General features: G+C 47.5%; 2 protein-coding genes across 2 annotated transcripts; both read left to right on the top strand.

Moving 5' to 3' along the window:
- The first annotated feature begins 14832 nt into the window (after positions 1-14832).
- On the top strand, positions 14833-21345 carry LOC147120851 (uncharacterized). The gene has a single exon (XM_085979201.1). The coding sequence runs from the start codon at positions 16441-16443 to the stop codon at positions 18550-18552; it is 2112 nt and encodes a 703-aa protein (XP_085835327.1). The 5' UTR covers positions 14833-16440; the 3' UTR covers positions 18553-21345.
- A 13155-nt stretch (positions 21346-34500) lies between these two features.
- Positions 34501-68306, top strand: LOC147120850 (uncharacterized). The gene is made up of 3 exons (XM_085979200.1): positions 34501-39577; positions 48859-52212; positions 66896-68306. Exons 1-2 carry the CDS (start codon positions 38977-38979, stop codon positions 49365-49367), a joined length of 1110 nt encoding a protein of 369 aa, XP_085835326.1. The 5' UTR covers positions 34501-38976; the 3' UTR covers positions 49368-52212; positions 66896-68306.
- Positions 68307-71750: the final 3444 nt, after the last annotated feature.

The raw sequence follows: 71750 nt of genomic DNA, 5'->3' as shown, positions 1-71750 counted from the left end.
CTCTAGCATTTTCCCCACTACCGATGTCAGGCTTACCAGTCTGTAATTCCCCGTTTTCTCTCTACCACCTTTTTTGAATAGTGGGGTAACATGAGCTACCCTCCAATCCATGGGTACTGTTCCAGATTCGATCTAATGCTGGAAGATGATCAGCAAAGCATCAACTATTTCTAGGGCCACTTCCTTAAGTACCCTAGGATGTAGATTATCAGGCCCTGGGGATTTATCGGCCTTCAGTCCCATCAATTTCCCTAACACCATCTCCCTACAAATACTGATTTCTTTCAGTTCCTCCCTTTCATCAGACCCTATGTTCCCCGACATCTCTGGGAGGTTATTTGTGTCCTCCTTTGTGAAGACAGAACCAAAATATGTATTTAATTGGTCTGCCATTTCTTTGTTCCCCATTATAAATTCCCTGATTCTGACTGCAATGGACCTACGCTTAACTTCACCAATCGTTTTCTCTTCACAAATCTATAAAAGCTTTTACAGTCAGTTTTAATGTTCCCTGCAAGCTTATTCTCATATTTTATTTTCCCTTTCTTAATTAATTCCTTTGTCCTCCTTTGTTGAATCTTAAACTGCTCCCAATCCTCAGGTTTACTGCTTTTTCTGGCCAATTTATATGTCCTCTCCTTGGACCTTATGCTATCCCTAATTTCCCTTGTTAGCCATGGTTGAGTCACCTTTTTTGTTTTATTTTTATGCCAAACTGGGATGAACAAAATCTATAGTTCATCCATGCCGTCTTTGAATGTTTGCCATTGCCTATCCACCGTCAACCCTTTGAGTGACATTCCCCAATCAATCCTACCCAACTCGCGCCTCAGACCATCGTTGTTTCCTTTATTTAAATTTAGGACCCTAGTCTCTGATTCAACTACTTCATTCTCCATCTTAATGAAGAATTCGATCATATTATGATCGCTCCGACCCAAGGGGCCTCATACAACAAGATTGCTAATTAATCCTTTCTCATTACATAATACCCAGTCTAAGGTGGCCTGATCTCTGGTTGGTTCCTCGACATATTGGTCCAGGAAACCATCCCTTAAACACTCCAGGAATTCCTCCTCCACAGTATTGTTACTAATTTGGTTAACCCAATCTATATGTAGATTAAAGTCACCCATGATGACTGCTGTGCCCTTATTGCTCGCTTCTCTAATTTCCCTTTTAATGCCGTCCCCAACCTCTGCATTACTGTTTGGAGGTCTATATACCACTCCCACTAACGTTTTCTGCCCCTTGGTATTTCTCAGTTATACCCATACAGATTCCACATCATCAGAGCTAATATCCTTCCTTACAATTGTGTTAATCCCTTCTTTAACCAGCAATGCTACCCTTCTTCCCTTTCCTTTTTGAGGAAGTCGGTGAGCACATTGCAGAAGCCCTAACTATAATCTTCCAAAGTTCTCTCGATTCAGAAACCATTCCTTTAGATTGGAAAATTGTGCATGTCACTCCGCTATTTAAAAATAGTGAGAGGGGGAAACCAGGGAATTATAGACCAGTTAGCCCAACATCTGTTGTCGGCACATCTCTAGAGTCTATAATTAAGGATAGAGTGACTGAACACCTCGAAAATTTTCAGCTATCTGAGAGAGCCAGCATGGATTTGTGAAAGGCAGGTCATTCCTGACAAACCTGATTTAATTTTTTGAGGAGGTGATTAAAGTAGTGGACAGGGGAATGTCTATGGATGTTATTTATATGGATTTCTTATAGGTATGAGGAAAGATTGGATAGGATGGGTTTGTTTTCTTTGGAACAGAGGAGGCTGAGGGGGGACCTAATTGAGGTGTATAAAATTATGAGAGGCCTAGATAGAGTGGATAGGAAGGACATATTTCCCTTAGCACAGGGGTCAATAACCAGGGAGCATAGATTTAAAGCAATTGGTCGGAGGTTTAGAGGGGATTTGAGGAGAATTCTTTACACCCAGATGGAGGTGGGGGTCTGGAACTCACTGCCTGAAAGTGTCATAGAGAGAGAGAGACCCTCACCAAATTTAAAAAGTACTTGGATATGCACTTGAAGTGCCGTAACCTACAGGGCTATGGACCAAGAGCTGGAAAGTGGGATTAGGCTGGATAGCTCATTGTCGGCCGGCACGGACAAGATGGGCCGAATGGCCTCTTTCTGTGCTGTAAATTCCTATGATTCTATGATTCCAGAACACATTTGATATAGTCCCACATAAGAGAATGTTAGCTAAGCTTGAAGCCTGTGGATTTGAAGGCAAATTATTAACCTGGTTAGGAAATTGGCTGAATGGCAGGAGACAGAGAGTAGGGATAATGGGCAAGTACTCAAACTGGCAGGATGTTACTAGTGGTGTCCCGCAGGGATCTGTGTTGGGGCCTCAACTATTCACAATTTGGCCCAGAAATTCGGCTCTCCATGGGTGAGTACGCACGGGGTACTCACCCGTAGCCCCGATGGAAGTGCCGGTTTCCTGCATGCACTGCGCATGCGCGGGAAACCGGCACTTCCGTTCCTCTGAACGAAGAGGTTCAGAGGTCAAACGCGTGCGCGGGGGAGGCTGCGCGTGCACATCGAACTTCATTTTTCTTTACAGGTTTTCCCGGGAGGGTAAGCCTGCACAATTTAGAAATATAAAAAGCAGGCGTAAGGCCTGCTTTTTACAAGGTACGTGGTGAATTAATTAAAATTAAAACATTTTTTCCACAGGTTTATTATTTTTTAATATTTTAAGCAAGGTAAGTTGATTTTTAGCCCCGTTGGAAAATAAAATTCTTTTTTCAAAAATGTAAATTATTGTTTAAAATAGTTATTTCATGTAATTTATAGTTTATTTTAAAAATGTGATGTTGTGGCGGATCGCCACCTAAACGGGCGCAATCCACTTTTCCGTCCATGGACAATAAATCGGGCACCTTGCCTTTATGAAGCATGCTGCCTTTAAGGCTTGACAAAGGAGCGGGCGTCGCCCTCAGTGTGTACACAAAAGCGCGGGTGTCGCCCTCAGTCTGTTTTCGGGTTTAGCAGAAAGAGGAGCTGGGGCAGCCATCTCTCAAGAGAATGTAATAAAAGCCATGTGTTCCTCAGATCGTTTCGGCCTCCATTCGTGTTCCGCGGCAGCCGCAACATTGGTGACCCCGACGCTCAGAACGTATTCCGAGCACTGCAATGGCGGACACGAACGCAGTTTCCGTGAAACTGCCGGAGTTTTGGGAAAACCAGCCCGAAGCCTGGTTCCTCCAAGCTGAGTCCTGATTCCGGCTGCGACACATCACCACAGATGGGACGAAGTATGACTACCTCGTCGCATCACTCGGTAGCTCCACAGTCACGAAGGTCTGGATAGCGCTGCAGAACTCACCAGAGGAGGGCAAGTATGCACATCTTAAGGCCGCGCTCCTTAAAAAATTTACGACCTCGACATACCAGCGAAACTGCCGCCTCCTTGACCTTCCAGGCCTCGGTGACGCCTCACCGTCAGACCTCCTCTCCCACATGCTCTCACTCACCGACGAGAACCCACCCGGGTCCCTCTTCCGCACGCTGTTCATCCGCCAGCTACCTCCCAGCATCCGCCCAGCGATCGTGGCGTCCGGCCTCACGGACCTAGAAGCCCTGGCCGACGAGGCCGAGAAGCTGCTGTCCGCTCACTCCAGCCGCGACGTCGCTCCGGAGCTGGCAGCCACAGCCTGGGCGCGCCCCTCACCGGCCACCACGCGGCCACAAGGCCCAGCTACGGGGCCCACGGGGCCTTCGCGCCCCACAAACCCGGGCTACTGTTACTACCACGCACGGTTCGGCGCCAGGGCACAATGGTGCACACCTCCCTGCTCCTTCAAGTCTGCCCCCGCGATGGCCGTGGGCCACGCGGGCTCCCTGCTGTACGTCACGGATGACGAAACCGGCCGCCGGTTCCTGTGCGACACTGGAGCTCAGCACAGCATCATCCCGGCCTCCGCCCTCGACATCCAAAAGGGCGAACGAGGACAGGCGCTGGCTGCCGCTAACGGCTCGGACATCCGGACGTACGGCACCCGCACAGTCACCCTCGACCTCGCTGGTCGCCGCTACCGATGGGAGTTTATCACTGCCAAGGTACTCTCCCCTCTCATCGGCGCAGACTTCCTGTGCACCCACGGCCTACTGGTAGACATCCCTCGACACCGCCTTGTGGACATGAACACCATGTCCCCCATCCTGGGCGCCATGGCCCCCCGTCAACCCGCTGACATGGCGTCACAGTGCCACGCCTGGGCCACGGATGACTACTCGGCACTCCTGGCCGAATTCCTGGCCCTCACCAACCCGACCTTCTCCGCGGAGGTCGCCAAACACGGGGTGGAACACTTCATCCCCACCACAGGCCCCCCAGTGTACGCCCACGCCCGCAGGCTGGACCTGGCCAAACTGGAGATCGCGCGGACCGAGTTTGCCACTATGGAACAGCTCTGCATCATCCGCCGCTCCAACAGTCCCTGGGCCTCCCCACTCCACGTCGCCCCCAAACCAGGCGGGGGTTGGCGCCCCTGCGGGGATTACCGCCGCCTCAACGATGCCACCACCCCTGATCGGTACCCCGTGCCGCACATTCAGGACTTCTCGGCTAGACTGGCCGGCCGCTCAGTCTTTTCCAAAGCCGACCTGGTGCGCGGCTACCACCAAGTCCCCATCCACCCCGCGGACGTCCCCACGACGGCCGTAATCACCCCCTTCGGGCTTTTCGAGTTCCTGCGGATGCCCTTCGGCCTCAAAAATGCGGCCCAGGCATTCCAACGGCTCACGGACTCGGTCCTTCGGGACCTGAAGTTCCTGTTCGTCTACCTGGACGACATCCTGGTAGCCAGTTCCTCCAAGCAGGAACACCTCGAACACCTTCGCATCCTGTTCGGGCGCCTCAGCGACCACGGGCTCATCCTCAGCCCAGCCAAGTGCCAGTTCGGGCTGGACAAGATCGACTTCCTCGGCCACCACATCACCCATGCTGGGGCCATTCCCCTGCCCACCAAGGTGCAGGCCGTCCAGCAATTTCCCCGCCCCACCACCATCAAAGGACTCCAGGAGTTCCTCGGGATGGTGAATTTCTACAACCGCTTCATCCCCATAGCGGCGTCCCTCATGAGGCCCCTGTATGAAGCCCTCCGGGGCAGGAGCAGCAAGATGGCGGTCGAATGGACGGCAGACGTATCAGCCGCCTTCAACTCCACCAAGACCGCGCTCGCCGACGCCACAATGCTCGCGCACCCTCGGCCCAATGCCAGAGTAGCGCTCACCACGGACGCCTCCGACCACGTGGTCGGCGCCGTGTACGAGCAGTGGGTCGACGGCGCCTGGCAACCACTTGCCTTCTCCAGCCGCCAACTACGCCCCCCGGAGGTCAAGTACAGCACCTTCGACCGCGAGCTCCTCGCGCTGTACCTGGCGGTCCGCCATTTTGGTTTTTTGCTGGAGGGCCACCCCTTCACTGCGTTTGTCGACCACAAACCCCTGACATTCGCAATGGCAAAGACAACCGACCCCTGGTCCGCCAGGCAGCAGCGCCAGCTCGCGGCAGTGTCCGAGTTCACCACGGACATCCAACACGTCTCCGGCCGAGACAACGTGGTAGCCGACTGCCTCTCCCGCCCCGCCATCCACGCCGCACACCTGGCAGTCGACTACGCTCAACTCGCAGCAGACCAGCTCACGGACCCTGATCTGCTCTCCGCACCTACCAACCTACCAGGGCTACGCCTGGCCAACGTTGCCTGCGGCCCGACCGCAGTCACGGTCAAGTGCGACATATCCCTATCTCAACCTCGGCCCGTCGTCCCAGCGTCCTGGCGCCGCCGGGTATTCGAGATTCTCCACAACCTCTCCCACCCCGGCGCCCGCGCATCCATCAAATTGGTAGCCAACCGCTTTGTCTGGCGCGGCCTTCGCAAGGATGTGCGTACTTGGGCCAACTCCTGCCTAGCCTGCCAACGGGCCAAGGTGCAGCAACACATGAAAGCACCCCTCGAGGAGTTCACCGTCCCTTCACGTAGATTCGACCACATCCACGTGGACATCGTCGGGCCCCTGCCGCCGTCGCAAGGCCACACGCACTTGCTGACGATCGTCGACCGCACCACGTGCTGGCCCGAGGCAATTCGACTGACCTCTACCACCACCGCCGACATCGCCAGAGCCTTCGTCAGCACCTGGGTCGCACGGTTCGGCGTCCCCTCCGACATGACGTCGGACAGAGGTCCGCAATTTACCTCTGAACTCTGGACCGCCATCGCACGCAATCTCGGGGTGACCATTCACTGCACCACAGCGTACCACCCCCAAGCCAACGGACTGTGTGAGCGGTTCCACAGATCCTTGAAGGCATCTCTTCGAGCCAGCCTCCAGGACGGCGCCTGGACCGACCGACTCCCGTGGGTTCTCCTCGGCCTGTGCTCCGCGGTTAAAGAAGACCTCCACGCATCGGCAGCAGAGCTCGTGTACGGCCAGCCGCTGCGCATACCCGGCGAATTCCTGCCCACCGCCACGACACCCTGGTCAGCCGACCAGCAACGCCACGACTTTGCCTCAGCGGCGCTACAGTTCGCCCCGGTGCCCATTGCCCGGCACGGCGAATCCACCTCACACGTCCCGCTAAGCCTGCACCAGGCACGGTTCGTTTTCGTCCAGCACGATGCCCACCGTGGACCCCTTCAACCCCCGTACGACGGGCCCTACAAAGTGCTACAGGCTGGGGACAAATTTTTCGACCTACAAGTGGGCGACAGGACTGAAAGTGTCGGTTGACCGACTCAAGCCAGCACACTCGGAGCCCGGTGAGCAGGTCCCAGTAGCTCGTCCACCGCCACGCGGCTGACCTGCCCTCAAGCCAGTACACCCAGCTGCTCCACGCCCGGCCGTTCCACGTCCACCGGCGTCCTACAAGAGCCGCTCCGGCCGGCCCATCAGACCGCCGCACCGTCTCGTCCACACCTCCTAAGCGGATTCTGCGGGGAGCTGTGTGGCGGATCGCCACCTAAACGGGCGCAATCCACTTTTCCGTCCGTGGACAATAAATCGGGCACCTTGCCTTTAAGAAGCATGCTGCCTTTAAGGCATGACAAAGGAGCGGGCGTCGCCCTCAGTGTGTACTCAAAAGCGCGGGTGTCGCCCTCAGTCTGTTTTTGGGTTTAGCAGAGAGAGGGGCTGAGGCAGCCATCTCTCAAGAGAATGTAATAAAAGCCATGTGTTCCTCAGATCGGTTTGGCCTCCATTCGTGTTCCGCGGCAGCCGCAACAATGTTTTTTTAAAATGTATTTGAAGATTTAGTGCTATTTTGGGGCTGTAGTATTTATAAGTCTTTACAGCACTTCCTGTCAGACTTATGAATGGAGCATTCCCTGCTCCGATTGGCTCCCCATGGCCCACGTGATCCCAGGGGATGCATCGAACTAACTGCGCCCCTGGGATACGCAAGCACTGCGCGCTGGCAGCTGGACCAGGCCCCAGACCGAATTTCCACGGGAGACCACAGCTCAATGGCCGGCGCACAAGGTAAGTGCAGGTCAGGGGCTTGCACCCGCGGGAAGCCCCCGACCCGAATTTCTGGGCCAAGATTTATTAACGACTTAGATGATGGCATAGAAAGTCATATATCCAAATTTGTCGATGACACAATGATAGCCGGCATGGTAGGCAGTGTAGATGAAAGCATAAAATTACAAAGGGATATCGATAGATTAAGTGAATGGGCAAAACTTTGGCAAATGGATTTCAATGTAGGCAAATGTGAGGTCATCCACTTTGGATCTAAAAAGGATAGAACAGGGTACTTTCTAAATGGTGAAAAACTAAAAACAGTGGAGGTCCAAAGAGACTTGGGGGCCCAGGTACATAGATTATTAAAACGTCAGGAACAGGTACAGAAAATAATTTAAAAGGTTAATGGAATGCTGGTCTTTATGTCTAGATGACTAGAATACAAGGGGGTAGAAGTTATGCTGCAGCTATACAAAACCCTGGTTAGAGGGAGTGCAACGAAGGTTCACCAGACTGATTCCTGGGATGGGGGGATTGTCCTATGAGGAGAGATTGAGTAGACTAGGCCTATATTCTCTAGAGTTTACAAGAATGAGAGGTGATTCCATTGAAACATACACAATTCTTACAGGGCTTGACAGGGTAGATGTAGGGAGGATGTTTCCCCTGGCTGGGGAGTCTAGAACCAGGGTCACAGTCTCAGAATAAGGGGTCGGCCATTTAGGACTGAGATGAGGAGAGATTTCTTCACTCAGAGGGTGGTGAATCTTTGGAATTTTCTACCGCAGAGGGCTGTGGAGGCTCAGTCGTTCAGTATATTCAAGACCGAGATCGATAGATTTTTGGATATTAAGGGAATCAAGGGATATGGGGATCGTGCGCAGGAAAGTGTATTTGAGGTAGAAGATCTTAGAAGCCATGATCTCATTGAATGGCGGAGCAGGCTCGAGGGGCCTAATGGCCTACTCCTGCTCTTATTTCTTATGTTCTTATGACCACACCTGGAGTACTGTGAGCAGTTCTGGGCACCACACCTTAGGAAAGATACATTGGCCTTGGAGGGAGTGCAGCGTAGGTTTACCAGAATGGTATCCGGACATCAAGGAGAAATTACGAGGAGAGATTACACAAATTCGGGTTGTATTCCCTAGAATTTAGAAGGTTAAGGGGTGATCTGTTAGGAGTTTTTAATATATTAATGGGAACAGTTAGGGTAGACAGAGAGAAACTATTTCCGCTGGTTGAGGTTTCTAGGACTAGGGGGCATAGTCTAAAAATTAAAGCCAGACCATTCAGAAGTGAAATTAGGAACCACTTTCACCCACAAAGGGTGGTAGAAGTTTGGAACTCTCTTCCGCAAATGGCAATTGATGTCAGATCAATTGTTAATTTTAAATCTGAGATTGATAGCTTTTTGTTAACTAAAGATATTAAGGGATATGGGCCAAATGCGGGTATATGGAGTTAGGTCACAGAGCAGCCATGATCCCATTGAATGGCGGCACAGGCTCGAGGGGCTCAAGGGCCTCCTCCTGTTTCTATGGTCTCCCTGCCACCATTAGTATGAAGCTGTTTGCCAGCTTTTGTAAGATTTATATGTTAGCATTGGACCAATACTTGAGAAAATATGCAGGGCTATGGGGAAAGAGCAGGGGGAGTGGGACTAATTGGAGAGCACTTTGGCACAGGCTCGATGGGCCGAATGGCCTCCTTCTGTGCTGTAAGATTCTACGATTCTGTGTTGTGGCCTTGGGACATTTTTCTATCTGAAAGAAACAAAGTGAAGGCAACTTATATATTTATCAGAAGAATGTTCAGTCCAAGTGATTTCTTGTAAATGCAGTTAGAGCTGAAAGGACCCTGATTTCCCGGAAAGTCAGTTTCAGTTTTAGCTCACACATAAACAGCCGGAGTCTAACCACACATCGGGGGGACTGGGCGGATCGAGATTGTTATCTCTCTTCCTCTCCACTTCCTGCTAACCTCATAAGCAATTTGCTCTCTGCACATAAAGCACGAAAGAAACTTGATTTCTCTCAGTTGCTGCTCCATTTCTCATTAGACCGGTAGAACAGAACAGACAGAAGTTATCGAGCTGCTCAGTCGCACTGCCTCAACCTTCCACCTTTCCACTGCTGAGTAAATGTGCGGCCTTTCTCTGCTCTGCGCTTATGTTATCCATTTTCATTTGCTATACATTCATTTGTAAATTCACACAGCTGGTTAAAGTAGTCTTTTGTTATTTTACAGAATAAAAGGCATTTTTATTTTATGATAATATTGGAGCTAATATTTTTTTAGATGATTCGTGATTGGTTTAATGTCATTATTGAATTTATATTCCACTAACCGGTTGGAAACAAAATGACAATCGTTTTAATTGACCAGCGGGAGCAGCGAGGAGGAGCTCGGGAGAAAACCCGGCGACCAGCGAGGCCCGAGACCAGTCGGGAGCAGCGTGGTGAGACCGGTATAAAAACCGGAGAGAGGCGAGGCCCGAGACCAGTCGGGACCAGCGGGAGCAGCGAGGAGGAGCTCGGGAGAAAACCCGGCGACCAGCGAGGCCCGAGACCAGTCGGGAGCAGCGTGGTGAGACCGGTATAAAAACCGGAGAGAGGCGAGGCCCGAGACCAGTCGGGACCAGCGGGAGCAGCGAGGAGGAGCTCGGGAGAAAACCCGGCGACCAGCGAGGCCCGAGACCAGTCGGGAGCAGCGTGGTGAGACCGGTATAAAAACCGGAGAGAGGCGAGGCCCGAGACCAGTCGGGACCAGCGGGAGCAGCGAGGAGGAGCTCGGGAGAAAACCCGGCGACCAGCGAGGCCCGAGACCAGTCGGGAGGAGCGTGGTGAGACCGGTATAAAAACCGGAGAGAGGCGAGGCCCGAGACCAGTCGGGACCAGCGGGAGCAGCGAGGAGGAGCTCGGGAGAAAACCCGGCGACCAGCGAGGCCCGAGACCAGTCGGGAGCAGTGTGGTGAGACCGGTATAAAAACCGGAGAGAGGCGAGGCCCGAGACCAGTCGGGACCAGCGGGAGCAGCGAGGAGGAGCTCGGGAGAAAACCCGGCGACCAGCGAGGCCCGAGACCAGTCAGGAGCAGCGTGGTGAGACCGGTATAAAAACCGGAGAGAGGCGAGGCCCAAGACCAGTCGGGACCAGCGGGAGCAGCGAGGAGGAGCTCAGGAGAAAACCCGGCGACCAGCGAGGCCCGAGACCAGTCGGGAGCAGCGTGGTGAGACCGGTATAAAAACCGGAGAGAGGCGAGGCCCGAGACCAGTCGGGACCAGCGGGAGCAGCGAGGAGGAGCTCGGGAGAAAACCCAGCGACCAGCGAGGCCCGAGACCAGTCGGGAGCAGCGTGGTGAGACCGGTATAAAAACCGGAGAGAGGCGAGGCCCGAGACCAGTCGGGACCAGCGGGAGCAGCGAGGAGGAGCTCGGGAGAAAACCCGGCGACCAGCGAGGCCCGAGACCAGTCGGGAGCAGCGTGGTGAGACCGGTATAAAAACCGGAGAGAGGCGAGGCCCGAGACCAGTCGGGACCAGCGGGAGCAGCGAGGAGGAGCTCGGGAGAAAACCCGGCGACCAGCGAGGCCCGAGACCAGTCGGGAGCAGTGTGGTGAGACCGGTATAAAAACCGGAGAGAGGCGAGGCCCGAGACCAGTCGGGACCAGCGGGAGCAGTGTGGTGAGACCGGTATAAAAACCGGAGAGAGGCGAGGCCCGAGACCAGTCGGGAGCAGCGTGGTGAGACCGGTATAAAAACCGGAGAGAGGCGAGGCCCGAGACCAGTCGGGACCAGCGGGAGCAGTGTGGTGAGACCGGTATAAAAACCGGAGAGAGGCGAGGCCCGAGACCAGTCGGGAGCAGCGTGGTGAGACCGGTATAAAAACCGGAGAGCGGCGAGGCATACCAACTCAGCAGCGGGGAGAGAGGTAAAAAGTAATCAGTGTGTGACGTCACCAGGGAGCAGGTAGGTGATTGGTTGGTGAGTATTTCTCTTTTTTCAATACAAGCTTGAATTCTGTGGTGTTAAATTTCTGTGGTGTAGTGGGGATAGTTGGTAAATAAAGCGCCCTAGAGCATACCTGTAACTGGGGTATTGAATAAATTTTTAAAGTAATTAAAGGGGTAAGTCATGGCAGGAGAGTTCAGACCCGTGCTCTGCTCCTCCTGCTCTATGTGGGAAGTCAGGGATGCTGCCAGTGTCCCTGATGACCATGTGTGCGGGAAATGCATCCAGCTGCAGCTACTTGTAGACCGCATTGCGGCGCTCGAGCTGCGGGTGGATGAATTTTGGAGCATGCGCGATGCTGAAAGGCTCGTGGATAACACGTTTAGCGAGTTGTGCACGCCTCAGGGTAGGGCAGCACAGGGGGTGACCATCAGGCGGAGCAACAAAGGCAGGCAGGTAGTGCAGGGAACCCCTGCGGACATCCCCCTTTCAAACAAGTATACCGCTTTGGATACTGTTGAGGGGGATGACTCACCAGGGGAAGGCAGCAGCGGCCAACTTCCTGGCACTGGGGGTGCTCCTGCTGCCCAGGAAGGGGGGAAAAAGAGTGGGAGAGCAATAGTGGTAGGGGATTCTATAGTAAGGGGAACAGATAGGCGTTTCTGTGGCCGTAGACGTGAATCCAGGATGGTTTGTTGCCTCCCTGGTGCCAGGGTCAAGGATGTCACTGAGCGGCTGCAGGGCATTCTGGAGGGGGAGGGAGAACAGCCAGTGGTCGTGGTCCACATTGGTACCAACGACATAGGTAAAAAGAGGGATGAGGTCCTGCAGCAAGAATTTAGGGAGCTAGGTGAAGGATTAAGGAGCAGGACCTCAAAGGTTGTAATCTCTGGATTACTCCCGGTGCCACGTGCTAGTAAGTATAGGAATAGGAAGATAGAACAGATGAATGCGTGGCTAAAGGGATGGTGCAGGGGGGAGGGCTTTAGTTTCCTGGATCACTGGGTCTGCTTCTGGGAAAGGTGGGACTTGTACAAGTCGGACGGTTTACACCTGAACCAGGGGGGAACCAATATCCTTGCGGGGAGGTTTGCTAGCACTGCTGGGGAGGGTTTAAACTAACTTGGCAGGGGGTTGGGGTACAGAGTGGAGCTATAGTAGGGGGTGATTTACGGCCAAATACAGAGGGAAAAACAAGTCAGCTGGGAAGGCAGAGCAAATATGTGAAGGCAAAAGAGAATATGGCAGGGCTGGAAGGCATTTATTTTAATGCAAGGAGTCTTGCAAATAAGGTGGATGAACTGAAGTTGTTGTTGAACACATGGGAGTACGATATTGTTGCTATCATGGAGACATGGTTGAGGGAGGGTCAGGACTGGCAGCTCAATATTCCGGGGTATAGAATCTTCAGGCGAGACAGAGGGGGGTGTAAAAGGGGAGGGGGTGTTGCAATATTAATTAAGGAGTCAATTACTGCTGTAAGGAGGGATGATATATTAGCGGGTTCCTCTAATGAGGCCATATGGGTAGAACTTAAAAACAAAAAGGGGGCAAGCACTTTGCTGGGAGTGTACTATCGGCCCCCAAACAGTCAGGGGGAGATAGAGGAACAGATATGTAGGCAAATCTCAGAGAAGTGCGAAAATAATAGGGTAATAATAGTGGGGGATTTCAACTTCCCCAATATAAATTGGGACAGTCAGAGTGTGAAAGGCTTAGAGGGTGCAGAATTCTTAAAGTGCATCCAGGAGAGCTTTTTGAGCCAACATGTAGAAAGTCCTACAAGAGAGGGGGCGATACTGGACCTAATTCTGGGGAATGTAGCCGGGCAAGTGGTGGAAGTGGCAGTAGGAGAGCATTTTGGCGACAGTGACCATAATTCGGTGAGATTTAAGGTGGTCATGGAAAAAGACAAAGACGGCCCGGAAATAAGGGTTCTAAATTGGGGGAAGGCCGATTTTAATATGATAAGGCAGGATCTGGCCAAAGTGGACTGGGAGCAGCTGCTTATAGGAAAATCCACATCAAAACAGTGGGAGACTTTCAGAAGGGAAATAGAGAGAGTACAACGCCAACATGTTCCTGTAAAGGTCAAGGGTGGGACCAACAAGCAAAGGGAACCTTGGATGACAAGGGATATACAAAAATGCATTAGAAATAAAAGGGGGGCTTTTGGCAGTTACAAAAGACTAAAGACAGAAGAAGCCCTAGAGGAGTATAAAAGGTGCAGGGGCATACTTAAAAAAGAAATTAGGAGGGCGAGGAGGGGCCATGAAATAACACTGGCGAGCAAAATAAAGGAAAATCCTAAGATGTTTTATAAGTATATTAAGGGCAAGAGGATAACCAGGGAAAGGGTAGGGCCCATTAGGGACCAAAGTGGCAATCTGTGTGTAGAGCCAGAGGATGTAGGCGGGGTTTTAAATGAATTTTTTGCATCTGTGTTCACTATGGAGAAAGAGGATGCAGACATAGAAATCGGGCAAGGGGACTGTGACATACTCGAACATATTAGCATCGAGAGGGAGGAGGTGCTAGCGGTTTTAGCGGGCCAAAAAGTGGATAAATCCCCAGGCCCGGACGAGATGTATCCCAGGCTGCTGTGGGAGGCAAGGGAGGAGATTGCAGGGGCTCTGACACTAATTTTCAGAACCTCTCTGGCCACAGGGGATGTGCCAGAGGACTGGAGAACAGCTAACGTAGTACCATTATTCAAGAAGGGTAGCAGGGATAAACCAGGGAATTACAGGGGGCCAGTGAGTCCAACATCTGTGGTGGGGAAATTATTGGAAAAAATTCTGAGGGACAAAATTAATCTCCACTTGGAGAGGCAAGGATTAATCGGGGATAGTCAGCATAGCTTTGTCAAGGGTAAATCATGTCTAACAAATCTGATCGAATTTTTCGAGGGGGTGACTAGTGGGGTGGATGAGGGAAATGCTGTGGATGTGGTTTACATGGACTTCAGTAAAGCTTTTGACAAAGTCCCGCATAGGAGACTGGTCAAGAAGGTAAGAGCCCATGGGATCCAGGGTGCCTTGGCGCGTTGGATCCTAAACTGGCTGAGTGGCAGGAGGCAGAGGGTGATGGTCGAAGGTTGCTTTTGTGACTGGAAGCCTGTGTCCAGTGGGGTACCTCAGGGATCGGTGCTGGGTCCCTTATTGTTTGTGATCTACATAAATGATTTGGATGAGAATGTAAAAGGTATGATCAGTAAGTTCGCAGATGACACGAAAATTGGTGGGGTGGTAAATTGCGAGGAGGAAAGCCTCCGGCTACAGGACGATATAAACGGGTTGGTCAGATGGGCGGAAAAGTGGCAAATGGAATTTAACCCTGAAAAGTGCGAGGTGATGCATTTTGGACGGACAAATAAGGCAAGGGAATACACAATGAGTGGTAGGACCCTAGGAAGTACAGAGGGTCAGAGGGACCTTGGTGTACATGTACATAGATCCCTGAAGGCAGCGGAGCAGGTAGATAAGGTGGTTAAAAAGGCATATGGGATACTTGCCTTCATTAGCCGAGGCATAGAATATAAGAGCAGGGAGGTTATGATGGAGCTGTACAAAACGCTGGTGAGGCCACAGCTGGAGTACTGTGTGCAGTTCTGGTCGCCTCACTATAGGAAGGATGTGATTGCTTTGGAGAGGGTGCAGAGAAGATTCACCAGGATGTTACCTGGGATGGAGCGCCTCAGCTATGAAGAGAGGCTGGACAGGCTGGAGTTGTTTTCCTTGGAGCAGAGAAGGCTGAGGGTGGACCTGATTGAGGTGTACAAAATAATGAGGGGCATAGATAGGGTAGATAAAGAGGAACTTTTCCCCTTAGTGGGGGTTCAATAACAAGGGGGCATAGATTCAGGGTAAGGGGCAGGAGATTTAGAGGGGATTTGAGGAGGAACTTTTTCACCCAGAGGGTGGTTGGAATGTGGAACTCAATGCCTGAAAGGGTGGTGGAGGCAGGAACCCTCACAACATTCAAGAAGCATTTGGATGAGCACTTGAAATGCCATTGCATACAAGGCTATGGACCAAATGCTGGAAAATGGGATTAGACTGGACAGGGATGGATGGGCGGCGCAGACACGATGGGCCGAAGGGCCTCTTTCTGTGCTGTAAAACTCTATGACTCTATGACTCTATGACATAGAGGCCAGGTATGGGCGGAGCCCTACACACAACACATTCCATACATTCCAATACACAATACAATGGTGAGGAGAAACCTGAAACCAACCACAGTCACAGGCAATACAATGGTAAGGGGGAACCTGAAACCAACCACAGTCACAGGCAGTGATGAATGGAATATTTCATCACACAGAACAAACAAAATCATTTGGAATATCTGCCGTCCATTCGATAGTCAATGTCATTTCACCCTTGAGATTCTTTTGGGATCCCACTGTTTCCTTGACTGCCTTTTTTTCCTTTGAATATCTAGGATGAAAAGTTCAGGTCAAACTCCACCCTTCTGCTTTAACAAATTAAACTTCACATTAAGGGTTACTGAACCAAAGCGGGTAGATGGAGTTAAGGTGCTGACCAACCATGATCTAATTTAATGCAGGAACAGGCTCGAGGGGCTGAATGGCCTCTTATGGTTCCGATATTCTGACAACAAAGTTTCCAGAATAAATGCTAAAATCGAGATTAACATAAGTTGGCAATGCCTAAGGTTGCTGGGAGTGAGGTTAAAGTTTAAAGGGGCAAGTCACAGGTCTTGGTGGATGCCTCTTTTCCATAACTTCCGATAGCCATTGCATACAATCCATTCTGCAACGGTGAATTCTGTGAGACCCCAAGTCGCCGGGAGGGTCTGCCGTGCATCTAGCGCATATCAAGAAGTCATGGTTTACGGACATGTACTGACTGGGTGTGAGGTCCTGCCGGCATTTAGGGTCTCACGAGATTTACCTCCTTATTGTTAGATGGACACATATTCTGTGCGTTTACTGCAACCGTTTCCCTTGCAGGAGAAAAGTTGGTACTCATGGAAGACCAGGGATGCAAAACTGTAGCTCCCATTAAGGCTGCCTTCAGGAGCATCACAAAAGCATCTGATGTGAGGAACGACAATGCATTACTCTTACAGCCGTACAGCAACTGGGAACAGTTCTTGATGCCTGGTCCACTTTCTGTAGCCATTTTAGGGGAAATTATTTTCCTTTCTGCAGCAGAAGACTTTGCAATAGACAGGATCGAGCCCATTGGAGGATTTAAGTATATGAAGTATCCCAAATCATTCCGTGCCTCTTTAGTACAAGTAAGCAATCAGGGCTGGGAGGCATTTCAGGAAGCTCACAAGAATATGGATCAAATCCGGCTTCACGCTTTGACAGTCCCGACTGACATGAAGGATGCCGTGAAATTTATCATCCAGAAGGATCCTGAGATCACTAAAGAATTCCTCCCGATCCCTTTGGGCAGCATCAAGTCCTCTGCAGAAAAATGCTTGAAACTGGCAGAAGCTGTGGAGGGGAAGTTCAATTTGGTCATCTATCTGATCAATGAACTACTGGAGGCATGCACCAGTTCCAAAGGAGTGTATGAGGAAGAATTACATCAAGTAAAGATCACAAAAGAAATCACGGAAATGAGGGAAAAAGCAGGAAAAGAGGCAAAAGAAATGGCTGCAAAGTATCACCAAGAAATGCAAAAACAAATGGATAATGCACAGAAAGAATACAAAGCCGCAATGGATGCCACACCAGTTGGCTGGAATGCTGTGGCAATGGGTATGGCAGAAACATTGGTCAATGGTGTCAGTTCATTCATCAGTGGAGGAATATTTAAAACATTGATCAGTTCAGCTGCCGATGTTTGTAATAAGGCTTTTAATCAGTTGTCGGGAAAAGATCGCAACTCCAAGAATACCAAAGGAGCTGTCAACAATATCATATTTAAATCAGACCTTCTGCAACATTTGATATCAATGCTTCTGTCTTTCCTGGACAAGGATGACAACATTGACATGGGGCAACTGAAGAATGAGAAGAACAGAACTGCGATCACAAGCCTTTGTAAAGGAAGCTTGGAGCGTTTTCAACAAGAAGCAGCAAATGAAGAAGATTGCGAGGAGAAGGACAATGCTCTTAAGATCTGCCGAGCAGCAATTGAAATATGTGAGGAGGTGGAAACCCTGGCCATGTCCAAAGGAGCTGATGCAAAGGCGATGGCAGACTTGGCTGCAAAGATCAAAGAAGTGCAGAAGGAATCAACTAAATTCCACTCTCGCTGCAAGGCATCTACTGGGTCCATGGGTGTAACTGCCACTCCACCACATATGGCAAAAGCTCAGGTGGAAGAGAATAGCAGTGGTGTGAGAACGGCCAGCAACAATGCCAGATTCAAAGTGGAGCAATCTGCAGCGCAGCTTCAAGCTTCACAGGAGATGTACGACAGAAGCTTTGAAAATATGAAGCAGCAAAATAAAGAGCTTGAAGAGATACTAGAAACAATGAGAAACTGTGAAATACAGGAAATAGATTTTGATACAACTGTGAAGATGCTCCTGAAAGGATTGGATGCATTAGGTCGTGTGAAAGAACAATGGGGTAAAATGGTCCTCTTCTTTACCATGATGTCAAACCTGATTGAGACCTGCCTGGGGTCATCACTTAACAAATTTGTTCAGTACAGTGAAAAGGCTTTGCAATCTTCCACCTATACCCAGAACCAGATGCTACAAGACATGCTGTACACACAGACCTGTCAAGCCACCAATATTGCAAGTCTTGTTCACATGATCTCTGAAACTTATGTGCAGGTCTCCACCCAACATTTGATGGACCGTGTCAATAGTTTGGGGAAACTACTGGGGCTAGATCCAAATAGAGACAAAGAGAAATTTGAAGAAGAACACAAGAAGTTTGGAGCAGACTGCAAAGCAGATTCGGAAGCAATAGAGAACCTTGTTAAGAAGAACAAGGAGAATTATGAAAACCGTTTGCAGGACAGAATAGACAATATTACTGACAGTGTGAGAGCCTTGCTACCACCAGCCACTCCAGAGGAAGTCAAAGAACTTCATGATATTGTGCAAGAAAGTAAACAAGCCGCAATTGCAGAAATGTCAGAAGAAGATTTAAATGAGTATATCTAAGAACCGCCCCCACCCCCCACTTCCTAAAGATCACTGCGATCTATTAGGAGCCACATGTGACACGAGAGTTCATAGGTTAATTTGATGCTGCCTTGATAACTTTTAGAAAGGAGTGGGTAAATATTTGGTTGTAAATGGGACAGGAGGTAGCAGAGGTAACAAGATCTCAAAATAATTAGGGATGAGGAAAGCCATTCAGCTCAACTCTGTTCACCCATCCAAAAGACCCTTGGCTCCCCCTCTGCAGCATCCAATTAGTTTGTTAAATGATTAACATAAGGACATAAGAAGTAGGAGCAGGAGTAGGCCATATGGCCCCTCGGGCCTGCTCCGCCATTCAATAGGATCATGGCTGATCCGAATCTAGACTCACGTCCACTTCCCTGCCCTCTCCCCGTAACCTCTAATTCCCTTATCTGCTAGGAAACTGTCTATCTCCATTTTAAATTTATTTAATGTTGCAGCTTCCACAGCTCTCTGGGGTAGCAAATTCCATAGGTTTACTACCCTCTGAGTGAAGAAGTTTCTCCTCATCTCAGTTTTGAAAGCGCAGCCCCTTATTCTTAGATTATGCCCCCTAGTTCTAGTCTCACTCATCAGTGAAAACATCCTCCCCGCATCCACCCGATCAAGCCCCCTCACAATCTTATATGTTTCGATAAGATCGCCTCTCATTCTTCTGAACTCCAATCAGTAGAGTCCCAACCGACTCAACCTTTCCTCATACGTCAACCCCCTCATCTCCGGAATCAACCGAGTGAACCTTCTCTGAACCGCCTCAAGAGCAAGTATATCTTTTCTTAAATATGGAAACCAAAACTGCACGCATTATTCCAGGTGTGGCCTCACCAATACCCTGTATAACTGCAGCAAGACTTCCCTGTTTTTATACTCCATCCCCCTTGCAATAAAAGCCAAGATTCCATTGGCCTTCCTGATCACCTACTGCACCTGCATACTAACTTTTTGTGTTTCATGCACCAGGACCCCCAGATCCCTTTGTACTGTAGCACTTTGCAGTTTCTCTCCATTTAGATAATAACTTGCTCTTTGATTTTTTCTGTCAAAGTGCATAACCTCACACTTTCCAACATTATATTGCATCTGCCAAATCTCTGCCCACTCACTTAGCCTGTCTATGTCCTTTTGCAGGTTTTTTATGTCCTCCTCACTCATTGCTTTCCCTCCCATCTTTGTATTGTCGGCAAACTTGGATATGTTGCACTTGGTCCCTTCCTCCAAATCGTTAATATAGATTGTAAAGAGTTGGGGTCCCAGCACTGATCCCTGCGGAACACCACTAGTTCCTGATTGCCAGCCCGAGAATGAACCATTTATCCCAACTCTTTGTTTTCTGTTAGATAGCCAATCTTCCACCCAAGCCAGTATATTACCCCCAATCCCGTGATTTCTTATCTTGATCAGTAATCTTTTGTGTGGAACCTTGTCAAATGCCTTTTGGAAGTCCAAATACACTACATCCACTGGTTCCCCTTTATCCACCCTATATGTTACATCTTCAAAGAATTCGAGAAAATTTGTCAAACATGACTTCCCCTTCATAAAACCATGCTGACTCTGTCCTATTAAATTATGTTTATCCAAATGCTCTGTTACTGTTTCCTTAATAATGGACTCCAACATTTTGCCAACCACAGATGTTAGGCTAACTGGTCTATAGTTTCCAGCTTTTTGTCTACTTCCCTTCTTAAATAAGGGTGTTACATTAGCAGTTTTCCAATCTGCCGGGACCTTTCCTGAGTCCAGGGAGTTCTGGAAAATAATCACCAATGCATCCACAATCCCTACCGCCACTTCTCTCAAGACCCTAAGATGTAGGCCATCAGGTCCGGGGGATTTATCCGCCTTAAGTCCCATTATTTTACTGAGTACCATCTCCTTAGTGATTTTAATCGTCTTTAGCTCCTCCCCCCCCCCCCCCATTGCCCCCTGTTTGTCCAGTGTTGGGATATTTTTAGTGTCCTCTACTGTAAAGACTGATACAAAATATTTGTTCAGCGTCTTTGCCATCTCCATGTTCCCCACCACTAGTTTCCCGGTCCCATCCTCTAAGGGACCAATGTTCACTTTAGCCACCCTTTTTCTTTTTATATAGCTGTAGAAACTCTTGCTATCTGTTTTTATATTTTTTGCTAGTTTACTTTCATAATCTATCTTCCCTTTCTTAATTAATCTTTTAGTTATTGTTTGCTGCCTTTTAAATGCTTCCCAATCTTCTATCCTCCCACTAGATTTGGCTACTTTATATGCCCTTGTTTTCAGTCGGATACTATCCTTAATTACTTTACTAAGCCACGGATGGCTGTCTTTTCTTTTACTCCCCTTTTTCCTCAGTGGAATATATTTATCTTGAAAGATGTGAAATATCTCCTTGAATGTAGACCACTGCTCTTGTACCGTCTTACACTTTAATCTGTTTTCCCAGTCCACTTTAGCCAATTCTACTCTCATACCTTCATAGTCTCCTTTATTTAAGCTCAGTATGCTGGTTTGAGATCCAACTCTCTCACCCTCAAACTGAATTTGGAATTCAACCATAATGGGCCAGAAATTCGTGACCAAAGGTGTGAGTACGGTCGGGGTACTCACGCATCTGGCCGTTGGAAATGCCGGCGTTCAGCATGAACAGCGCATGCGGGGAACGCCAGCATTTCCAGACCTCGGAACGAAGGGGTTCATAGGCACAGCGCGTGCGACTGCACAGGCAGCGCTTGCGCAGTGAACTTCGTAGATTTCATTCATGATTCAGTGAGGGTAAGTCCTTACAAGTTACACTTGAAAAAAGCAGGTGTAAAGTTGTTCCAAGGCTGCGGAGGAAGATATATTTTATCGTGGAGCTTCTGAAAGGCAATATTTTTGTTTGGGAAAGGGAGGGAAGTTATTTTAAGAAATTTTAAGTAAGTTTTAAAGTTTAAATTTTTTTTTTTAAACGGGTTTTCAGAACGGTAGGTAAAAGGAGCAATTGTGGCTGTGTGAATGGAATGTGAAAATGAGTGTTCTAAAATGAGTAATGTAACATTTCCAGCACTTTTAAGAAAGAAACTTTTCATCAGTAATAAGTAATTATGCATGTATGTCCGCATATATTCCTTTACGTATATGTATGTATGTTTTATATTCCTTTACTAATGTGTATGAATGTATGTTTTTAATTATGATTTTCCAATAAGTTACTTTCTCTGAAAGTCATAATTAAATAATACATTCATACACATAAGTAAAGGAATATATACATAACATGCAAAGGAATATATACAGACATACATACTTTCAGAAGCTCCACGATAAGAAATATCTTCCTCCACAGCCTCTGGAGCAACTGTACCCATGCTTTTTTCATGTGTAAGTTGTAAGGACTTGACCTCACTGAAATCATGAATGAAAGCGGCGAATTTTACTGCGCACGTGTTTTGCCTCTGAACCCCTTCGTTCAGAGGACAGGAAATGCCGGTTTTCCCCGCATGCGCTGTGCATGCTGAAAACCGGCATTTCCTCCGGCCAGACGCGTAAGTACCCCGACCGTACTCGCGCATTTGGAAGGGAATTACTGGGCCAACATTTTACATGTAAAAAAAATGAAAAATTTAACAATTGCACGATTTGCCCCCTCGCATCTGCGACTGAGGGTCCAAGGAGGTGCATTGCGCAAGAGGTCATCGTCGTACGTATCCTCACACTGTTCCCTTTCGGGAACTGTATGAAGTGGTGGAAGGATTTATGGCCATGATTAACGCTCATTCCGTGACCGTAACCATCTTTGAACCAGCCATTAGGGTGGTTAGTCCTATGGCGTGAGGGTTTTACGGGCTCCCACAACCCATCTGAGGGGGGGGGCCACCCACACCCACGGACGCAAGTATCCCGCTGGATGTCCACCCAGAATTTATAGTTGGAGCTCCGACTCCACTCGCCGGGACTGTCTGGAGTGGGGTTCGAAACCCTACTCCTTCTGGCCCAGCGGCGGGGATGCTTACTGCTACGCAAAAGGCCCACTCCGCACAAAAGGTGACACCCATACGTTTCCTGCGCCTTTTCCCTCCCCGTGACTGGAGCCCTATGCTGCCACTTGAAAGACCAAGCTATCATCTGCCCTTTTTGCGGCGCCTTTGACTTCTCATTACCAATGATGAGCAGGCGCTGCGCCTCCACCTCCTTGAGGAGATTGCCGAGGTCATCATCAGTTCAATTGTGAGTTCTTTTAATGCCGTGAATTGTGCTCATTCCAGCCATTTCACGTTGCTAATCGGATTGGGCCTTTGGCATAGCGGTAGGATCCCCGCCGCTGGGCCAGATCAGGGTAGGGTTTCGAACCCCGCTCCAGACAGTCCCGGCAAGTGGAGTCGGAGCTCCGGCTCTAAATTCTGGGTTGACATCCAGTGGGATATTTGCGTCCGTGGGTGTGGGTGGCCCCCCCTCCTTGTATAGCTTGTGGGAGCCCGTAAAACCCTCCCGCCATAGGACTAACCGCCCTAATGGCTGGTTCAAAGATGGTTACGGTCACGGAATGAGCGTTAATCATGGCCATAAATCCTTCCACCACTTCATACAGTTCCCCAAAGGGAACAGTGTGAAGACACGTATGACGACGACATTGCTAAATAAATACATGGAATTAAAAAAATTCTTTTAGGGCTTTTAAAAGTCTTTAAATTGCTTTAATTCTGTTTAAAACTACTTCAGATTCTTCAAAATAATGTAAACGTTTTTAAAATTTTATAAAAGTTCACAAAACATTCATAAAATAGCAGATAACTTACTTTCCCTGCAGCTGTGTAACTACAAAGTCCTCTGCAGCTGCTTGGAGAGATTGGGGGCGTGTCCTACTACAATGAGACCTTAAGGGGCGTGTCTCACTTGCACTGCACGCTCCAGGCTTCGCGCTGGCTGCACTCCTGGGCGGCGTGACGTCATACGCTGCCCGGGATTCTTCTTTTTGAAACACCAATTCCAGGCGTCCCTGGAGGTGATCGGCAGGAGCGTCGGGTAAGTGCATATACGGGGCTTGCACGCGCGGCAAGCCCCGTTCACGAATTTCTGGCCCATTATGGTCACTCATTCCAAGGGGATCCTTTACTAGGACATTTTTTATTAATCCTGTTTCATTACACAGGACCAGATCTAAGATTGCCTGCCCCCTGGTTGGTTCAGTTACATACTGCTCAAGGAACCCATCCCTAATACACTCTATGAACTCTGCCTCAAGGCTGCCATGCCCAATTTGTTTAGTCCAGTCAATATGAAAGTTAAAATCCCCCGTGATTATAGCTGTTCCCTTATTACAAGCCCCAACTATTTCCTGATTTATACTCCGACCAACAGAGTTGCCTCTGTTAGGAGGCCTATAGACTACGCCCACTAGTGACTTTTTCCCCTTCTTATTCCTTATCTCCACCCAAACTATTTCACTATCCTGATCCTTTGACCCAATATCATTTCTGACTATTGCAGTGATTCCATCCTTGATTAACATAGCAATCCCACCTCCCTTTCCTTTCTGTCTGTCCTTCCTAATTGTCAAATACCCTTGTATGTTTAGTTCCCAGTCATGATTATCTTGTAGCCATGTTTCCGTAATGGCCACCAGATCATACCCATGTGTAGTTATTTGTACCGTCAACTCGTCAATTTTGTTACGAATGCTGCGTGCATTCAGATAAAGAACTTTCAAATATGTTTTCTGACAATTTATTCCTGTTTTTACCCCTTTTACTACTTTACCTTTATTATTATACATTCTGTCCCTTCCTGACACACTCTGGTTTTTAATTCCCCCACTGCTACCTTGCTCTATTGCCTTCTCCGCTGTCATTTTTATTTTTTGCTCTCTTAAAACCTCCCCTCCACTAATTAGTTTAAAGCCCTCTCTACAGCCCTAGTTATTCGATTCGCCAGGTCTCTAGTCCCAGCACTGGCCAAGTGATGTCCATCCCAACGGAACAGCTCTCTCCTGTCCCAGTACTGATGCCAGTGTCCCAGGAAGCAAAACCCATTTCTCCCACACCAGGCTTTGAGCCACGTATTTAACTCTTTAATTTTATTTACCCTAGCCAAATTTGCACGTGGCTCAGGTAGTAATCCAGAGATTATTAGCCTTGTGGTTCTGCTTTTTAATTTGACCCCTAGCTGCTCAAACTCCCTCAGCAGAACCTCAGCAGATTCTAAGGATTCCGCCTCCACTACTTTATCCGGCAGTCCATTCCACATACTCATCACAATAGCAAAGTACTGCGGATGCTGGAAATCTGAAATAACAACAGAAAACACTGGAAAATCTCGGCAGGCCAGACAGCATCCGTGGAGAGAGAAACAGAGTTAACGTTTCAGGTCTGGGACCCTTCATCAGTTGAAGGGTCCCAGACCTGAAATGTTAACTCTGTTTCTCTCTCCACGGATGCTGCCTGGCCTGCTGAGTTTTTCCAGCATTTTCTGTTGTTATTCCACATACTCATCACTCTGAATAACCTCCTGATCTCAGTCCTAAGTTGTATTTTCCTAGCTTGAAGCTGTGTCTCTGTTATAATGCTTGGATTTTTTGGACTAGATACTAGCTTGCATTCAGTGTCTCTGGTCACTCTTGTTAGCAGACCCTGCGTCCTCTACAGTAGGGAGTGCACCTTTTTCTGCCCAATATCTAAACAATAGCATGGCCCAGGGAAGCCTCACTCTGTGTACTGCTAATGGAATGTATCACGTGCCAGCACATGGATCCCCCTCTCTGTATAGACCGCGGACCAGATAAACACTCTGACCAAGTTGTTGCACAGGCATTAAACCAATAAGTGGCATTATTTACATACAGTTTCATATAGTGGGCCAAACATCCTGGTTCACGGCGAACCTCCGGAGTGCATCTCCGAGCTGTGAAAAGAATACTCACTTACCTGATGACGGCCCTCCTGCGAAAACTTGCATTCTGACGCTGTGTAATGGAGGGCAGCGCAATGGCCCAGGGATCCCGGGGACACAACCTGTGCGGGAGCATACCTCGGACCACGTGAACCTGGTCCTCCAAACAGAAAACCGATTGTCTTTCCTTCATTTAGATTATTTCCATACTCATTACTTTAAAATACATAGAAACATAGAATGTAGGCCATTCGACCCCTTGAGCCTGCTCTGCCATTTAATGAGATCATGGCTGATCATCCAAATTCAGTACCCTGTCCCTGCTTTCTCCCCATATCCCTTGATCCCTTTAGCCTCAAGAAATACATCGAACTCCTTCTTGAATATATTTAATGAATTGGCCTCAACTGCCCTGTGTGGCAGAGAATTCCACAGGTTCACCACTCTCTGGGTGAAGAAATTCCTCCTCATCTCAGTCCTAAATGGCTTACCCTTTATCCTTAGACTGTGACCTTTGGTTCTGGACTCCCCCACCATCGGGAACATCCTTCCTGCATCTAGTCTGTCCAGTCCTGTTAGAATTTTATAAGTTTCAATGAGATCCCCTCTCATTCTTCTAAACTCTAGCGAATATAAGCCTAATCGACCCAATCTCTCCTCATACGTCATTCCTGCCATCAGTCTGGTGAATCTTCACTGCACTCCCTCCATGGCAAGAACATCCTTCCTCAGATAAGGCGACCAAAACTGCATACAATACTCAAGATGTGGTCTCACCAAAGCCCTGTACAATTGCAGCAAGACTTCCTTGCTCCTGTACTCAAATCCACTCGCTATGAAGGCCAACATACCATTTGCCTTCTTAACCGCCTGCTGCACCTGCATGCTTAACTTCAGCGGCTGGTGCACAAGGACCCCCAGGTCTCGTTGCACTTCCCCTTTTCCCAATCTATTGCCATTCAGCTAATAATCTGTCTTCCTGTTTTTGCCAGCGAAGTGGATAACCTCGCATTTATCCGCATTATACTGCATTTGCCATGCATCTGCCCAATCACCCAACCTGTTCAATTCATACTGGAGTTTCTCTGTATCCTCGTCATAGCACACACGCCCACCCAGCTTTGTGTTGTCTGCAAACTTGGAGATATTACATCTAGTTCCCTCGTCTAGATCATTAATATATATTGTGAATAGCTGGGATCCTCGCACTGATCTCTGCGGTACCCCACTAGTCACTGACTGCCACTTGGAAAAAGACCCGTTTATTCCAACTCTTTGCTTCCTGTCTGCCAACCAGTTCTCTATCCAAGTCAGTACCTTACTCCCAATCCCATGTGCTTTAACTTTACACGCTAATCTCTTATGCGGGGCCTTGTCGAAAGCCTTCTGAAAGTCCAAATACACCACATCCACTGGTTCACCCTTATCTATTCTATCAGTTACATCCTCACAAAATTCCAGTATATTAGTCAAGCACGATTTACCTTTTGTAAATCCATGTTGACTTTGTCCGATCCTGTCACTGTTTTCCAATTGCGCTGCTATTAAATCTTTTATAATGGACTCTAGCTTTTTCCCCACTACCGATGTCAGGCTTACCGGTCTTACTGTCGGATTTAGCTTTTATCGTGGGAATCCAATTTATTACTCCTAATTCCCACTTGTAAACAAACACTGTGCAGAAAGTTATGAAATGTTTTTTAGAAACCTGCAGCTTTAACATACAATAGCATTGCTTCTCCTAAAAGCTTTTAAGTCACTTAATTGAATTTTTTTTTGATCTCGGGTATCCCTAACGCCGTGGCAACAGTCCCTGCACCTGTTTCCACAAGCTGGAAAATTTCCATACGGAATTGTTCGGCAGTTGTTGGGAAAATAGCCCAAATCTGGGCCACCAACTAGGCTTTCGGATGAGGAGCGGATGGCCTGTCAGCATGTATGTTGTGGAAGTCCTGCCGGCAGTATTTGGGGAATCTGGACCGCCCCCTCTCTTGTTGGCCTTGCTATGTACTGTACTGGCTGATAAAGTTCTCCTGAATGCATTTAAGAATTTTGCACCCTCCATACCTTTTACACTGATTCAATCTAATTCCTCTACTGTAACGGCCCTTTTGTTTTTGCATGTCTCAGAAATGTGCCTACATATTTGTTCTTCTGTCTCCCTCTGACTATTTGGGGGTCTATAGTCCACTCCCAGCAATGTAACTGCCCCTTTTATTGTTCTGCAGTTTAACCCATAGGGCCTCATTTGATGATCCTTCTAACCTACCATCCCTCCTCGCTGCTGTAATTGTTTCTTTAACCAATATTGCGACTCCTCAATTTTTTTCCCCCTCTATCTCCTCTGAAAACCCTGTAACCAGGAATGTTGAGCTGCCATTCCTGCCCTTCTTTCAGCCGTGTTTCAGTAATAGCTGTGATATCATACTTCCACGTGTCTATCTGTGACCTCAGCGCATATGCCTTATACACTCGACTCCTTGCATGGAAGTATATCCCATTAAGCTCTGCCAAACCCCTTTGTTGTCTATTTTCTAGCCTTTGTTTCCATCAGCTTGCAATATTCCACCTACTCACTTCATAATGGCCCAGAAATTCGGGTCGGGGCTTCCCACGGGTGCAAGCCCCTGATCTGCACTTACCTAGCGCGCCGGCCGTTGAGCTGTGGGCCCCCGTGGAATTCCGATCCGGGGCCTGGTCCAGCTGTCGGCACGCAGTTAGTTCGAAGCGTCCCCTGGGATCACGTGGGTCATGGGGAGCCAATGGGAGCAGGGAATGCTCCATTCATAAGTCTGACAGGAAGTGCTGTCAAACTTAGAAATACTACGGGCCCTTTCTTCTTACAAAACATCACTAAATCTTCAAATAATTTTATTTTTAAATCACATTTTTAAAATAAACTACCTGTATAAATTAAATGAAATAACTATTTTAAACAATCATTTAAATTTTTGAAAAAAATAATTTTATTTTCTAACGGGGCTAAAAATAAACTTACCTTGCTTTAAAGTATTTAAAAATAATAAACCTGTGGAAAAAATGTTTTAATTTTAATTAATTCACCACTTATCTTGTAAAAAGCAGGCCTTACACCTGCTTTTTACATTTCTAAATTCTGCAGGCTTACCTTACCGGGAAAACCTGTAAAAAAAAAAAAACGAAGTTCGATGCGCACACGCAGCCTCTCCCGCGCACGCGTTCGACCTCTGAACCCCTGCTTTCAGGGGAACGGAAGTGCTGGTTTCCCGTGCATGCGCAGTGCATGCAGGAAACCGGCACTTCCATTTGGCCTACGGGTGAGTGTCCCGTGCGTACTCACCCGTGGAGACCCGAATTTCTAGGCCATTGTTTACTATTTTGTAAAGAGTTATAGTTGATTGCATATTTACTCTAGGACATTAACTGCAACAGTTAGAATTAGCTTCATTTTACATATGCTGACCATGTCTTCATCTAAGCCAGAATGGCCCAAGCTTTCATCTCCATGGGTCACATAGAGTGTACCTTGGAGTCTCGGAGACTACATATAAGAGGAAAAATTCGGTTGCTTTGCGCCTCCCACAAAGCAACTAGCGCCTGGGCGCGGCGATGTTTGCGCTACTCACGAAATTGACCAGACATTTTGGGGCGGCGCTAAACACTACCACCACGACCTCCTCCGCCCGCAGATCGTGACATCAGTTGAGCGTACCACGCCCCGGTAGCGCCCCGGACCGGATATTGTGTAGCGCCCCTGCCTTACCGCCTGCCGCTAGCAACGACAGGTTGAGGGGAACGTTTTGCAGTCGGGAAGGGACTGGGGGAGCGCTATTTAAAGGCGACCGCTTCCTGCCTTTTTTTGTTGGTGACATTTTTGCACCACGCATTCTGAGAGAGAGAGCGAGACTTCTGGAGAGATTCAACGCTGTGTGAAGGAGTTTTGGGTACTGAGCAGCACTTTGCAGGCTCATTTTGACTTGACCTTCCTTGCATTGATTTAGAAGAGACTTAGTGGGCTGCACTCTGAGCTCTTTCCCTGGGCCTCTCCATTGTTCTTTCCAGCAGAATTGATGTACAGGTCTCTCCAGGCCGAGATTCAAGGCTGCAATGAGCAGGGTGTGGATGGAGAGCAAGATCAACCCTCCCCTTTAAGAACTGGCCGGCGCCAGTGTGTCTGTGTTCCATTGCTGACTGACATCACATGAGCTTCGCCAGTGCTCTGAGGTAGCGCCTCGCTCCTCGGCGTTAGCGCCGTAAGAGAGGTGTGTGGTGCCTGATTTAGTGCTCCAATCACCTCTAGGGGCGATAGAAGCCAAGTTTGCAGTCGGAGGCGATAATTAGCGCCAGGCACTAAACTTTGCGCCCGGGCGATAATTGTGCCCCAAACGGGGCGATACCGAATTTCTCCCCCATAAAGTTTAAACCCATGCCCCCATTAATTTACCTACATCTTAAGTTACTGACACAGAAAGATCCTGGTGTTCTGATTTAGGATTTATCCGCCAATGAGGTAACAGTGCTAAGGACAATTGTATCCGAATCTCAAAATCAAAAGCAGTTTAAAGCGAAGGATAAGAAGGGCCCGTGAGGGCTGGTTTGGCAGTGACAATGTGGCCCCAGGTCCACCCTTGTGCAAGATGAAATGTTGTTGTAATGCTTATGATGATCAAGTGTAGGTAATATTTGGCACCTGCTTTTCAATAAACTGGCTTTGTTTAAAACTATATAAAGTGGTGACGCAATCCTTGATTTTTCTAAAGTGATACGAATTGAAAACTCTTGTTGGTACCGCAACGTGCTTTTTAAATAATATTGTTTTGCAATGTTTCTCATATCTGAGTCATTTCTTAATCTGGGGGCAACTAACAGTCAAAACTACAACGTACTCAGGAAAGAATTAATGCAATGTTCCCAGATCAATTTTGCTACAACACAGATAGAAAAACTTTAAAGGCCAATCACTGATGGTGAAATAAGTTGCTTGAACTTCATTCCAATTTTGCCCACAATAAGGTAGCAGAAGATGACTGGTAGCCGACTCGAGATCAGGCCATTTTAGACTGGGTATTGTGCAATGAGAAGGGACTTATCAGCAATCTTCTTGTACGAGGCCCCTTGGGTCAGAGCGATCATAATATGATCGAGCTCTCAGTCGAGATGGAGAGTGAGGAAATTGAATCAGAGACTAAGGTCCAGAACTTAAATAAAGGGAATTACGAGGGTATGAGACGGGAATTGGGTAAGATTGATTGGGTGGTGTTTCTGGGGGGATTGACAGTGGATAGACAATGGCAAGCATTCAAAGATAGAATGGAAGAATTCCAGAACATGTTTATACCGGTTTGGCATAAAAATAAACCTAAAAAGGTGACTCAACCGTGGATAACGAGGGAAATTAGGGACAGCATAAAATCAAAAAAAAGGGCATATCAACTGGCAAAAAAAAGCACCAGACCGGAAGATTGGGGGCAGTACAGGATACAGCAAAAGAGGACAAAGGGATTAATCAGGAAGGGGAAAATAGAATACGAAAGTAAACTTGCAGCAAACATAAAGACAGACTGCAAAAGCTTTTATCGGTATATCAGGAGGAAAAGACTGGTAAAATCCCAAGTCGGTCCCTTGCAGTCCGATTCGGGAGAATATATAATGGAGAATAAGGAAATGGCAGACCAATTAAACTCATACTTTGGTTCTGTATTCACAAAGGAGGACACAAATAACCTCCCAGGAATATCGACAAACATAGGGACTAATGAGAGGGAGGAGCTGACAGAAATTAGTATCTCTAGGGATATGGTGTTGGGTAAGTTGAGGGGACTGAAGGCCGACAAATCCCCGGGGCCTGATAAACTACATCCTAGGGTACTTAAGGAGGTGGCCCTGGAGATAGCAGATGCTCTAAGGATCATCTTCCGGAACTCCATTGACTCGGGAACAGTACCCGTGGATTGGAGGGTAGCTAATGTTACCCCAATATTTAAAAAGGGGGGTAGAGAGAAAGCAGGGAATTATAGACCAGTAAGCCTTACATCGGTTGTGGGCAAAATGCTAGAGTCCATTATTAAGGATAAAATAGCGGAGCACTTGACAAATGGGGAAAGGATCGGACAGAGTCAACATGGATTTACAAAGGGTAAATCGTGTTTGACTAATCTGCTGGAATTTTTTGAGGAAGTAACTGGTAAAATAGATGGGGGAGAGCCAGTGGATGTGGTGTACCTTGACTTCCAGAAAGCCTTCGATAAGGTTCCACACAAAAGATTATCATGCAAAATTAAGGCTCATGGGATTGGGGGCAAAGTATTAACGTGGATAGAGAACTGGCTGGCGGATAGAAAACAGAGAGTTGGAATAAACGGCTCGTTTTCGGAGTGGCAGGCAGTGACCAGCGGGGTGCCGCAAGGATCTGTCCTGGGACCCCAGCTGTTCACAATATATATAAATGATCTGGATCAGGGAATTGGATGCAATATTTCCAAATTCGCTGACGACACTAAACTAGGAGGAGGGGTGGGCTCTGATGAGGATGTCAGGAGGCTACAGTGCGATTTGGACAGGTTGGGGGAATGGGCGGATACGTGGCAGATGCACTATAATGTGGATAAATGCGAGGTTATCCACTTTGGGGGTAAAAACAGGAGGGTGGATTATTATCTAAATGGCAATAGATTGGGAGATGGGGAAGTGCAGGGGGACCTGGGTGTTCTTGTGCACCAGTCACTGAAGGAGAGCATGCAGGTGCAACAGGCGATTAAGAAGGCAAATGGTATGTTGGCCTTCATATCAAGGGGGTTCGAGTATAGGAATAGGGATACCTTACTACAGCTGTACAAGGTGCTGGTGAGACCGCATCTGGAGTATTGTGTACAGTTTTGGTCGCCCCATCTGCGGAAGGATGTTCTTGCCATGGAAAGAGTGCAGCGGCGATTCACCAGGCTGATACCTGGAATGGCGGGAATGACCTACGAGGAGAGATTGAATAGTTTGGGCTTGTACTCACTGGAGTTTAGAAGATTGAGAGGGGATCTCATCGAAACATATAAAATTATGGCAGGCCTGGACAGGCTGAATTCAGAGAGAATGTTTCCAATGGCAGGGGAGCACAGAACCAGGGGCCACAGTCTAAAAATAGCGGGCAAATCATTTAAAACAGAGATGAGGAAGAATTTCTTCACTCAAAGAGTGGTGAGCCTGTGGAATTCCCTGCCACAGAGGGCTGTGAAGGCTAATTCAATAAATATTTTCAAGAGAGAATTGGATATATTTCTGAAGGCTAAGGGGATTAAGGGTTACGGAGAAAAGGCGGGGACGGGGTACTGAACTGGTAAGATCAGCTATGATCTCAGACGAAGATCAGCCATGATCTCATTGAATGGCGGAGCAGGCTCGAAGGGCCGAATGGCCTACTCCTGTTCCTATCTCTATGTTTCTATGTTTCTATGGTTGGGTATGCAGAGTAGATGAGGTAGAGTTGAGGACAATGGTGTTTGGTGGGTCGGCTAATAGTGCACTTGTGGCAAGGACCACTTAACCTGACTAATTAGGCTGTGCCAGCTGTGCCTTAGTGGGCAGCGCTCTCGCCTCTGAGTCAGAAGGTTGAGAGTTCAAGTCCCACTCCAGAGACTTGAGCACAGCAGTCTAGGCTGACACTCTAGTGCAGTACTGAGGGAGCGCTGCATTGTTGGAGGTGCTGCCTTTCAGATGAGACGTTAAACCAAGGCCCCGTCAGTTCTCTCAGGTGGACAAAAAAGATCGCATGGCACTATTTTGAAGAATTCGGGATGGGCAATGAATGCTGGCCTTGCCAGCGACGCCCACATTGGACAATTGAAGGTAGGGTTGGCAGCGCTCCAGGATTGCCTAGGAGTCTCCAGCTATAAAAGACTAATCTCCAGGACACTGCAGCGAGAAGCCCAGGAGAAAGATCAGCGGGGCAGTAAAAAATTCTGTTTTTAAAAAAAATTCTTTGCACACTTTTGTTTATTAGCTTTAAAAATATCAGACATGGGGGAAAAAAGGGCTGTTTGACCAGCGGTCAAGAATCATCCAATTTAGCAATGAAGAGTCCATTCGCTTTCCCATTGGCTGTGGGAAGGCAGTGCAGTGCGAGGATGGACGTGTCAGGTGACCAATGGCGGGAGTGTGGGGGCGGGGCGGAGCGGTAGGAGGCAGGAGGTCATGTGATAACACCTCTCGGACTATGACCAATCAGAGTTAGCAAACCTAGTTGAAGGGCTGTCTTGTGTTACAGATGATACTGGAGGAGATGTCACAATCTGAGACTGTCTCAATGATAAAAGGTAGGCAGCCAAGGTGTGTCTACTCTGACCTGCCTAATTGGTTTGGGGGTGTGTACAGGTCTTTGCACTTGGATAATAGCAGATCTGTGCAGCCCGCTGGTGGACCAGCCTCGAATCATTCCCATGTAACCTCTCTTCCTCCACAAGCTCCCTGAGGGGAAGAGGAAATAGGAGCAGGAGTAGGCCATTTGGCCCTTCGAGACTGCTCCGTCATTCAATCAGATCTTGGCTTATCTTCTACCTCACCTCCACTTTCCTGAACTATCCACATATCCCTTGATTCCCTTAATATTGAAAAATCTATCGATCTCTGTCTTGAATGTACTCAATGACTGAGCCTCCACAGCCCTCTGGGGCAGAGAATTCCAAAGATTCACCACCCTCTGAGTGAAGGAATTTCTCCTCATCTCAGTCCTAAATGGCCGACCCCTTATGCTGAGACTGTGAACCCTGGTTCTAGACTCTCCAGGCAGGGGAAACATCTTTCCTGCATCTACCCTGTCAAGCCCTGTAAGAATTTTGTATGCTTCAATGAGATCGTAGGACATCCCAGAGTGCTTTATAGCCGTAGAAGCACTTCTTTGAGTGCAGTCAATGTGCGCACAGCAAGCTCCCACAAACAGCAATGAGATAATGACCAGATAATCTGTTTCAGTGATGTTGATTGAGGGATAAATATTGGCCCCAGGACACCAGGGAGAACTCCCCTGCTCTTCTTCAAGATAGTGGGATCTTTTACATCCACCTGAGAGAGCAGACAGGATCTCGGTTTAACGCCTCATCCGAAAGACGGCACATCAGACAGTGCAGCACTCCCTCAGCACTTGGAGTGGCAGTTAGGATTCCCAACCATTGCGGAATGACAGGGAGTTTCCCAGAATCGAGGGTAACACTCTTGTGCTCTGCCTACAGCAGCCCAGAAGATCAGCTATTTAAATTTCCCACCACACTGCTTTTCTATTTTCCCTACCAAAGTGGATGATTCACAATTCTCCACATTATTTTCCATCTGGCACATTTTTGCCCAGTCACTTAACCTGTCTATAACCCTCAGCAGCCTCTTTGAGTCCTTCTCACAGCTTACTTTCCCACCTAGCTTTCTATCATTTTTTATTCGTTCCTGGGATGTTGATGTCGCTGGCAAGGCCAGCATTTATTGCCCTTCCCTTTCTTGCCCTTGAGAAGGTGGCGGTGAGCTGCCTTCTTGAACAGCTGCAGTCCGTGTGGTGAAGGTACTCCCACAGTGTTGTTCGGGAGGGAGTTCCAGGATTTTGACCCAGCGACGATGAAGGAACGTCGATATATTTCCATGTCAGAATGGTTTATAACTTGGAGAGGAACTTGCAGGTGATGGTGTTCCCATGCTGCCCTTGTCCTTCTAGGTGGTAGAGGTTGCGGGTTTGGGAGGTGCTGCCGAAGAAGCCTTGGCGAGTTGCTGCATTGAAGCTACGGTATGCCGGTGGTGGAGGGAGTGAATGTTTAAGCTGGTGGATTGGGTGCAAATCAAGCGGGCTGCTTTGTCCTGGATGGTGTTGAGCTTCTTGAGTGTTGTTGGAGCTGCACTCATCCAGGCAAGTGGAGCGTATTCCATCACACTCCTTACTTGTGCCTTGTAGATGGTGGAAAGACTTTGGGGGGTCAGGAGATGAGACACTCGCCACAGAATACACAGCCTCTGACCCGCTCTTCTTGCCACAGTATTTATGTGGTTGGTCCAGTTAAGTTTCTGGTCAATGGTGACCCCGACGATGTTGATGGTGGGGGATTCGGCAATGGTAATGCCATTGAATGTCAAGGGGCGGTGTTTAGACTCTCGCTTGTTGGAGATAGTCATAGCCTGGCACTTGTGTGGTGAGAATGTTACTTGCCACTATTCAGCCCAACTTGGATACATTGTACTCAGTCTCCTCATCTAAGTCATTGATATAGATTGTAAATAGCTGAGGCCCAAGCACTGATCCTGGTGGTACTCCACCAGTTACAGCTTTTTAACCCAAAAATGACCCGTTTATTCCTACTCTCTGTTTTCTGTCCGTTAACCAATCCTCTATCCATGCTAATATGTTACCACCAATCCCATGAGCCCGAAATGTTGTGTCATCATCTCTTGTGTGGCACCTTATCAAATGCTTTTTGAAAACCCAAATACACTACGTCCACTGGTTCCCTCTTATCTGCCATGCTAGTTACAACCTGATAAAACTCTTAACAGATTTGTCAAACACGATTTCCCTTTCATAAATTCGTGTTGACTCTGCCCAATCATATTATCATTTTCTAAGTGCCCTGTTATCATGTACCGAATAATTGATTTGAGCATTTTCTCTACTATTAGTCTATAGTTCCCTGTTTTCTCTCTCCCTCCTTTCTTGAATAGCAGGGTTATTTTTGCTACCTTCCAATCCGTGGAGAACTTTCTAAAATCTAGGGAATTCTGGAAGGTCAAAGCCTGTGCATCCACTATCTCTGTAGCCACCTCTTCTAAAACGCTAGGGTGTGGGCCATCAGTTCCAGGGGATTTGTCGGCTTTTTGTCCCATTTATTTCTGCAGTACTATTTCTTTACTAATACTAATTTCTTCAGGTTCCTCATTCCCACTAGACACTTGGTTCCCAGATTGTATTTTGTGTTAATACAGATGTAAACTATTTGTTAAAAGTCTCTGCCATTTCTTTATTCCCCATTGTAATTTTTCCTGTCTCTGCCTGTAAGGGACCCAAGTTTACTTTCGCTAATTTATTTCTTTTACATACTTATAGAATCTTTTAAAATCTGTTTTTATGGCTTTTGCTAGTTTACTCTCATTCTATTTTCTCTTTCTTTATCAATTTTTTGGTCCTCCTTTGCTGAATTCTAAAATCCTCCCAATCCTCAGGCTTACTACTCATTTTTGGCAACATTATAACCCTCTTCCTTTAATCTAATATACTATCTTTAAGTTCTCTTTATAACCATGGATTTACCACTTTTCCCATGCGGTTTTTAATCCTTAAGTATACTTTTTGTGAATTATTCATGATTTCTTTAATTGTTTGCTGTTACTTATCTACCATCACATTTCCCAACCTACTCACCCCTCATAGCTACATAGTTTGCTTTGTTCAGATTTAAGACCCTAGTTTCGGACTTAATAAAATGATTCCTAAACTCAATATAAAATTCCATCATATTATGATCACTCTTCCCCAGAGGCTCCTTTACTACAAGGTTATTACTGACCCCTGTCTCATTGCACAAGATTAGGTCTAAAGGAGAAATATTTTATCAATTATCTTTAGAGGCCAGCCCTGTCATCCTGAAAGGGCAATGAAATAAAATATTTCTACCGACTTGGTCCAATAAGGATGTCTTCCTCCCCCACTCAAGCAGAAAAGGTATTATTGGAATTGTCTGGACAGGGGCCTCGCTTATTTAAATAATATCTCTGCTATTTGGGGTGGCACCAACATCCTTCTCTCCCATCGGGCAGGAGTCCTGCTCCTCGGCACTTCCTCTGATGGAGCAGGGACCCTGGAATTTCAGGGCTCCTTCTAGCTTTGCTGCAGTGAACCAAATATGCCTGTCTGTTTCCTTTATTGAGTACTTTCCGAGCATTCTCATAGGTCTTCAATCTTGGTAAAGCAAGCCAAAAATCAACACTTGTAGGACAGCATTCAGCAGCTCTCCTGAGCATAATCCGTGAATCCTCGGTTTCCTCTTGCTGCTTATCATAAAAGCACTGAATTTGGCATATGCTCTCAGGCTTTCCTCAAACCTCGTTCCTTGGCTCTAATGTCTGTTTCCTAATGTAAGGGGTGGTGTGTCAGCTAATGTCAGCTTTGCCTCTGACTCCCTGAGCGGTTCGAATCACTCCCATGCCCTTGGTTCTAGACTTTGGACTTATTTGGGGGTTGTAATGAGATTGCAACAGATAACTGAGTTGGTTAAAAGAACTTGGATTTTTATTTTGAGACAGGAAAATATACAATACAATAAATCTTATCACTCTAAAGGGGGAACACTTCGGAATATGCGAGGGGGAATGACAATAGACAAATTACTTTACCCCTCCCAATCCCACTACACTAACTAGGTTGGATTTCAGAGGACCAGGGAAATGCTCACCAAACAACTTTCTTGACAGTTGTAGAGGTTAGTGATTTCGGGATTCTCTTTAGTTGTGGTGGTTGGGGCCTGCCGTACCCCGGACGTGGTGGAAGACTTCACCTGCGTTGGGTTTTCTGTCTTCGCGTGTCCGCTGATGCGGTCGGGTGCATATTTGGATTTATCTGGTAAGTACCCAATTTCCTTTGGTTAGGTACAGGGTTTAGAGTCTTTTGCATTAAATCTTACCCAGGGGTAAGTCAGGCTAACTTGTAGAGTGGAAACAAATTTTGCAAATCTTCGGTTTCTTCCAGGTTGGTTTCTTGTTGGTCGCGGTGGCCCAATATTACCTAGTTGTTGGTAATATTGTTAGTTGTTGGTTTCTTGGGGCCCTTGGTTGCCGTGATTCCTTTCTCCTTCCATTTTGTTCTCCTTTCCTCAAGTCTCCAATTCTCCAACTGTGTGCGGTGATGATGATGAGTAGTACTCTGTCTGAACCGAACTGAGCTGAACTCCACTCCTTCCAACTCTCTCTGAACTGATTTCTGTGTAAAAGCAGGCCTCAATTATATTGTTTTGAGGCCTTCCTTACCTGCCTGCCAAATCTTCTTTGGCTGTTTGTTAATTTTGGTGGGCTCGTTAACTTTAATCGTTTTAAAATCTTTATCGAGTTTCGAGCTGGTCCCATCTATTTTTAATTGACTTTTAACTAGTTTCGGGATTGCTTCAAAATCAGTTTAAGTGTGTGAAGTGGTTTTGGATGTCTCTCTGAGTGGTTAATCTGTTGTTCGATTGTCTTCTCCTGCTGGGGTCAGGGTCTCTTTTGTTGATTAGTGGCATGTACTGTATTATTCATATTTGTGATGGTTCTGTAATTTTGGCGGGAACTGTCCTTCCGCAGGCCTATTGACTTTATGTATGAATGCCTGAGACAGTCCAGAACATTCCCAGACAATCTGACCCATTCCAATACTCAACTGTTTGTCCTACAGTGCCCATCCCAATTCCCTGGTTGCAGCCTTCCACAGGCCTGGACATGCCTTTTAAAAAAATAGCCAAAATCCTGGGGTTTTGACTTTAAGCCCCTTTCTGGCCCAATATTCTTTTAAACAGTCCAAAATCTCTTTTCTTGGTTTGGGGGAATCTGTAGAATTTTGCGAGCCTTACACTATTCTGCAGCACACATGTACATATGAACAGACTGTGGCAGGTGTTGGACAGCATTTGCTACCACAGCTTCTGCATGTGTTGGTGTGTAATATGTGTCTTTCTTTACATTTCTAGAGAACTTGTCAGGATCATGGCAGTTGCAAACTATTTCACAGATGAAGAAGCTGCCAGCAAAATCAAATACTGTTTTTTGAAAGAGATCAAAGCCGTTGAGTCACTGGTAACCAAGCTGAATGAAGTCAGCAGCAACCCCTTGCGTAAGATGGATACTGAAATGATTAGGGAGTTGGTTGGCACCGTATACAGTGAGGCACAGCAAGCTTATAGCGTCGCCTCTGGATATGTCCAAAAGATTCAATCGAACTGTGAGAAGTTAACTGAAGAGCAAGGCGGATTGCAAAAAGAGATGAAAGATAAGAAAAATCAACTAGCCTCTTTGCAGAGCCAGTTAAACACTATTAAAACTGAGAAAGAAATGCATGAAAAACGTTTGCGGGATGCGGAATCATCACTGCGACTAGCAGAGGCTGCATTACAGAAGTTAAAGGACCATGAAGAGACAATGGAAACAGTAAGGAATGTTGGCCTTTGGACAACACTTATTCCCATTGTTGGAATAGCAGGTGAGTCACTACAAGGCTTGAGCTCCTCAGTGTAGAAGGATAATAATAGCCTCGGTGAAAGCGTCCGAGTCAGATTTGCCAGCACAATACCAGGGGCCAGAACTCTGAGTTAGCAGGAACTAGGGTTGTATTCTGTCAGTCTGAGAAGATTGATGGGGGTTTGATAGATGGTAAAAGGAACAGAGATGTTAAACATCAACTTTTTCGATGGTAGATGAATCAAAGAGAACAGACCACCATCTCAAGATAAGCAATGATGATTAGAAAAAACTTTTATTTACTGCAGAGAGCTTTTGAAATGTGAAGCATCCGATTGCATTATACACATTTACAACACACTGGCCCCTTGTGTCTGTGTCAGTTCGTTGCTAGAATGCTTTGCTGGTGATTGATGCTAAATCAATGACAGTATTGCAAAGGGTGCTGAGAGTTACTGAAAGATGAAGAATATAAAAGGGTATGGGGGAATAAGCACGAACAGGGCTCATCTCATCCTTCTGCTCCCTTGATCCTACCCCCACTAAACTGCTAACCATTCAATTGGCCTTCCTGTCCCCCATGCTAGCTGACATTGTAAATGGTTTCCTTTCCTCGAGCACGGTGCCCCTCCCTTTCAAAAGTACCGCTCCTCAAAAACCTGCCTTCGGTCAAGTTTATGGAGGGCGGAGGATGGGAGGCCGGCCAAGAGAACATTGGAATAGTTGAGTCTAGAGGTGATAAAAGCAGAGATGAGTGGTTCAGCAGCAGATGAGCTGAGGCAGGGGCGATGACGAGCGATGTTACAGAGGTGGAAGAAGACAGTCTTCATGATGGAGTGGATACGGGGTCTGAAGCTTAGCTGGTGGTCAAATAGGATGCCAAGATCGCAAATATGAAGCAGGTAAATGGGAAAATGCAGCCCCAAGTGGGCAGTAAAGTTAGTGGAGGCAAGAGGGGCAAAGTTTCAGGTTTGGATGTTGCATTATAGCAAAATCCAGTTCCAGCCTTGGAGGTGTCGGACTTTAAAAAATGCAAGTTCCTCATTCTAATCAGCCTTTTGAGTAAAGCGGTTTCTCCTGAATTCCCTATTGCATTGATTAATGACTGTCTTATAGTTATGGTCCCTAGTTTTGATCTCCCCACAGGTGGACTGATGAACTGTACAACCCTGACACATTCTGGCAGCAAATTCAAATAGGATCAGTGAGGGAGGGAGGGAGGGAGAGAAGGAGGAAGGAGGAAAGGAAGTAGGGAAGGAAGGGAAGGAAGAAGGGAATGAAGGAGGAAGGAGGGAAGGAGGGAAGAAGGAGGGAAGGAAGGAGGGAAGAAAGAAGGGAAGGACTGAGGGAAGGAGGGATGGTAGGAATGATGGAAGGAGGGAAGGAGGGAGGGAAAGAAGGAGGAAGGAGGGAGGAAGGAAGGAGGGTAGGAAGGAGGGAGGGAAGAAGGGAAGGAAGGAGGGAAGGATGGAGGGAAGGACGGAGGGAAGGAAGGACGGAAGGATGCGAGGGAAGGATGGAAGGAAGGAGGGTAGGAAGGAGGGAAGGAAGGGGGGAAGGAGGGAAGGAAGGAGGGAAGGACTGAGGGAAGGAGGGATGGTAGGAATGATGGAAGGAGGGAAGGAGGGAGGGAAAGAAGGAGGAAGGAGGGAAGGAGGGAGGAAGGAAGGAGGGTAGGAAGGAGGGAGGGAAGGAGGGAAGGAAGGAGGGAAGGAAGGAGGGAAGGAGGGAGGGAAGGAAGGACGGAAGGATGCGAGGGAAGGATGGAAGGAAGGAGGGTAGGAAGGAGGGAAGGAAGGGGGGAAGGAGGGAAGGAAGGAGGGAAGGAGGGAAGGAAAGAGGAAGGAGGTAAGGAAGGAAGGAGGGAAGGGAAGGAAGGGGGAAGGAAGGGAAGGGGAGAGGAAGGAGGGAAGGAAGGAGGGAAGGAAAGGAAGGAAGAAGTGAAGGAGGAAGTGGGGAGAAGGAGGAAAGAGGGTGGGAAGGAAGGAGGGAACGAGTAAGGAAGGAGGTAAGGAGAGAAGGACAGAAGGAGGGAGGAGGGAGGGAAGGAGGAGGGAAGGATGGAGGGAAGAAAGGAAGGAGGATGGAGGAAGGAGGGAATGAAGGAAGGGAATGAAGGAGGCAAGGAGGGAAGGAAGGAGGAAGGAAGGGAAGGAAGGGAAGGAAGGAGGGAAGGAAGGGAGGAAGGAAGGAAGGGAAGGGAGGAGGAAAGGAGGGGAGGAAGGAGGAAGAAAGGAATAAAGGAAGGAAGGAAGGAGGGAAGGACTGACTTTTACGACGTTCATGACCTCAGGACGTCCCAAAGCGCTTTACAGCCAATTAAGTAATTTTGAAGTGTAGTCACTGTTGTTATGTCGGTTCTGTGCTGTAAATTTGATGTAATATATGGGTGAGTGTATTGTAATGTAATGTCAGTTCTAACTAATGTGTAGAGAAGTTATGCTAAACTTATATCGAACATTGGTTAGACCACAGGTGGAGTACTGTGTACAGGATGAACAGGCTAGGTGTAGGAATTGACGAATTCCTAACTAATAACTGAGGTCGACTCAGGAGATCAATCAAACAGGTCTTTAATGCAAGACTAAACGACTTCAAACAGTTTGTTGAGATCGATACAGGAGAACCATGAAAACAGGTCTTAACAAGATGGAGATTCCATGAGGACTGCTTGGGCAGTCACGTGGTTTGCGATGTGACATCATCGCGTTTACCCACGTTTTCCCACGCTCTTAAAGGGGCCACGTCCCGTACATACAACCACTATATACAAAACAAAGTAATGTCTAACACAATGGTACAGGCTTAGGCTGGTGTTAGAACATTGTTAAAGGGAATTATATACAGTTGCCCAGAGTTATTCAGTGGCTCCGCCACATGCGCCCCCCCAGAATTCGCTTTAACGGACAAAGTCAAATGGTGAGGGGGTCTGACAAGCCTGTCGGAACGACTCCTGTACTCCTGAGGCAGAGGCTGTTGGGCGGCTGGCGGTCTGGTGGGCGGTTGCACTTGGTCTGCTGTAACGGCGATGGGTGGCCGACCTCGTCTCGGCGGTTGTGCTGTCTCGACGGGGCGGTCAAGGTCCAGATGTGCTGGCTTTAAGCGATCGACTGAAATGTGGTCTGGTTTACCACCGACATCTACCGTGAAGGTTTTGTCCCCTGCCTCCAACACGCGGAAGGGACCAGTATATCGGGCCTTGAGTGGATCCCTATGCGCATCATGGCGAATAAAGATGTATTCCCTGTGAAGCTCCGTGGGAATGTGCGAACTCTGCAGCCCATGGCGCGAAGTGGGCACCGGCGCGAAACATCTGGCCACCTCCTGGTGACTAGTAAGCTGGTCAGATGCGGACCAAGGCTTCGTCGATGCTGGTAGGAAATCCCCTGGGATTGGCAGCGGTTGACCGTACACCAGCTCCGCTGATGAAGAGTGAAGGTCTTCTTTGGGGGCCGTGCGAAGGCCCAACAGGACCCACGGCAGCTTGTCTGCCCATCCAGCGTCCTGGAGGCTGGCCCTCAGGGCGGCTTTCAGTGACCGGTGGAAACGTTCACAGAGACCATTCGCCTGTGGGTGGTAGGCTGTGGTGTGGTGTAATTTGACACCGAGTCCTTGGGCCAGTGCATTCCAGAGTTGGGAGGAAAACTGCGGTCGCCTGTCTGAAGAAATATCTGAGGGCACTCCGAAACGGGCGACCCAGGTGGAAATGAATGCCCTGGCCATGTCAGCCGAAGTAGTGGATGATAGGGGAACCGCCTCCGGCCATCTGGTGGTGCGGTCAACCATGGTCAGGATGTGTGAAAAACCATGGGAGGGTGGGAGTTGGCCCACCAGGTCCACATTGACATGGTCAAAATGTCGCTCCGGAACTGTGAAGGTGGCCAACGGAGCTTTGATGTGGCGCTGTACTTTGGCCTTTTGGCAGACCACGCAGGTGTTGGTCCAGTCGCGGACATCCTTGTGCATGCCGTGCCATACGAATTTCGCTGACATCAGCTTCTGAGAGGCCTTCATTCCTGGGTGTGACAACCCATGTATGGCGTCGAACACTTTGCGGCGCCAGACGACCGGTACAACAGGGCGAGGGTCACGTACGGAGACGTCACACAAGAGCGTGGTACCTGCTGAATGGAACTTGACGTCGGCCAACTGGAGGCCAGTGATGGTCATTCTGTAGGCTTGGACTTCTGGGTCTGAGGCTTGATCCGCTGCCATGAGGGCGTCATCGATGCCTAAATGAACCGTATTGACAGTTGCGCGGGAGAGGCAGTCGGCCACCAGGTTGTCCTTACCGGCCACGTGCTGTATATCCATGGTGAATTCGGATATGTAGGTCAGTTGACGTTGCTGTTGGGATGACCACGGTTTGGCAGTCTTGGCCATGGCGAAGGTGAGCGGCTTATGGTCCACAAAGGCGGTGAAGGGACGTCCTTCCAGGAGGAAGCGAAAATGGTGGATGGCCAGAAAAAGGGCGAGCAACTCCCGGTCGAACATGCTATATGATCTCTCGTTCCACCATAGTTTACGGCTGAAGAATGCCAACGGCTGCCACGTCCCATTCACCCACTGGTCTTGCACGGCGTCGATTGCGTAGTCTGACGCGTCAGTGGTGAAGGCGATGGTGGCTCCTGGCAGCAGGTGCGCCAGCATAGTCGCGTTGGCCAAGGCGCTTTAGGTGTCGGCGAATGCCCGGGCCATGTCATCCGTCCAGTCTACCGTATTCTTGCCAGTCTTGCCCTTGAGGGCCTCATACAGGGGCTGCATGAGTAGTGCTGCCTTAGGCACAAAACAGTGGTAAAAGTTTACCATGCCTAGTAATTCCTGCAGGGCTTTAATGTTTTGCGGGCATGGAAAGGATGTCACCGCCTCTACCTTCGCTTGTAAAGGAACTGCTCCCTCTGAAGTGATGCGATGCCCCAGGAAATCAATTTGGTGCAGGCCAAACTGACACTTGGACGGGTTGATAATCAGGCCGTGTTGGCTGAGACGTCGAAAAAGGGTGCGTAGGTGACAGATATGTTCTTCTTTAGTGGAACTGGCAATGAGAATATCATCCAGGTAGATGAAGAGGAACTTGAGGTCCCACAGCACGGAGTCCATCAGGCGTTGGAAAGCCTGGGCGGCGTTCTTTAACCCAAACGGCATTCGTAAGAACTCGATAAGGCCGAATGGGGTGATGACTGCGGTCGTCTGGACATCTTGGGGATGAACTGGAACCTGGTGGTAGCCCCGGACAAGGTCGACTTTTGATAAAACAGTGTTCCCTGCCAAATGGGCGGAGAAATCCTGGATGTGGGGGATCGGGTACCGATCAGGAGTGGTGGCGTCATTTAAGCGTCGATAGTCGCTGCATGGCCGCCATCCGCCGCCAGACTTCGGGACGATGTGGAGAGGTGAAGACTAGGGACTATTCGACTGGCGAATAATCCCTAACCGTTCCATGGTCGCGAACTCCGCTTTTGCGACCGCCAGCTTGCCAGGCTCCAGGCGCCAGGCCCACGCGTAGACCGGGGGGCCGTTGGTGGTGATGTGGTGTTCCACACCATGTTTCGTGGCCATGGAGGAGAACGTGGGTCTTGTCAGGTCGGGGAATTCGCTGAGCAGGTGAGCAAACTCACCCGGAGTCAGAAAAGCACAGGCGACGGTACGCGACGTAGTGTTACTGCGGTAACAAGGGATAGAATGAAAAGTTGCCACATTGATCAACCGCCGGCTCCTCATGTCGACCAGGAGGCTGTTGGTGCACAGGAAACCTGCGCCAAGAATGTGTTGCGAAACCTTAGCCGTAACAAACGCCCAGTGAAAACGTTGACCCCCAAAACACACCTGCACTCGCCGTCTGCTGAAGGTCCGAATTGCTCCGCCATTGGCCGCTTCAAGGGCGAGGCCGTGAATCCTGGTCTGCACATCGAGGGCGGACGCGAGTAAAATGCTGCACTGCGCTCCGGTGTCGCACAGAAAACGACGACCGGAGAGAGTATCGGTGATAAACAGCAACTTGCCCGCGTTGCCAATCGCCATCGCAGCCGCGGGGCGCCCGTTAGACCCGTTCCTCGGTGGTCGTAGTTGTCGTTTTATTTTTTTGGGGGGGAAAGCTGTAGGGAAGGCGGCAACGTCTCGCTTTCGCACCGAACTGCGCGTGGTAGAAACACAGCCCAGCAGGCTGCCGAGCTGGGGCGGCGTCTGTGGGGGATCGGCACCTCGTGGCGACGCAGTACTGCTGAGTAACCGCGAAAATTTTGTCCGCCTCTGCCGCAAGTGCTGCACAGTCCTCAACTTCGGATCTGGCCAGGGCAGCTTGCACCTGTTCCGGCAGCTGGCTGAGGAATATTTCACGGAATAGAAAGCATTCCGGTTCTGAGCCAAGGAGTGTGAGCATTTGGCTCATTAACTCCGAAGGCTTGGAGTCCCCGAGCCCGGACATAGCGAGCAATCGACGGGCGCCCTCCGATTTAGTGAGCCCGAAAACTTGCAGCAACCTCGCCTTGAGAGTTTCATACTTGCGCTCCGTCGGAGGGTTCTCGAGGAGGCTGACGATGCACGAGGCGGTAGAGCTGTCGAGTGCGGAGACCACATTGAGATATTTGGTCTGATCTGCAACGATGTCCCTCAGGGCAAACTGGGCCTCGACCTGAATGAACCACGAGGTCGCTTGCTGCTCCCAGAACTGCGGTAGCTTCAGCGAAACGGCGTTGGCCTCCATGTTGTGTCCTTTTGAAAAAAGTTCACAAAAAACGGGATCACCAATGTAGGAAACTAATAACTGAGGTCGACTCAGGAGATCAATCAAACAGGTCTTTAATGTAAGACTAAACGAGTTCAAACAGTTTGTTGAGATCGATACAGGAGAACCATGAAAACAGGTCTTAACAAGATGGAGATTCCACGAGGACTGCTTAGGCAGTCACGTGGTTTGCGACGTGACGTCATCGCGTTTACCCGCGTTTTCCCGTGCTCTTAAAGGGGCCATGCTGCGTACATACAAAAACTATATACAAAACAAGGTAATGTCTAACACAATGGTACAGGCTTAGGCTGGTGTTAGAACATCGTTAAAGGGAATTATATACAGTTACCCAGCGTTATTCAGTGGCTCCGCCACATGGGTCTCTTTTCTCCTGAAAGAGAAGGCTGACGGGTGACGTAATAGAAGTCTTTAAAATTATGAAAGGTTTTGATAGAGCTGTAGGGGGTTTCTCTTGCTCGTTCTGGTCTCCTACCAGGCTTCGTGCAATAATTACCCTTGAGTGGTTCGACCCACTCTCCCCTACGGTTCTAGACCTTGGACTTAGGTGCAGGGAACTGTAGTGCAGAGAAAGACTCAATCGACCAGGTTGAATAGCACGAAATGGATGCTTTTATTATTAAACAGTTTGCAGCATTACAAAATACATGTCATAAGCACAAATTAAAGTAACTACAAGTATGCACATATCTATAAATTTAATTCCATGGAAATGGGAAACACACGGCACATCAAAAAAGGGGAAACACATTATGATTACCCTTACCCCTTCCCTAGACCTAGACTAAGTTTTGACCTGAGGAACTCGGAATCATGCTCACCACTTTCAGATTCGCAAAAGAGGGGGTTCGCAGCCTTTTGGCACAGCTTTCCATCGTCACGTGGATTTGGAAACTTCTGGCGCAGCTTGTTTTTCTCTCTCAGGCGATGAGGCAGTGGACACAGCCTCGATGAGCGTTCGTCATGACTGAATCCGTTGTCGACACGAAGTTGAAGAACTGGCACATAGGAGACTCTGCCACCGATGTGATGTTGTAGAGATGGATGCACATTTACCGAATGGGATGTTGAGGCACTGGAGTGCTAGGCCCGGAATGTCCTTTTATTTCTCGCTCCCGCCTGGCTCGGCGGTTTTCCAGAGGGTGTCTTCTCCTTCGGCCTGGGTCGTCGATGATCTCCCGACAACAGTACCCGGGCCACCCTCGTCGTCTTCCCGTCGTCACCTAGCCTTGCCTGGCTGAACACCGACCATGTCCTGAAAACGTCCTGGTCGAATTCCGAAGCTGCCGAGGTAGAAGAAGCGAGTTCCCAAAGCGAAGTGTAGAATCGTAGAAGGAGCGAAGCGTCCTGATGAAATTCTGAAGCGTGAAGCCTTCTGAAGTGAAGCGTAGCGTCCAGTGTGTGTACTTACGAAAATCGCCCCGATGGACTTTTCAAATCCATAGTTATACTCTTTTGGGACAGTCTTATCTCCCGCCAGATCATAGTCCTGTCTTTGTAATATTTTTGGCGGGCAGAAATCTCTGCAGGGGCGCTTTGTCTTGTAACGGGAGCCGGTGATAGCTTAACTGGCCTTCCTGGCCGATAATGTCTTTTACTTTGTCACCGTAACTCGGTTCGCATATTGATCGGTCTGGAGATTGCCCTTGATGGCTGTTAAACGGTCTTTCCTTTGTACAGTAAATGGGTTTAAGTGTTCATTCAATTGTCCGCCCATTTCTTGATGGGCCCCATCCTGTTACCTGAAACTGTCTTGTACTTAGAATCCAATTAATATGTATGCTCAGTATTGGTTTCCCGATACTGGCTTTCGCGGGCTTACTGTCCTCAATCCACAAGCCTGTCTGGCTTGCAGTAACAGAAATCAAATGGTCCCAGAAACTGATCACGAGGTCCGGCGGCCATTTTGTATGCCCCTTTTTATCAAAGGTTTTTCTGTACAAGCTTTCTCTTGGTCAATAAACTGTCTTATCAACCCTGTTTTGTTGCGTGATTGAATTCCTGAAAATTTCGAATCTTACAGAGCGGATGCAGAGAGAGTGTTTCCACTTGTGGGGAGGAGCAGAACTAGAGGCCATCAATATAAGATAGTCACCAAGAAATCAAATTGGGAATTCAGAAGAAACTTCTTTACCCAGAAAGTGGTGAGAATGTGGAACTCGCTACCACAGGGAGTGGTTGAAGCGAACAGTATCGATGCATTTAAGTGGAGGCTAGACAAGCATCTGAGGGAGAAGGGAATAGAGGGTTACGGTGATAGATTTAGATGAGGAAAGACGGGAGGAGGCTCGAGTGGAGCATAAATGCCGGCATGAACTGGTTGGGCCGAATGGCCTGATTCTGTGCTGTATATCCGATGTAATCCTGTGTAACTTTAACTAGGATCAGTTCATTGTGTAGGATTGTTTCCTAGTTCCAGTTCCAATGTGCATAAATTGATATTTATCTACAGACAAACGCAAATAACTACAGACTTCTGGATAAATCGTCTAACAGAAATAAGAACAGAATATTGAAAAAAATAGTATTTAATTCTGAAAAAACATTTCTGCTTCCAGGAGCTGTAACAGCCATTTGTTGTGAAATCAGTAGAAGGGATGCTTTGGAAGATCAGCAGAAAGCCCGTAATCACGTGAGGTCAATGGAGACGCATGTTTCAAGATGCTCGTCAGATTTGAGAGCCTGTGACTCCAGCATAGGAAAGAAAAAGGATGAAATTATCCAGATTGAAAAGAAACTACAAGCTGTGGACAACAAACTAAAAAGTCAGCAAGAGTTGCTTAAAAAACTCTTTGAAACAGACACTAAGCTGAAAAGTGTCACGACGGTTCTGAATGAACTGTTTGGTAAAGTGGAAGTGTTAAAGTTCCGTAGTGAGAGGTTCTTGCACCTGGAAGCACTGCTCATTGTTGTGGATGATTTAGTCTCACATATTTCAAAGCTGCCTGACCGGCAAGGTGGAAAGATGCTGTGCCTGGAAACAAATGCTGTTGAAATGTTGAAATCCCTCAGGAGTAATATGAAAGCAATTGGTTGCTCTGATGCAGATCTCAGTGAATGGTACTAATGACAAGGAGCAGGGTGGCTGTTGCAGCTTTGCGCTGTACTGAGTGAGACCCTTTACTATCACACTAGGCTACTGATGTGATCAAAACCTTCTTATTTCTCTCTCCCATTCTGCCCTTGAAGCTAACTGTTCCTTTGGACATAGTGCAGCATATTTTCCGAGGGACAGATCCCAATGCTTAGGCTAATGCCCGCTTAAAAATAACACCCGGAGGAAGCTAGTTTAGGCATGCTACATGTTTTTACTTGAACAATTGGTGAATAAACCCCACTAAGTTATCTCCTCAACCTCCATTCACTTCCTTACTCTGATTTCAAGCTCTTGGGCAGGATTTTCTGTTTTTGGTGACAAACATGCCATAGAATTAGCATGGCGGTTTCTGCACATGCCCCGTTAACATCGACCCCCAGTGCATTTTCTTGTATTAGCCTAATTATCATAATTTTGGTGGGCCCCCAATTGGATTCCCACCGACACCTGAAATCCCACCTGGCGTAGGGGGAGGATGATTATTGCTGCACACACCAGTCACTTACAGCAACGGAGCAGGGTCAGTGAGAGAGATCGCTGGCTCCTCACACTGAGAGGTGAAATCCTTGCCCATCGCTCGCACCCGTTTTACAGCGGATGTAACATTTCCCACATTACAACAGTGACTACACTTCAATAGTATTTCATTGGCCGTAAAGCGCTTTGGGAAGTCCTGAGGTTGTGAAAGGCGCTATAGAAATGCAAGTCTTTTTCTTTTTTCTTCACAAGTCACTGCGTGGAAATTCTCCCCCTTAGAATGTGCTGGCTGCTGTTCCCATTCAGACAGCAGAGGGGTGTTAAAACTGGCCTCAGTATCTCCGAGCAAGGGAGCTGCAGATCAGCCAGTGTTCGCGCTCCTGATCACTGCCCAGTGTCTCCTGCTGGACAACGGGCGTCTGTAGGCATTGGGCCAGTCTGATTCAGCTGACTGACACTCATTCTCCAAGCCAGTGAGAGACTCTGCTGCCTCTGAAAATGCACTAAACCCTTTCCGTGAGAGAGAAGTAAAGAGAGGGAATTAGAAGCAAGTGTGGAGAGAGGGACAAGAGAATCTCTCCTCTCTGCTGTCTATTGCTATCTGCAGCACTAGTTAGCAGAGGAGTAGGAAGCGAGACAGCTGGAACATCTGTCCCGACCCACAAACAGTAGCTTGAAAGAGTGTTAAAGAAAAGTAACTTTGTGAACTGATTGGGTCCATTTTAACTCCCTGCCCCTCCAGCCCCCACCATTAGGTGGAAACCAGGCCGGGGGTGCAGTTAAAATGGAGTGGGGACTTTCCCACTCCTCTCCTGACAAGACCTGGCCGACTACATCTTTAAGTTGCAGAGGGCAAGGACATCTGTCCGAAGCCGGTGTGGTCCTTTAAATATGCAGATTGGACTGCGATGATGTCATCAAGGCCCGATCTACCATTTTAACCTGAGGCTGGAGCGGGGGAGCAGTGATGGATTCCTCGCCTGACCAAACCTGCCAGGAACAGCAGCCAGGGCCTGAAGCAGCCCAGCAAGGTAAGTTACCAAGGGGCCTGTGGGCTGGGGGCTCCGCCTCCGCCTCTCCCCCTGACCGCGATTCCCCTCCTTGTGCCAGGGACCGTTCATGTGGGTCCACGGCAGAGGTCGCTTGCCGCCATATTTTAACGACCTGACCGCCGCTCACCGCCGGCCGTCGGGAAGTCAGAACGCGGTTTGCTGGCCGTTAAATCTGACCGATGCTGCCCGCAGCCACTGCCGGACCGGCACAACACACCGGCCACATTGGCGCTCTCCCACCCGGGAGTTAAATTCCAACTCTGTGTGTCTGTAAAGCAGGATAAAAGATTGAGTGTAATTAAGGCAGGCCAAGGGACTGAGAATGTGTTACAGATGTAAATTTCCTAGCCAGTAACATGGCTTTACAGAGAATTACATTGAATTTACAGCACAGGATCTGGCCATTCCACCCAGCTGCTCCGTGCCGGTGTTTATGCTCCACACGAGCCTCCTCTCACCCCGACTTCATCCCACCCTACCAGCACATCCTTCTATTCCTTTCTCCCTCATATACTTATCCAGCTTCCCCTTAAACCCCCTTAGATCATGTCTGCAATTGAATGACTTTTACAGATTGTATACTCTTGTAGGGCAACACCTTGTGAGTTGCCTGGAAGGTCTCTTCAGGGTTTGCTGGGAAAATGTCTTTTAAATCCCCTAAAATGGTTCCTCCAAATGGAATCAGTAATTAAACTGAAGGCTGGGAAATCCAAGGGACTGAAACTGATTCAAACCATGAAAACTTGTACATATAAATAAAACATGCCTTACTAATGGTGGAGGACACCTGCCTGGAGCTATGTGGGATACAAGTATGTCATGCCGTATTTAGAACTGTGTAAGATCCTTTGTTAGAGAAATATTGGGGAGCTAGGGAGTAAACATGTGATCTGATATGCCGAGGTATCCACCCCTCATTAACCTGGAGATCATCAAGGGCTTTACATTGCTGTTAGAAGTGATTGGCACCAGAAGAGGTTAACCCTTCTGACACATGTGTCACTCAGAGTGGATATTGAATGGAAAGGAGATTTTCTTGGGAATGAAGGTATATAAGAGGGTTTTCAGCACTCTTTAGTCAGATTTTCTTTGCTCCTTTCCTCTCTAGTCTCTTCTTTAGTAAGCATGTAAGGAAGGCCAAAGTGCAGCCAAGTCTAAGAGGAAGAGCTGATAGAAGTCAGATTGTGTGGTTTTGCCAGCCAGTTACAGGCAGAGATATGTGTGTTACCTAAACATATAGGTTTGCTGAGATCAAGGATGGTGAGATTTAAGCCCGTGTAGGAAAGGCTGATATTTAGTAGATGAGAATCATATATGCATAACTTCAAGTGTAGGCATTGACCAAATAATATTACCCATAATTACTCCTGAGTAACTAAAAAGCTAAGACTTGTTCAGAATGCAGCTGCGGAGACAGCCAAACACAGTTTTAACTAAACTTTGATAAGAAGCAGCTACAGGCTGCAAGTGAAGGTCAAATCATTAAATAACATATTATAATGCTGAATAGAACTTAGAATTCGCTAAACAAAACTAATTGCAGCAATATTTAAAGGATAATTAGTATACATTCCAATAAAATGAGAGATCATGGAAGTTAAGCTATTTATCTGTTAGATTAAACTGAGATAGTCTGGATACCTCTGTAGGGTTTCACAAAATTCCCCTATTTTTTCCTGAAGATTGAAAATACTGTTCCACATTGTGGACGAAGAATTGGGTGATGTGGCTTGTCTACAATGTTTTAAAATGTGCCTAGAACCACAAAGACTGCTCTGAGATGGAAAGAACGTGGACAACACCGGAGTCGTGGAGCCCTGTGGAAAATATTCACACACCTTAAGACTGTACTTTTATTAATAAAATTGTTCCCTGGAGTTTGGGCAATCACAAAAGGCTTTAAAATGGCCAGAGAAAGCATGGCCAAAGGACAAAAAAACAGCTCGAGTTGTCTGAAAAAGTGGGAGGATACAGTGGCAGTAAGACCTGCCAATCAAAGGGGGGTTCCCTTCTAAGCACTTGAAGTTGCTTATTGACTTAAGAGATTCGCCCACTTGAGACCAACCACAGGACAATCGATTGAAACTGCTTCTGTTTACACAGCAATTCAAAGCACTCACAGACAATGAGGCACGTTGAAACTGTGGAACAGATTCCTGGGCAGAGTAAGCTGTTTAAGCCAGGGAACAGGGAAGGAGAGTTCTGCGACCCCTGTAGAGCAGGTCCAGTAGCAGAAATCCGGGACAAGGGAGGCACACAGGGGATAGTTTTGGCCCCAGACCAAAGGCAGGTCCAAGTCCAAAATTCCCCATTTAAAGCCACCCAGGTAAGAGTACATGAGTTTGCCCAACAGACAAGTTTAAGTCCACAGCCTGTAAAGACAGGCACTGTGGCTTGTTTCCAGGGAAAAGTTGTCCAGCCCACAAATTGGGACACTTCCCTACCCCAGTGGGACCTTAGTTTTGCCCAAAGTCCAAATTTGAAAAGGTTAGGTGGCTCAGAAACAGAGAAACAGCTGCCTGGGATTAGAAATCAGCAGGCTGCTGCCAATCCATTCACTGAAACTGCTTGCGCAGGCGCGGTTCCCCAGCCTGTACCCCCAGCGGATCCTCCTCAGCTTTCCCGCGCAGAGGGAAACCCCGCAGCGACCTTCGGGAGAAACCGGACAGGGTCCGGAGGAACTTGCCTACTCCTCCTACGTGGAAGAGATGGCCCCAGCTGGGTGGGGCACGGCCCCCAACCCAGAACTATCCTGACCGAAGTTCACTTGCGGGAGACCTCGCTGTTCAGGAGTCATGATGGGGAAGTGCGGGCGCCTTGTCAGATAGGGATGCGTTCCCTGGGAGTGGCTGGTGATGGCCCGGGAAAGATTGTATAGGGGAGGGGGAGACCCAAGTGTTGCATGGGTGCGGTCGGGGGAGGGAGGAACTCACCCGGGGGCCCACGGGTAAAGTTAGTGTAAGTGTGGCTGGGGAGGATGGATGGGTGGCCGGACCTGGGATGCAAGTTTGAGTGTGGGGCCAGGGAGAGCAGCCACACAGGCACCCATCATTTTCTGCAGCCAGTCGAGGGAAGACGGGAGGGGGAGGGACTGGGAGTCGTGATCCCATACTCCCCGGTCTCAGTCTGTGCCAAGGTAATTTTAAAAATGAGGGGTACCCCACCTCCACAAAGGGACAAGGGAAAGGCTCGGGGCTGGTGGAGCAGGTTGGTCTGTAAATCCATTCTGTCTGTTTTAAAGTTTAAGACAATCAAAGGGGTGTGAGAGGTACTTTTACTGCCCGGGTGGGAGGAGCAATACCCACTCGAATTTCGTGACCCATCATCGGCACGTGATGGTCGGGGTTTTATTTAAGCATGTTGTTTCAATGTTTAATGAAGATTTTTTTTTTGTATTTTGTTTTATAGTTCCAAGTCGAGCAGAGGTGTTGGACCCTCTCCGTGCTTGGGATCATTTTGATTACATTGTGTAACTAAGATTGTAACATTTTGTAATAAGTTATAATGTAACAAGTGTTTGTAAATTTTGATTACATTGTATAATTTTACAAGCGTGCAGGGGTATTAGACCCCTTATTGTAAATTGATGTATCTGTAAGATGCCTACTGTACCACGGTTTTTTCTCAAATTTTAGGGAATAGATGGTTCGGGGGATCAGTGGCAGATAGCTATTAGGTAAATGCAGGGGATGGTTGTTTGTGAGGGGGTCTGAAAATTTTGCTTACTCCTTCGAGTTGATACTTCAATCAAGCTGGGAGTATCAAAAGGGGGGAATGTGGGGTTTTGCAAAATTCCCCTATTTTTCCCCTGAAGATTTAAAATACTGTTCCACATCGTAGATGAAAAATTGGGTGATGTGACTTGTCTACAATGTTTTAAAATGTGCCTAGAACTGCAAAGACTGCTCTGAGATGGAAAGAACGTGGACAACACCAGAGTCGTGGAGCTCTGTGGAAAATATTCACACACCTTAAGACAGTACTTTTATTAATAAAGTTTTTCACTGGAGTTTGGGCAATCACAAAAGGTTTTAAACTGGCCAGAGAAAGCATAGCCAAAGGACAAAAAACAGCTCGAGTTGTCTGTCTGAAAAAGTGGGAGGATACAGTGTAAGTAAGACCTGCCAATCAAAGGGGGGGTTCCCTTCTAAGCACTTCAAGTTGCTTATTGACATAAGAGATTAGCCCACTTGAGACTAACTGCAGGACAATCGATTGAAACTGCTTCTCTTTACACAGCAATTCAAAGCACTCACAGACAATGAGGCACGTTGAAACTGTGGAACGGATTTTGATTTGCAACAGTTTAAGCATTGAATGGGTTTGAAGCACCCATCATTCTGGACAATAGGGCAGCAGCATTCCCTTTTGTTTTAGCCCAGGTGAGCTCCGGATGTGGGCGGGAACATTTTGGCCCCCACAGTGCAGACACATTAACCCATTCCAACCATTTTGAATTAACCAATCACAGCGTTCCTCTTGTGTATTGGAACTTTGGGCGCGAATTTTGCAGATAGACTTTTTTCAGGCATAAAAGATAGCTCCTGAGAAGCTATCTCGCTCTTGGGCTCTTGGCTCTTACCTCGCTGGACCACAGGTGAGCAGGGTTTTTGATTCCTCAGCAAAGCAACCTAGTAAGGAGTTAGGGGATGGTGATTAAGGGGAAATTGCTGAGATTGTTTAACCAACATAGTTTCTTCTAGTTAATAAAGCTTGATTTTCTCTCATCCAGACCATTTGTCCATTTTAATATCATTAATTATAAGTCCTTCAGTCGGAACTGGAAGGTGGGGTAGCGATTCGAAACCGCTGTTTGAAAAATGGTTTATTGGAATTTGGCTTCCAGTGTGGCAGCAGGCTGCCTGACCAGGTGAATTACTGTAAACCAGGTAAAAGATTGGAATTGGTCAGAGTGCAGGCAAAGGCTGCAAGAACAGGGAAATTACCTTAAACCAGTTAAAAGAAGCCCCCCTACAGCTCAAGACAAGTGAGACAGCAGAATGATATGGGCCCTTGGTATAACGGACTTGTACCAGGGAGGCTCTGAAATGAAAAAGTTATGGTAAGTTCCAATGGGGTTAAAAACTATAAACAAGTTAACAAGACAGCAGGATAGGGTTGGTGGAAAAATGCTGGAAAGCCGGGATGCTACCGTCGGCGGGAATCCTGAGCAGCAGAGCGGGGCTATAAAAGTCCCAGAGACCAGGTAAGGACTCACAGCGTCGGCGGGAATCCTGAGCGGCAGAGCGGGGCTATAAAAGGCCCAGAGACCAGGTAAGGCCTCACAGCGTCGGCGGGAATCCTGAGCGACAGAGCGGGGCTATAAAAGGCCCAGAGACCAGGTAAGGCCTCACAGCGTCGGCGGGAATCCTGAGCGGCAGAGCGGGGCTATAAAAGGCCCAGAGACCAGGTAAGGCCTCACAGCGTCGGCGGGAATCCTGAGCGGCAGAGCGGGGCTATAAAAGTCCCAGAGACCAGGTAAGGACTCACAGCGTCGGCGGGAATCCTGAGCAGCAGAGTGGGGCTATAAAAGTCCCAGAGACCAGGTAAGGCCTCACAGCGTCGGCGGGAATCTCGAGCGGCAGAGCGGGGTATAAAAGTCCCCAGAGACCAGGTAAGGCCTCACAGCGTCGGCGGGAATCCTGAGCGGCAGAGCGGGGCTATAAAAGGCCCAGAGACCAGGTAAGGCCTCACAGCGTCGGCGGGAATCCTGAGCGGCAGAGCGGGGCTATAAAAGGCCCAGAGACCAGGTAAGGCCTCACAGCGGCAGTGGGAATCTCGAGCGGTAGAGCGGGGCTATAAAAGTCCCAGAGACTAGGTAAGGCCTCACAGCATTGGCGGGAATCCTGAGCGGCAGAGCGGGGCTATAAAAGGCCCAGAGACCAGGTAAGGCCTCACAGCGTCGGCGGGAATCCTGAGCGGCAGAGCGGGGCTATAAAAGGCCCAGAGACCAGGTAAGGCCTCACAGCGGCAGTAGGAATCTCGAGCGGCAGAGCGGGGCTATAAAAGTCCCAGAGACTAGGTAAGGCCTCACAGCATTGGCGGGAATCCTGAGCGGCAGAGCGGGGCTATAAAAGGCCCAGAGACCAGGTAAGGCCTCACAGCGTCGGCGGGAATCCTGAGCGGCAGAGGGGGGCTATAAAAGTCCCAGAGACCAGGTAAGGCCTCACAGCGTCGGCGGGAATCTCGAGCGGCAGAGCGGGGCTATAAAAGGCCCAGAGACCAGGTAAGGCCTCACAGCGTCGGCGGGAATCCTGAACGGCAGAGCGGGGCTATAAAAGGCCCAGAGACCAGGTAAGGCCTCACAGCGTCGGCGGGAATTCAGCGGCAGCAGCGGGGCTATAAAAGGCCCCAGAGACCAAGTAAGGCCTCACAGCGTCGGCGGGAATTCAGCGGCAGAGCGGGGCTATAAAAGCCCCAGAGACCAGGTAAGGCCTCACAGCATCGGCGGGAATCCTGAGCGGCAGAGCGGGGCTATAAAAGTCCCAGAGACCAGGTAAGGCCTCACAGCGTCGGCGGGAATCCTGAGCGGCAGAGCGGGGCTATAAAAGGCCCAGAGACCAGGTAAGGCCTCACAGCGTCGGCGGGAATCCTGAGCGGCAGAGCGGGGCTATGAAAGTCCCAGAGACCAGGTAAGGCCTCACAGCGTCGGCGGGAATCTCGAGCGGCAGAGCGGGGCTATAAAAGGCCCAGAGACCAGGTAAGGCCTCACAGCGTCGGCGGGAATCCTGAACGGCAGAGCGGGGCTATAAAAGGCCCAGAGACCAGGTAAGGCCTCACAGCGTCGGCGGGAATTCAGCGGCAGCAGCGGGGCTATAAAAGGCCCCAGAGACCAGGTAAGGCCTCACAGCGTCGGCGGGAATTCAGCGGCAGAGCGGGGCTATAAAAGCCCCAGAGACCAGGTAAGGCCTCACAGCGTCGGCAGGAATCCTGAGCGGCAGAGCGGGGCTATAAAAGTCCCAGAGACCAGGTAAGGCCTCACAGCATCGGCGGGAATCCTGAGCGGCAGAGCGGGGCTATAAAAGTCCCAGAGACCAGGTAAGGCCTCACAGCGTCGGCGGGAATCCTGAGCGGCAGAGCGGGGCTATAAAAGTCCCAGAGACCAGGTAAGGCCTCACAGCGTCGGCGGGAATCCTGAGCGGCAGAGCGGGGCTATGAAAGTCCCAGAGACCAGGTAAGGCCTCACAGCATCGGCGGGAATCCTGAGCGGCAGAGCGGGGCTATAAAAGTCCCAGAGACCAGGTAAGGCCTCACAGCGTCGGCGGGAATCCTGAGCGGCAGAGCGGGGCTATAAAAGTCCCAGAGACCAGGTAAGGCCTCACAGCGTCGGCGGGAATCCTGAGCGGCAGAGCGGGGCTATAAAAGTCCCAGAGACCAGGTAAGGCCTCACAGCCTCGGCGGGAATCCTGAGCGGCAGAGCGGGGCTATAAAAGGCCCAGAGACCAGGTAAGGCCTTACAGCATCGGCGGGAATTCAGCGGCAGCAGCGGGGCTATAAAAGTCTCCACTCTGGAAGGAGAGAGGTAAAAAGTAATCCAAGTGTGACGTCACCAGAAAGCGGGTAAGTGATTGGTTGGTAAGTATTTCTCCCTTTTAAGCTTATAACTCATTGGTTTATACTTTCTAAGGTGTGATATTCACCATCTAGAATCGGGGCAGAGGATATTTAAGAATAATATTAATAAATTTAATTAATTACATAGAATGGGAGATCAGGTGATGTGTTGCTGCTGCAATATGTGGGAGCTGGTGGACACCATTGATGCTCACAGTGATCACATTTGCAGTAAGTGTTGGCTGCTTGAGGAACTCCGGCTCCGTGTTGAAGAGCTGGAGTCCGAGCTTCAAACACTGAGACACATCAGGGAGGGGGAGAGTTACGTGGACTCTGTGTATCACGAGGTAGTCACACCAATTAGATTAATTAATTCAGATGTAGTCCGTGGCCAGGGTCAGGATGGTGTGACTAGAAGTGAGGCAGGTACGGGGATCCAGGAGGTAGTGTTGGAGGAGCCGCAGCCCTTGCACTTTTCCAACAGGTTCGAGGCTCTTACTCCCTGTGGGGACAGGAGCAGGGACTGCAGGGAGGATGAGCAACCTGGCCACAGCACCGTGGAGCAGGGGGCCATTCAAGTGGGGGGAGTTAAAAGAAATGTTGTAGTGATAGGGGATAGTATCGTTAGGGGGATAGATAGAGTTCTTTGCAGCCGAGAGCGAGAGTCCAGAAGGCTGTGTTGCCTGCCCGGTGCCAGGGTTAAGGACATCTCCTCTGGACTGGAGAGAAACTTGGAGTGGGAGGGGGAGGATCCAGTTGTCGTGGTCCATGTTGGTACCAACGACATAGGTAGGACAAGGAAGGAGGTTCTGCTGAGGGAGTTTGAGCAGCTAGGGGCCAAATTAAAAAGCAGAACCACAAGGGTAATAATCTCTGGATTATTACCTGAGCCACGAGCGAATTTGGCTAGGACAAATAAAATTAGAGAGTAAAATGCGTGGCTCAAAGACTGGTGTGGGAGAAATGGGTTTTGCTTCCTGGGACACTGGCACCAGTACTGGGGCAGGAGGGAGCTGTTCCATTGGGACGGGCTTCACTTGGCCAGTGCTGGGACTAGAGTCCTGGTGGATCATATAACTAGGACTGTAGAGAGGGCTTTAAACTAACTAGTGGGGGGGAGGTTCCTAGAGAGCAAATAATAAAAATGACAACAGAGAAGGTCATAGACTTAGGTAGCAGTGGGGAAATTAAAAACCAGAGCGTGTCAGGAAGGGGCAGAAGGTATGGAGTAAAAGGTAAAGTAATAAAAAGGGCAAAAGCAGGAACTAAGTGTCACAAAACATCTTTGAAAGTTCTCTATCTGAATGCACGTAGCATTCGTAACAAAATAGACGAGTTAATGGCACAAATAACTACATATGGGTATGATCTTGTGGCCATTACAGAAACATGGCTGCAGGGTGACAATGCCTGGGAATTAAACATACCAGGTTATTTAATGATCAGGAAGGACATGCAGGAAGGGAGGGGAGGTGGGGTGGCTATGTTAATAAAGGAAGGAATCACTGTAATACAGAGAAATGATATTGGGTCAAAAGATCAGGATAATGAAACAGTTTGGGTGGAGGTAAGGAATAATAAGGGGAAAAAAACACGAGTGGGCTTAGTCTATAGGCCTCCGAACAGTGGCAACTCTGTTGGACGGAGTATCAATCAGGAAATAGTAGAGGCTTGTAAGAAGGGAACATCTATAATTATGGGGGATTTTAACTATCATATTAATTGGACAAATCAAATTGGGCAGGGCTGCCTTGAGGATGAGTTCATTGAGTGTATTAGGGATGGGTTTCTTGAGCAGTATGTAACTGAACCGACCAGGGGGCAAGCAACCTTAGATCTGGTCCTGTGTAACGAGATGGGATTAATTAAAAATGTCCTAGTAAAGGATCCCCTTGGAATGAGTGACCATAACATGGTTGAATTCCATATTCAATTAGAGGGTGAGAAGGTTGGATCTCAAACAAGCGTGCTAAGCTTGAATAAAGGAGACTATGAAGGTATGAGAGCAGAATTGAGTAGAGTGGATTGGGAAAATAGATTAAAGGGTAAGATGATACATGATCAGTGGTGTACATTTAAGGAGTTATTTTACAACTTCCAAAAAATATATATTCCACTGAGAAGAAAAGGGTGTAAAAGAAAAGACAGCCATCCGTGGCTAAGTAAAGAAATTAAGGATAGTATTCGACTAAAAACAAGGGCATATAAGGTAGCCAAATCTAGTGGGAGGATAGAGGATTGGGAAAACTTTAAAAGACAGCAAAAAATGACAAAAAGATTGATTAAGAAAGGGAAGATAGATTATGAAAGCAAATTAGCAAAAAATATAAAAACAGATAGTAAGAGTTTTTATAGTTATATAAAAAGAAAAAGGGTGGCTAAAGTAAATGTTGGTCCCTTAGAGGATGAGACCGGAAAATTAATGGTGGAAAATATGGAGATGGCAAAAACACTGAATGAATATTTTACATCAGTCATTACAGTAGAAGACACTAAGAATATCCCAACACTGGACAAACAGGGGGCTAAAGGGGGGGGAGGAGCTAAACACGATCAAAATCACTAAGGAAGTGGTACACGGTAAAATAATGGGACTCAAGGCGGATAAATCACCTGGACCTGATGGCTTACATCCTAGGGTCTTGAGGGAAGTGGCGGTAGGGATTGTGGCTGTATTGGTAATAATTTTCTAAAGCTCCCTGGACTCGGCAAAGGTCCCGGCAGACTGGAAAACTGCTAATGTAACACCCTTATTTAAAAAGGGCAGTAGACAGAAGGCTGGAAACTATAGACCGGTTAGCCTAACATCTGTGGTAGGTAAAATTTTGGAGTCCATTATTAAGGAGACAGTAACAGGACATTTGGATAATCATAATTTAATAGGACAAAGTCAGCATGGTTTTATGAAGGGGAAGTCATGTTTGACAAATTTGCTGGAGTTCTTTGAGGAAGTAACGTATAGGGTGGATAAAGGGGAACCAGTGGACGTAGTGTATTTAGACTTCCAAAAGGCATTTGACAAGGTGCCACACAAAAGATTATTGCTTAAGATAAAAAATCACGGGATGGGGGTAATATTCTGGCATGGATAGAGGATTGGCTATCTAACAGAAGGCAGAGAGTTGGGATAAATGGTTCATTCTCATACTGGCAATCAGTAACTCGTGGTGTTCCGCAGGGGTCAGTGCTGGGTCCCCAACTCTTTACAATCTATATTAACGATTTGGAGGAGGGGACCGAGTGTAACATATCAAAGTTTGCAGATGATACTAAGATGGGAGGGAAAGTAGTGAGTGAGGAGGACATAAAAAACCTGCAAGGGGACATAGACAGGCTAAGTAAGTGGGCAGAGATTTGGCAGATGGAATACAATACTGGAAAGTGTGAGGTTATGCACTTTGGCAGGAAAAATCGTAGAGCAAGTTATTATCTTAATGGCAAGAAACTGGAAAGTACTGAAGTACAAAGGGATCTGGGGGTCCTGGTGCATGAAACTCAAAAGGTTAGTATGCAGGTGCAGCAAGTGATTAAGAAGGCCAATGGAATGTTGGCTTTCATTGCTAGGGGGTAGAATATAAAAATAGGGAGGTATTGCTTCAGTTGTACAAGGTATTGGTGAGACCGCACCTGGAATACTGCGTACAGTTTTGGTGTCCATACTTAAGAAAGGACATACTTGCTCTCGAGTCAGTACAAAGAAGGTTCACTCGGTTAATCCGGGGGATGAGGGGATGGACATATGAGGAGGGGTTGAGTAGATTGGGACTCTACTTATTGGAGTTCAGAAGAATGAGAGGCGATCGTATTGAAACATATAAGATTGTGAAGGGGTTGGATCGGGTGGATGCGGGGAAGATGTTCCCGATGATGGGTGAAACTAGAACTAGGGGGCATAGTCTTAGAATAAGGGGCTGCTCTTTCAAAACTGAGATGAGGAGGAACTACTTCACTCAGAGGGTGGTAGGTCCATGGAATATGCTGCCCCAAAAAGCTGTAGAAGCTACATCATTACATAAATTTAAAACAGAAATAGACAGTTTCCTAGAAGTAAAGGGAATTAAGGGTTACGGGGAGCGGGCAGGAATTTGGACATGAGTCTAGGTTCGGATCGGTCATGGCCCTGTGGGTAGTGGAGTGGGCCCAGGGGCCATGTAGCCTGATCCTGCTTCTATTTCGTGTGTCTAATTCTGTTAGGTTCAGGAGATGGCTCTGTGATAGTGGATTGGCGGTTAGGATCAGATCAGCCATGATCTTATTGAATGGCGGAGCAGGCTCGAGGGGCCGATTGGCCTACTCCTGCTCTTATTTCTTATGTTCTTATGTTCTTATGAGTGACAATGGTATTTTGACCATTAGAACCAATTAAAGATGGTGATTTTATTTAAAAGACCATATATGGACACTGGCCAAATGAACTGTTGATAAGGAATGGGTTAAAACCTCGATACGCAAAGAACAGCTTCACACAGACGTAATGCGAGAACAAAGGAACAGACTTAAGACGACGTCATCTGTGTCCGAGAGGTTCCAGTGACTAAGGCCGCCGAGCTGCTCGTTAAAACAGTCACCTAATATTAAGTATTAATTTCACTGTAAACTTAATAAATCTTGATCTATTGCTCAAACATACTGGCTTCTGCCTATTGGTGTCTTGTCCAAGAACTCAGAGATCATTAAGATCTTACAAATTGGCACCCTAGATGGGACAAGACAAAACGGCTAGTATTGTGGAATAGATCAGACCTCGAAAGTAGCTTCCTGATCAGCTGCTGCTCTTGAGGAGCGATAAACCCCGTGGGGAGTGGTGAGTGCCCATGAATTGCGCGCCGATAGTTATTGATGTTAGAGGTCTGTTAAAATCACCAAATGGCTAGTAAAAGTTGTGTTAATGCATATAAGTGTAAGTTAGACAGAAGTGCCTGTGCGGAGGAAGTACAGGTATTATTGATGGAACGTTTAACAAAAGGACACTGAGTCCCCTTTGAAAAAGTGATAAACTTTATTCCGGTAATTCCGTCTCAGAAAAAACACGAGTTAAAAGAGAAACATAGCCAGGTGATTAAGCATAAAATGCAGGAGAGAGAGGGAGAGATAAAGTAGAAAAAAGATCTAATTTGCAGGCTAACCAATTTGAAAACTCAGCAAAGGAAGGGAAAAAACAGAGATTTGGAAAGCCAGGAAAAGCTGCTGAGACGCCGATTTAAAAAGAGAGAAAAAAAGAGAGAAACCTAACGTTTTACCAACATGGAAGTTAATAACGTCTGTGCCGAGACAAATAAAACACAAGATTTGCTGAGTGAAAGGAACCTTAAAAAAATGCTGAAATTTCAGTTTGTATGAAAATGTGTGTTAAAGTGTGAAAGTTTTCCTGACTATGAATGTTTAAGAAGTTACAGTATTTCTTTTGTCTGAAAAGCCTGTCTTTAAAAGAAAGATTCTGTTATGTGTGGTTTAGCTCCACCCACTTCTCTGTGTTAAAAGCGTTTAAAACTTTTGTCTTGTCTTGGATTTTGAAAGTTTCAAGAATGTGCGAATAAGATTGTGCCCCAAGAATTGGGAAAAAAACGTTGAACTAATTTAAGTTAAGCTGGTGTGTAAAAACTGAGAAAAACAACAAAAAGTTTGTTTAACAAAAGATTAAGTTTCAGTCTAAGATTTAACCTTGGAGTCGCGGTTGCTATGGTGAGATCTTCCAAAGCAATTTGATTTGATTTGTTTAAATGTGAAAAACTAATTTTTCTCCAGTTATATTCAATGTTTTTACAGTATTTTGGAAAGACATCTGAAGAAAGGACAATAAGAAATGTGACGTAATTTACTGTTTTCTGCAAGAATGTGCTAATTTGTTTTGTTTTATCTGTTCTGTTCATGTTTAGTTATAGTTTGAAAACACAACTGTCCTTTTAGATCGGAAAAGTTTTTTTTAATTTACGTGAAGTGACGCAATTGCGTGCGCCTGACAATGTTTCGCTCCACCTTCTTAAAAACCTGCAAAGGAGTTAACCCTTTCCACTGACAGCTGTTTAAGTTCATGAAGAAACAACTTTAGTATGAAATTTAAAGATATTGGACATTATTAAAATTAAGTTTCTTAATTTTATGTTAATATTTCCCCAGAGTGAGAGAAGAAAAATTATGATTTGATAAATTAACCCCTTGGGCTCTAAGCAGAGTCACAATGGAGTCTCTTTCTTTTGTTATATGGAAGTTACCTTGTAAACTAATTGCAGCACTTCTATCTCTAATGTTAAAACACTGTGTAAGCCACCTAGCCTGGGAATCACTTGTTTCTGAAATTGGAATTGATAAGATAAATTGATAGAAATGAAATTGAACATTGAGAAAACCTGTCAGTTCAACAATACTGCTGTTTGGATTTTGGGATAATGTTGAAATAACAAAATGGACTATATATTGGGTTACTGTTGGGAAAATAAAAGATCTTCTAAAATAATGATAAATAAAAAGTGTTAACAACTTGGACCAAGTGAGAATGTTTCATCTATGTTTTCAACCTTAAATATTGTACTGGACAGTAAAGTTCATCCAGGGCTCATGAATGAGATATGAATGGTAATTAATGGGATGTGTAAAATGGAGAGAGGAAGTGATTGAGGGTGTGAGATAGAAACAGGAGAATTACACCACCAAATGGGAATTCTCCAAACTTTCGAGTGAAAGTCAGGAAAGTGTAGTTAAGATTAGTAAATTGATAGCTTTCTCCTGCTGCGGCCTATAATTAACTTTTTAAGAAAACTGAATTTGATAGTCCGGCCTCTACCCAAGACATCAGATCCATGCAGAGGAAGATGAGCAAAGATCTCCAGATGATTACAATCTTTTGATACCTGAAAGCTCAAGAAAGGCTTGTATCGGATGCCACATGTGGCACGATATGGAGATACCGGGATGAGTGTGCAAATGTGATTTGTTACATATGAAGCAATTACCATCCGCAAATGCATGGTGAATCTGCACTGAAGAATGGGTCTCAGACATGCTCAGTTACTTGAGAACAGCAAGACATGAAAAGGTTAATGTGGCTCAGGAGAGTGAGACACCTTTTAAAGCATTGACACATACTCCATCGAGAAACGATCTAATTAATGAAACAATCACAATAGAGTTAAACACACTGGTACCTGTTGAAATTGAAGTTGAAGTGGAGAGTTACATGGAATTTGGATTGGGACAATTGAGGGCTAAGGAGAAATCATGTTTAGTAAGAATTATCCACAGGATGGATACGAGTAAAAGAGAGATCTGGAGAATCTTTTAAGTGCATGATTTGTTGATTAGATGTTAAACTGTAATGTCGCTTGAAATGATTGTAAGACTGAATTTAACTGTGACTGTAATAATTGTGTTTTGTAGGTAACAGAGCGTGGGAAAAACCAGTACGAATCCAGTATGAGGTGGTTTTGGTGGTGCCTCCTGTGTCACTACTACCGCAACTACCATGCTTTATGAGTCTAACAGGACCTGTCCCATCAACCAACATGTTTTACTCAATATCAAAACCTATGCTCAAGTGAAACTGACAGTAAATGAGATACTTAAGTATGAGCTGCACAATTATGTGGCCCAATTCGGATACGACATTCCCCTGTTGTCTAAGGGTTTCAGTGAGCTCATGATGTGACTGAACTCCTCCTCCCTAAAGCATTTTTATGTTTTGGAGCAAGACAACTCGAGAATGGATATTGAAATTGACAACATAGAGGACAACTCACACTGGTGGGATATTGGGCTTGATATATCAGCACACCCTTAAGTTCGTATTATTTCACACGCTCTGGTAGTTCTCCAACTTGTAATGATAGTGTATTTGATATATGTAACCTCTGGAGTAAGACTTTGATACATAAGCCAATTGTGTACTCATGCCCATGACCAACCAGCACCAACAAATTAATTGAGCACATCGAAAGAGAAGATCCGAAGCAATGTAGAGGAGACCCCAGGTGCTGTAACATCAGGAAAGATTGAAGAAACAGAGGATACCCCAGGCGGGGCAGAATTAGAACACCAGAACAGTGAATTGAATTTAAGTAAGGGGTCAGATCAGGGCCGTTACTGCCAGATCATATGATGCAGCAATAGGAGCAGTAGGCAGAGGAGAAATGATAGACTGGGACGCACTAGAAGGCAAGACATATCAGTACGGCCGAAATGATAGTTGGGGAGACCCCGGGATGTCCTCCATCCATGAGGATAGGCGGTCAGCCCCTGTAAGTGTCATAGTTAGCACCCAGGCCTATAATGAAAAGGGGATAAAACCTTATTTGAGAAGCGCTCCATTCCCCTCAATTAGTGGACTCCGATTTGCAGCAACGCTTGTCAGAGAATAGATTGAAGTGGTCGAAGAATCAATGATAAAACATTTCCTCCTCGAGGTGGGGACTTGTACTAAAGGCTGATATTTAAAGATATTTAGTAGATGAGAATCATATATGTATAACTTCAAGTGTAGCCATTGACCAAATAATATTACCCATAATTACTCCTGAGTAACTCAAAAGCTAAGACTTGTTCAGAATGCGGCTGCGGGGTCAGCCAGACGTAGTTTTGACTAAACTTTGATAACAAGCAGCTATAGGCTGCAAGTGAAGGTCAAATCATTACATTGCTAAAAAAAACATATTATAATGATGAATAGAACTTAGAATTCGCTTAACAAAACTAATTGCAGCAATATTTAAAAGATAATTAGTATAAATTCCAATAAAATGAGAGTGATCATGGAAGTTCAGGTATTAATCTGTTAGATTAAAGCGAGATTGTCTGGATACCTCAAGACAAGTGAGACAGCACTGATATGGGCCCTTGGTATAAAGGCCTTGTACCAGGGAGGCTCTGAAATGAAAGAGATATGGTAAATTCCAATGGGGTGAAAAACTATAAACAAGTTAACAAGACAGCAGGATAGGGTTGGTGGAAAAATGCTGGAAAGCCGGGATGCTACCTTAACCTGAGTGACAGTGGTATTTTGACCATTAGAACCAATTAAAGATGGTGATTTTATTTTAAAGACCATATATGGACACTGGCCAAATGAACTGTTGATAAGGAATGGGTTAAAACCTCGATACGCAAAGAACAGCTTCACACAGACGTACTGCGAGAACAAAGGAACAGACTTAAGACGACGTCATCTGTGTCCAAGAGGTTCCAGAGACCAAGGGATGCGAGCTACTCATTAAAACAGTCGCCTAATATTAAGTATTAATTACGCTGTAAGCTTAATAAATCTTGATCTATTGCTCAAACATACTGGCTGCTGCCTATTGGTGTCTTCTCCAAGAACTCAGAGATCATTAAGATCTTACACCAGCTAGTCCACATACAGTCACTTGTGCACAAGGTGGATTCCGAGGATCCCAGGGGAATGGGTAACCCCTCTTCGGAGAGAGGTCCATTATTTGACATCCTACAAACCGTCATCATCGTCCAAAGGAAGCCGATCATTCAGCTCAACCACAAGGATAAGCTCTTATAAGCTCGGGAACATTGTATCCGTAGGTGCATAGACTCTAATCTATTCAACAGACTGGATATCTCATGCTGTTAACTTTTCAGCTCTCAAAGGAATCTAATCCTAAATTAATCTCTCAAGTTATACCAGCCTCAGACATGAATCTCCACTATAATTTGATAACCAATTAATGCTAAATTGTGGTGATGCACTGAACTGTCTGTATAATCTCTGTTATTCAAATAGCGAGGTGAACCTGTCTACATTTATATCGAACAATTGTTTGTATTCTCAATGTGTAATTATTGTTAAGTATGTGTTTGCAGTTAATAAACAATTGTTAGTGCATGACTTGCTGTCTGATGTCTTTGAAGATTTGGTGAGACAGTCTTAATGCATTCATTCAGCATATTGTGGATATCCGAGGTAGAGGTGAGTAAGTTAAACGTGAATTCAATCTGAACTGGGTGATGTGAGACTGTTCGATGAGCCAAACTCAGGCATCAGTCACTCTTAGGCTTAACCTGAGTGATAAATCCCAGACAGTTAAGGTGAAGGATTTCTCTGGTCTATTTGTCGGGATTGCTGATCACAGCGTTCTAATGGCTCTTCCTTTTTCCCTATAGCGCCTTTCATGACCCTCTTTAGAGCCAATGGGTACTTTTTGAAATATAGGTGGGAATTTAAACATGGACCAGCAGGGAAGTTTAGGTGTGGGTGGGGGTTAAAGTTGATGAAAATGTGATCGTGTCCGGAAGCTGGCTCCAACACGCCGACTTCCGGCTTTAACTTGAGCGCATTCTGCTGTGTGCGTGTAATCCCTCTCGGGAGAGGGGGATTAGCGATTTGAGTATGTTAATCACTGCATTGCAGGGATATTTCAACCGGTATTTAAATTTAATGGCAGGCTTCCTGAATCTCACCAGTGACACCAAGGCAAGATCACAACAGCAATTCATGGGGCTCATCCAAAGTCAGGCAGCTACGCCAGCAAGTACTCAGTGCTGACAGCTGCTTTCTTACCCATCACTGGAAAAGGGTTTGTTGAGGCTACATGTGGTGGGAGGCTAATTTCTGCATTTTGGAGGTACTGACACCAAAGATCAAGATGGGTGGCGCCATGCCTGCCTTAAAGGGTGCCTCGGACGAGGAGCAAGATGACCATCAGCAGCAGCAGAACCAACACCAACACCAACAGCCCGCTGTGCAGAGATCTGCAGGTGGTCAGTAGAGGGGTCAAGCTTGCAGGAGGCACTACCTGAGTAACAGAGCGTACAGGCAGAGGCTGAGCTTCCTTGACCTGTCGGAACAGCAGTGCTTCCAGAGGCTGAGGTGGTCAAGTCAGGTGGTGGCAGACAGCAGCAGCTTTCTAGAAGAACATCTCTTTCCTGCTGGGCCTAGTGGCTACACCTAACCAGTGGCTGTGAAAATCACCACTGCCCTCAACTATTCTGCCTCCGGATCCTTCCAGGGCTCTGCCGGAGACATATCCAGGATCTCCTGGTCGGCTGCACATAAATGCATAAGGCAGGTCAGTGATGGGTGGTTTTCCAGGGCTAGACGATGATGACACTCGTCAGAATGATTGGGTTCTCGGGTTTGCATCTGGCTGGTTTCCCAGAGGTGCAGGGCGTCATCGACTGCGCACACATGGCAATCCACACACCCTCTGTTCAGGCAGGAGAATTCGCAAACCGCAAGGGGTTCCATTCCATCAATGTGCAGCTAATGTGCAACCATTAGTAAAGGTTTGTACAGCTGTGCACCAGATTCCCAGGGAGCTGCCATGATGCTTTCACCCTGTGGCAGTCCAAAACCTCTTTGGACCTGGAAGCAGACTTAAAGGGTGCTAGGAGACAAAGGATACCCCCTTCAAACTTGGCTGATGACACCTGTGAGAAACCCAACCAGTGAAGCCAAAAACTGGTAGAACGAAAGCCGTGACAACCAGATGCATCATCAAGCAAGCAATCAGCATGCTCAAGGTGCGCTTCAGGTGCTTGGACAGATCTGACAGTGCTCTTCAGTACTAGCCAGCGAGGGTCTCCAGCGCAATCATGGTGTGCTATCTCTAAATTGTCCACTGTCTCTAAATTGTCAGACTCTCCAACATCCAGCATTGGGTAGCCAGAAATGACCTCCAATTAAACATTGGGAAGACCGAAGCCATTGTCATCAGTCCGCGCCACCAATTCCATTCCCTAGCCACCGACTATTCCTCTCTCTGGCAACTGTCTGAGGCTGAACCAGACTGTTCACAACCTTGGTGTCGTACTTTACCCGGAGATGAGCTTCCGACCACATATCAGTGGCATCACCAAGACCGCCTATTTCAACCTCCATGAAATCGCCCGACACTGCCCCTGCCTCAGCTCATCTGCTGTTGAAACCCTCATCCATGCTTTATTACTGTAGTGTATGTACCTTTAAGAGAGGAACTATCTTCTACAGCCCCTGGATACTGCAGTACCAGTAGTGGCCACACCTGTATATAGACCCGTGTAGTAATTTGTACAATTAGTTCCAGCATATCTTCTATCCAGTAAACACCTGTTATTACCGTTCTCCTGCAGTCCGTGTGTTATTTATATGCGGACATTACACTGGCGACGAGCAGGTTCGAACTCACCTGCAGTTCTGCATCACCTCACGGGGATCCATCCCTGAAAAGAAGTTTCTTGGCGGTCGAATCCAGAGCAACGGGCGTCGACCGTGGGCAACTGCCCAGTGATCCATCGGATTCAGAGAATCACAGGGGAGGCTGTTGAGAGCTGTGCTTGGTTCTCTAGTCTAGGTGTTCCAGCAAATCGGGCTGGTAGCAGGTAGTGCGCTGACCTTTCCCGGACTGCAGCGGGCTAGAGCTCGATCGAGCGGCTCTGCAAGGGGGCCGAGCAGCGTTGTCGGGAAGAAAAATAGAGAGAGAGGGTGGAGCACACAGGGCGCGGCCGGTGCTCAAGAGCCGGGCAGCGTTACAGAAAACAAGAAAAGGGGAAGGAAAAGAGATGCGTAGTGTTCAGCGTCGACGAAAGAATAAAACGAAGAAAAAGTAATTAACAAAAAGAGACGCGCAGAAAGCCGCGAGGTGCCGCCATTTGCCACGAGGACCGCCGAGAGCGGCGTTGGCAGCAGCGCAAGGGAAGCGCGTGAAAACCACAGGGCGTCGCCATTACTATTTAGAACGCTAGGAGCAGCGTTGGCAGCAGCGGGGGAAGAAGGAAAAGCGCGGGAGGCGCCATTTTAATCCATTGGGGAAGAAGGAAAAGCGCGGGAGGCGCCATTTAAATCACCAAGATGCCAAAGAGTGGCAGCATCACTGCTTTTGACAACGAAATAGAAGACTGGACCACGTATGTGGAAAGAATTGAAGTGTACTGCAAGGCAAATGAGGTGGCCGATGAAAAGAAGGCGTCGGTATTATTAAATTTGATGGGCGCGAGAACGTATGGCCTATTGCGGAATTTGATTACCCCTGCTAAACCAATGGAGAAAAGTTTTGATGAGATTGTCAATATTTAACAGGAACATCTAAACCCTACACCGCTGCTGATAGCAGAAAGATTCAAGTTCCATAAAAGAAACCAGCACAAAGACGAAAGTAATGCCGACTATCTTACGGAACTACGCAAGTTATCGAAACACTGCCAGTTCGGAGCAGGACTGGCAGATACCTTAAGGGATAAGTTTGTCTGCGGTCTTCAGAGTGAAGGATCCCAGAAACGACTACTTTCGGAAAAGGACCTTACGCTAGAAAAGGCTTTCAGTGTTGCAGTATCCTACGAAGCAGCAGCACGGGGA

The sequence above is a fragment of the Somniosus microcephalus genome, chromosome 3, assembly GCF_052327205.1.
Source record: "Somniosus microcephalus isolate GS21.2 chromosome 3, FLI_Smic_1.0, whole genome shotgun sequence".
In the NCBI taxonomy this organism is placed as follows: Eukaryota; Metazoa; Chordata; class Chondrichthyes; order Squaliformes; family Somniosidae; genus Somniosus; species Somniosus microcephalus.
The sequence above is the reverse complement of the archived record's forward strand: the minus strand, read 5'-3'. Positions and strand labels throughout refer to the sequence as shown.

Excerpts from the sequence above, each read along its gene's own strand:
- LOC147120851 (XM_085979201.1), top strand. The coding sequence starts at position 16,441 with ATGGAAGACCAGGGATGCAAAACTGTAGCTCCCATTAAGGCTGCCTTC.
- LOC147120850 (XM_085979200.1), top strand. The coding sequence starts at position 38,977 with ATGAACAGACTGTGGCAGGTGTTGGACAGCATTTGCTACCACAGCTTC. Across the intron at positions 39,578-48,858 it reads TCCCATTGTTGGAATAGCAG|GAGCTGTAACAGCCATTTGT; the intron begins GTGAGTCACTAC and ends TTCTGCTTCCAG.